The sequence below is a fragment of the Rousettus aegyptiacus genome, unplaced genomic scaffold (genome assembly GCF_014176215.1).
Source record: "Rousettus aegyptiacus isolate mRouAeg1 unplaced genomic scaffold, mRouAeg1.p scaffold_m13_p_7, whole genome shotgun sequence".
In the NCBI taxonomy this organism is placed as follows: Eukaryota; Metazoa; Chordata; class Mammalia; order Chiroptera; family Pteropodidae; genus Rousettus; species Rousettus aegyptiacus.
The window spans coordinates 39,005,286-39,077,374 of record NW_023416310.1 but is presented as its reverse complement, the minus strand read 5'-3'; the positions used below and the strand labels follow the sequence as shown (position 1 = coordinate 39,077,374).

At 34.6% G+C, this 72,089-nt stretch overlaps 1 protein-coding gene and 1 pseudogene across 3 annotated transcripts; both read left to right on the top strand.

Moving 5' to 3' along the window:
• Positions 1-21,449: 21,449 nt before the first annotated feature.
• LOC118606336 lies at positions 21,450-21,568 on the top strand (annotated as a pseudogene).
• A 13,999-nt stretch (positions 21,569-35,567) lies between these two features.
• XPO1 (exportin 1) lies at positions 35,568-70,471 on the top strand. Of its 3 annotated transcripts, none has more exons than XM_016129614.2 (25): positions 35,568-36,336; positions 39,674-39,805; positions 44,420-44,521; positions 48,010-48,082; positions 56,759-56,820; positions 57,010-57,054; positions 58,056-58,237; positions 59,133-59,181; positions 59,258-59,377; positions 60,087-60,215; positions 60,873-61,031; positions 61,705-61,902; positions 62,386-62,524; positions 62,671-62,852; positions 62,932-63,088; positions 63,182-63,345; positions 63,567-63,701; positions 64,056-64,239; positions 64,557-64,663; positions 66,323-66,517; positions 67,097-67,265; positions 67,910-68,044; positions 68,127-68,286; positions 68,369-68,465; positions 69,427-70,471. In XM_016129614.2, exons 2-25 carry the CDS (start codon positions 39,680-39,682, stop codon positions 69,571-69,573), a joined length of 3,216 nt encoding a protein of 1,071 aa, XP_015985100.1. In that variant the 5' UTR covers positions 35,568-36,336; positions 39,674-39,679; the 3' UTR covers positions 69,574-70,471. The 3 variants fall into 3 exon arrangements, with proteins under 3 accessions (XP_015985100.1, XP_015985101.1, XP_015985102.1); XM_016129615.2 differs by lacking the exon at positions 35,568-36,336 and adding an exon at positions 36,775-37,173; XM_016129616.2 differs by lacking the exons at positions 35,568-36,336; positions 39,674-39,805 and adding an exon at positions 41,066-42,912.
• The last annotated feature ends 1,618 nt before the right edge of the window (positions 70,472-72,089 follow it).

Here is a 72,089-nt window from a genome sequence, read left to right as displayed (position 1 = left end):
ATGGGGCCATGAGCCAAGAAATGTGGGCACATCTAGAAGCTAGGAATGGCTAAGACATAGATTCTTCCCTACGGTCTGCAAAAAAGAATAAACCCCTGCCAACATCATGAACTTAGTCCAGTGAGACCTGTGTCAGACTTTTACCCTACAGAACTATTAGAAAGTAAACTTGTCTTGCTGTTAGCCACTAAGTTTGTTGTAATTTGTTATAGCAGCAATAGAAACCTAATATATGGTTATAGAGTCAATTCCTTCCTCCTCCTGTCTTTTCTTTTCCCTTGTCTCTGTTTACTAGGAAACTTCTCTTCTATAATTTGGTTTTCATCAGAAGAAAAATAGCCTACACAAATGGCCACCCCCCTGCAAAACAATAAGTTGATATTCTGGCTTATAAACCATCCTTGGGAGTTTTTTTTAAAGCTTGATTCGGTCTCCTAGAGCCCTAGCATGACATTATTTCTGGAAATTGTAAGATGCCACTTACGTTACAGGAATGTATATCATTGGATTTCTTTACCTATTCAATGGTCCACTGAACCACCTTATGAACACCAGTTTGCTGATTTGTTCCAACTGCAATGATGACATTGTCTACTTGGGAAGACCAAATGAACACACATAAAAGATAGTAACAATACAAGCCAGAAAAATAATAAGGGCTGAAGAAAGATGCAAAGGGAACTTTGGAAGAGAGATCCAAAACTCACTTCTGATAGGGAAGACTCGAGGAGTATACAAAGGAAGTAGGGCTTGAATTAGGCATTTCTATGAGTAAAATATCACAGGCAAATTCAGTTACAGCAGACGAGATTGGAAGGGCAGATTGGAATCAGCTGCTGTAGGAGTCTGATAGGTTTGAAGAATTTGGATTAGGCAATCAGGAGCAACCAAGACCTTCAGGGAAGGACTGTGATGAAAATATAGTCTTGAGACAGAGTCAGATGGATCTGTGGGATTATAGTTCTTGAACTATAGCACTGGAACAAATAAATCACAGGCCTCAGAATTTGAGTTTCTATTAAAATTGGCTCAGACTAAAAGCTTTTCCTATTTGCTCTCATGGTACCCATAGTCCAATGTGATAGAAACAGTATCTATTCAACACAAATTGAAGGGACCACCTATCCATGACCTGGTTAGTTTGACCAGTAAAGTCCAAAAGCATGTTTTTTCATTCCACCAGGTAGTCGCTGTTGTCTCTTTGCATTTTATCTTTGACTTTAACTCTTTTATTTTTTAATTACATTTATTGAGGTAACATTGGCTAATCAAATTATACAGTTTTTTTTAACAGTTTTAAAGTGAACAAATCGATGGCATTAAGTACAATGTCGTGCAACCATCATCACTATCTAGTTCTAGAACTTTCCATCACCCCAAATAGAAACCTCATACCTTTTAATCAGTCACCTCCTACTCCTCCTTTTCCGACCCTTTATTTGTAGAGTTTTTATGTTAATTTTTCACTTGCTATAATATATTCATTAAAAATATATTGTACATAAGCAATATAGAAAATGTACAGATAAAAATCTCTTTTCTATCCTACCTTATCTGTTTCTCTGGAGTGTGCTTCCAGAGTTTCTTTATACATATATAAATAAAAGTGCCCTTATTCTTATACAGAATATACCATTCCATAAACAGCTGTCTTTACTTATTTTTTTTAATTTAAAAATATATCATTATAAAGTTGTAGCAGCTAATATATAGGGTAACCATAAACCCTTTTTGTTTGGTACGGTCCCTGTTACACCATTTTTTTCAGGTGTTTGAATAATAAATTATATGATCACTCTTCTTATATGGAGTTTGTAGCCCAGTTTTTACCAAATACAAATTATAAACAATTTTAGGAATTGGGTTCATAATTGACCACTTAATAAATATTTGTTGACTGATTTACAGTGGGTACCAGGTGATTTTTAAACAAAACTTTGAAAATGACTATTCTAATGAAATATATAATGTACAAGTGATCCTTAGTCTGCTCTTAATCTTGAAAATTTCCTAGAATGTGATATTTATCTACCTTACAGAGGAGCTCAAGAAACAACAAATTATCAGTTATATTTGAAAGTATAACTTCGTTAGAAAGCAAGTTGGCTATATCTGAGACAATATTAAATGTGCATGCCTTCTGACATTGGAATTCCTCGGCTAGAAAGTTATTCTATATGTACATTTACACAGATACTCAAATATGGTTATTAGATGGTGTTCATTGTAACAGTTAATCACAAAAATTGAAAACAAACTACATGTTCATCAAGGGGGAACTGATTCAATAATTTAAGGTACTTAATGAAATTCTATGCACCTGTTAAAAGAGCATAGCATCAAAAGGATGAGAAGAAAATCCACAGACTAGGAGAAAATATTTGCAAAAGACATATCTGATAAAAGATTGTTATCCAAAATATACAGAGAATTCTTAAAATTCAACAATAAGAAAATGAATAATAGAATTTAAAAAATGGACCAAAGCTCTGAACAGATACCTCACCAAAGAAGATACACAGGACATGGTTCCGTAGTGTAGTGGTTAGCACTTCTGCTTTACACGCAGAAGGTCCTGGGTTCGTGCCCCAGTGGAGCCATGGTCCATGGTCTATGGCCATGCCACCCTGAGCAAGCCTGATGATGTCTGATTTCGGAAGCTAAGCAGAGTCGGACCTGGTTAGTACTTGGATAGGAGACCATCTAGGAAGACCAGGTGCTATAGGCATAAATAATAATAAATTAAAAAAATAGAAGAAGAAGATATACAAATGGCAAGTAAGTATATGAAAAGATATTTAACATGATATATCATTAGAGAATTGCAACCTAAACAAGCTATTAGAATGGCCCAAGTTGAAAACACTGACAACACCGAATGCTGACAAGGATGTGGAGCAATAGGAACTCCTTCATTGCTGATGGAAATGCAAAAAGTTACTGACATTATGGAAGACAGTTTGGCAGCTTCTTATAAAACTAAACAAACTCTTACCAAATGATCCAGAAATCACATTGCTTGGTATTTACCCAAATAAGTTGAAAACTTATGTCCACACAAAAACCTGAACATGGATGTTTATTGCAGCTTAATTCATAATTGCCAAAACTTGGAATCAACCAAGATGTCCTTCAGTAGGTGAATGTATAAATAAACTGTGGTACATCTAGACGTGAAATATTATTCAATGCTAAAGAGAAATGAGCTATTTAGGAAAAGACATGGAGGAATCTTAAATACATGTTGCTAAATGAAAGAAGCCCATCTGAAAAGGCTCTATACTGAATGATTCCAATTATCTGACATTCTGGAAAAGGCAAAACTATAAAGACAGTAAAAGAGATGGTTGCCAGGATTTAGGGGAAGGGATGGATGAATAGGCAGAGCACAGAGAGTTTTTAGGCAATAAAACTGGTCTGTACAATACTATGATTGTGAATGCATGGCATTATATATTTACCAAAACTCATAGAATGCACAACATCAAGAATGAACCCTACTGTAAGCTGTGGACTTCAGGTGATAATGATGCATCAATACAAGTTCATTGTAACAAATGTGCTACCCTGGTGCAGGATGTTAATAGTGGGAGAGACTGTGTGTGTATGGAAACATAGGGTGTGAGAACTCTCTGTACTTCCCACTCAATTTTGCTGTGAACCTAAAACTGCTCTAAAAAGTAAAGTTTATTAATTAAAAAAAAAATGAGTGGCATACTGCTAAGAGTCATCTTACTCTAGATATGTGTAGTGGTAGGTGAATAAAGAAAGTTTAGAAACTTGCTTTATGATCCTATTTTGTGTAGAAAAAAGAAATAAAGAAAAACATATATGTTTAAATATGCCCAGAACATTAATGGAAGGACAAAAAAACTTATTAACAGATTTCTTCTAGGGAGTGGGTTGGAGGGAATCAGGAATGGGGAAGTTTTATTTCCTTCGGTATATAAATTAAAATTTTAACGTGAACATGTAGTTCTTCTGGTTTTTCCATGATTATTTACTTTATATAAGTGATAAATGGATCTGTTTTCTTTGTAAAACTTTCTAACGATTCAGATACAGTAAAAGTGCTCTTGACCTCCCCCCACCCACTCCCAGCCCCTTTCCAGAAGATAACTTGGGCTGGCAGTTTATTTGTATCCATCTTCTATGCTTTTTAAAAGTATATGTAAATCCCTTTGAGCTGCTTGAATCTCTGTGTTTATTATTAGTTGTAAAAGTCCCCAGTGACCACAGAAATACTCCTTCTGGGGAAAGGGAAGTTTTAAAATAGGGGAGCGGGAGTGGCAGTATTTGTAATAAACTAGCCAAGCAGCAGGGAAAACCCCAGGCCGTTTTTAGATCTCTGAGAGCAGAAGGATAGCTTAAGGTGACTGGCTAGAGGCTGGAAGTGGACAAAGAAAGGAAGCTGAGAACAATAGGGTCACTCCACCTCTGAGCTTCGGGAGGTGGAGCCTTGCACTAAGTGTGGAGTTGCCCTAGTCAGTGTAATTTAGGGATTAGAAAGTCACTAGAGTTAAAATTTTAAGTCATTACTTTGAATTCTAAATAAGATATGGTGAGAAGAGTGGAAAAGTCAGTCGGTTGCTTTCTTAGGTCCGAACATGGCAATGAAGTCAGAAAGGGACACTGCAGATGGTGCCTCTTGTTGTTTTGCTGCTTTACGATTGTTAGAGGGTTTAAAAATACACGGATGTTATAGAAATTTTTCATTAAGAATGTTGCTATTTTCTCCAAATAGTAATTTATTCTCATAATAATCAAACAAAACAAAACAAAATTACTGAATTTTAGCCCATTCAGATCAGAAAATATACGTAGAGAACTGGGATATTTCTAATCTGGGCCTCTGATTTAATGGGAAAAGCACAGGACTGGTACTCGGAGTCCTTACTAACCACTACGTGATCTCTCACTTAATTGCTCAATGCTTCATTTGTCTCGTCTATAAAATGAAACTGTTGGGCCAAACGATTTGTATTGTCCTATGGCTCAAAGATCTATCAGTTGAACTCATCTAGTTAATGTAAGATTGTCAGACTGAATCATACGCTCAAAATGAAGTGGAGAGTTGGATCAATTAATTGTGTGGATCATTTTGGAAAAAACTAAAAAATATAGTGGACCGCTCAATTAGATCTATTTCAGGCCAAATTGTTTATTCTGTTTTATCTTTTTGAGGCCGTGAGACCAGAATCCTACCTGATGGATCCATGCAACTCGCTTGTTCTCAGCTCCATTTCACCAAGGTGGGCCCCTTAGAAATTCAAATACTTACACCTAAAAATGCCAGGCATAGTTTTGCTCTGTATGTGCTGGGAAAACAAAGATGTCCTTTCACCCTCAGTGCTAACCGGATCTCACACATAGTGTTTACTACTATTTAGCTAACCAGCCCTTCTCAAAGTTTATAAAGTGTCTAAAGAGTCACCTGGGGACCTTTAAAAATGTAGATCCTGCTTCAGCAGGACTGGGGTGGGGCTTATGAATGAATCTACCTTTCTAATAAGCTCCCAGGTGCTGCTGATGCTGCCGTCTGTGTTCCACACTTGAACTAGCAAGGAGCTCCTCGCTGTCTTTTGCAATCCTCTTTCTCAAATGCAAGCTATTTTTGATGAAAAATAACTAACTCTTTAACTGCTTTCAGATAATGGTTATGAAATAAAGCCAGAATTAAGGTCATTCCTAAGATAAATGTGTTAGGTCTGGATGCACAACATTGCTAATAGATTAGGAAACTTACAAGTATGTTCCTTTTTCTTTCAACTTATAGATATCTTATACAACAGCAAAGGCTTATTAACATATATAAATCCCTTGCTCCAAAAAAAGATCCAAGGCAGTAGGTTGTGAAGATTAATGAGATAACCTATGTGAAAACTTTTAGTCTCATGCCTAGTACTTACAAAATACCTAACCAAAAGATATATAACCAAGTAAGGCAACAGATATGAAGAAGCATATCATAGAAGGAAAATCTTAAATGGTCAATACATATTTGAAAAGATGCATAACCATTAGTAATCAGAACTGAACACAATGAGACACTACTTTATAACCTTCGGATAGGCAAAAAGTAAAAACATCATGTAATAGCACATGCTGGTAAGGATATGTTATATATTGCTTGTGGAATTTTAGTTGGTGCAATTACTTTGGAAAACAATTAGGCATTAATCAAGAAGACTGAAGAATATAAATATTCAAGTACTTAGTAATTCAAATTGTAGCTGCAAATCCTAGAGAAACTCTTGCTCTATATAATAGTAACATGCACAAGGCAGCTCATGGTGTCACTGCTCTTAAGAACAAAAAGTGAAAACAACCCAAATGTTTATGCATAATAGAATAGATAAGTAATTTTATGTTCATGTGATGGAATATTATATAACAATGAAAATGAAGGAACTATAGTCACTCATATCATCATGGATGAATCTCACAAACTTAATGTTGGGAGAAATAAAAGGCAGAGAAAATATAGGTAAATATGAAAAACAATAAAAACACGAGTTATTTAAGAACATATGTGTGTGTGTGTCATAACTGAAGGAAAATGAGAGAACGGTTCAGTACAAAAATCAAGGTAATGATTATACTGGGGTATGAGGAGGACATAACAGGTTGGGCATCATGAAGAATTTCATGTACTGACAACGACAACATGTACAATATTAAAGATAATATCCTCGTTACCAATCCATATCCCTTTCCTATTGTCCCAGGCTGGACACTGTCATTATTTTTTACTCCAAACTCTGCCCATATCATTTCCGTTTCTTACATTACCTGCCTCACCTAAGAATAGCATTAATCCTGTCATCCACTCTAGAAATGTGAAAGTCATCTTTAATTCCTTATCTCCACCTCAATTATCATATCAATTATCAAGTTCTCTCATCTAAACATTTCTGAGATCTCTGCCTTCATTTCCAACCCCATTAACACAATATATGTTAAGTCCTAAATCTCCGGTTATTGGAATCACCTTCTGATTGTTCTTGTCTCTGACCTCTCTCTCTCCAATCTTTCCCCCTTTTCCTCTTCTGCAGCCAATAACCTTTCTAAAATGAAATCCAATGTTGTTCTTCCCCTAGAAATTTTAAACTGCTCCCTGTTGTTTTCAGTATGAAAAGCATACTTTTTGTCATGGTAATAATTAATACTTTTAACTAACATTTAGTGAGCACTTACTATGACTAATGCACCATTCAAAATGTTTTATATTTATTAACTTGTCCTCACAACGACCCTATTAAACTGGCATTGTTATAATTTATTTGGCCCACAGTGGGTGATCAATAAATGCTGTCAAATGAATACATTTCTCTTTTACGGATGAGCTTAACATATTAAATCACTCAAAGTTTCATAGCTAGTCAGTGATAAATTAGTTACACAGAGAAGTCTGACTCCAGGACCTATAAATGTGATCCATAATACCTTAAATCTCTTTAAAAGTGGACCCTAACCTACCTTTCTGGCCTAATCTCTAGATAGTGACGAGTGCCCTTATTTTCTACCCTCGTGACTGTAATCTAGAATTATGAAGCTGGTCCATACTTGCCCCTTTATTTAGGCTCTTGGCTCTGGAATGTTTTTCTCTTCTCTTTTGTTCAGGGTAGCTCTTCTCGACCTTCACTTTCTTATGACTGCCTCTGAGAACCCCTGCTTCACCTGGAGGCTGAATTACATCCTCCCTCTCTTTTTGCTCCCATGGCACTTTATTCATGACCGTAATTACAAACACTCTAACACTATACTATAATTTATTTATGTGTTTGTATCTCCTTAGGTTGTGTTCTCCTACAGGGCAGGGACTAGATTTCATTCATGTTTGAATATGGGTATGTAATCAGAATAAATATTTGTTAAATGAATGAATAAATGTATTTCTTTGATTTGACTTTGCAAAAGATACAGGAAATATTTCTTTAAAGAACAATTCTTATGATCACCTTTCTATAGAAGCTAAGGGGATAAGATTAAATCTTAATTTATCAAAGGCCCTTGGCAGGAAACTATTTCAGTATCAACAAGGTATCTTGCTTTTTGACACTATTAATACAAGGGTTTCAAGAAATAGTTACAAAAAGAAATTGTAAGTGCACTTAAATGGAAGAGGCTAAACAAATAAATATAAACAGTTTGGTGATGTTTACCATTTGGGGAATAAAAACTAGAAAACTTAAAAGCCAAAAAACCTCAAATATTTTCATTTATCATTTAAATTTAAGATAGAGGAGTTGGGAATAGAGCAAAAAATTACCGGACACCCTACGCTGTTTTTATGGCTTCTAATCCAAATGCCTTCTCAAAAACATTAAGGACATCAAGTTCTTATGTGACATCTGGATTATGTGTCATCTCTTCTTTGTGTGTGAAATGTAGATAACAGCAAGTTTAGTTTCTAAGACCAGTCATTTAGTAGGTTATTTGGATCCTTGGATCTCTGAAAATTGTTAATTTCTACCAACCTGTCTTACTAACTACTAGCTTCAGGAGAGATGCATCTGACTCATCAACAAATCCAGAAGTTGGGCCATCCTCTTCATTGTTATCCTGATATAATACTTGATAGTTATTCCAATATTATTTTTGGTAACTTGGTTAAGTTTTTCCACCTTTTCCCTTTCTCTGTGTAACCAAAAACATCAATTGAAAAGCTCTCAAAATAACTTTCTCTTAATTCCATTCCACAAATATAACCCAAAGCACCGACTCTGTGGTGATAAAAAAAGCTTGAAAAGAACTACAGTTAACCTTTGAACAACATGAGGGTTAGAGGCACCAACCTCTGTGCAGTCAAAAATCCTCATATAAATTTTCATTCCTCAAAAACTTAGTTACTAATAGCCTGCTATTGACCAGAAGTCTTACCAACAATGTAAACAGTCAATTAATACATATTTGTATGTTATATATATTATATACTGAATTCTTACAATAAAGTCAGCTAGAGAAAAGAAAATATTATTAAGAAAATCATAAGGAAGAGAAAATACATTTACTGTATGTATTGAAAAAAATCTTTGTATTAATGGACCTTCACAGCTCAAACCTGTGTTGTTCAAGGGTCAAATGTATTTGCTTAGAGATTTCTTCTAGCTATTTGTCACTGCTACTTCAGTAAGCTTAAGCTGCTTGCCAAAAGGAGCCAGGATACAAGAAGAACACATGAGTCTCTGGACACAGGAGCATCACAGAAGTGCCTATAAATAGACAGGAGCCTTCATGCTGACATGATCGAACTGTTGAGTTATAACTGACCATATTAAAGTCTAGTGAGCCAGAGAGATTCAAGATTCAGTGAGAGAGGATGATGATTAATAGTGCAAAGCTCAAGAGAATGTGGGGTGGGGGTGGGGGGTGATCCACAGCATAGGTGGAAAAAAATAGCCTTAATAGGTGGAAAGGAGGGATGTTATTTTGGAGGCAGGAAGTCGGGGGAGTTCCTTTTAAAGTGTTCTGTTTTCCCTAAAGGAGAAGGTGAGGTCATTCTTGGAGGGTCAGGTGGGAGGGTCAAAGATTTGTGGAGGTTTGAAAAGGCTGCTGCGGGTATTAGGAAATACTAGCTTTAGCCTGGCAGCCCTGGGGGCCTCTTTGCAGGTGGAAGCACAGAAAGGCAAGGGATTATGGGGTCAAAGTAAAGGACCAAGAACTACAGGCTGGAGAAGGAAGGAATGAACTCAGCTCAAAGGGAGAAGGAGAGAATAGGTCAAAGAACCTGGGTCTGAGGAGCAACTAAGGAAAGAACAGGGTGGGAAGGAAGATTTGGTCAGACAATAGGGTACCCAAATTTTCATTATCATGTTAAGTGTAAGAAACAGGATCAGCCCGAAACAAAATTAGATATGCTACAGTTTTGAGCATCGGTTTTGTTTGTAGATTGTGGTTTTCAAACTTTTTAAGTCAAATTTTATACAGAGCTACATGGTTGAATCCAGAGTGGGTGATCTAGAGCCCCATTTACCCTCTGCCAGCTTCATGCCTCATGCAGCAATCTCTGGGGTGCTTCCATTGTACCTCAGGACTCCTCAGAACACAGTTTATGTATCACCACTATCCAGGTTTTGAGAATGAAAAAATCTTTATATCAAATGAACACAATTCTGGCCTAATTTGATAAGATTGTTGGGTCACATACTTACTGTCAAAGTCATGATATCATTTCAAGAGCACATTTCTATATTTCCATATTTCTTATGGTGGACATGTATTACATTTATAATGTATTCTAACTGGAGTCAGAAATGCAGTTGATTCTGGATTCAGTTCGATAATGCATCAGCACCCACCAAAGAAGCTAGCACTTGGGAAATCCCAAGAACAGGTCTCTCCAGCTGCGGGAAAGAAGCAGTTAGAGCTAATTTTCTGTATTTTTAGGGCTAATGTAAGTTTTCTGTTTGCTCTGTCTGCTTACTTAACATCTGTTAGAAAATAAGACTCTATCTCCACCTCCTCAATTCCAAATGCTAAAGTATATTCCATATAGACTAAAGATTTATATATATAATTAGAAGAAAAAGTAAGAAAAAATTTGTATAAACTTTTGGTCAGAAAGGCCTAAGCAACTTAGGAAAGTCAGAAGCCCCAAAAGAAAAATATAATCACATACATCAATAAAACAGGACCAACAATGACAAGGCACAAAAGCTATAATCAAAATCAAGACTGCTAAGAATATCTGCAACACATTCAACAGACAAAGAGTTAGTATCATTTCAAACTGATAAGAAAAATATAAGCAAACCAAGAGAAAGAGGGGCAAAGAATATGAACAGCATCCTGGACTGGAAAGAAAAATGTAAAAACAAATTTATAGTGTGTGTGTAGGGGGGTGTATATGTGTGTATATGCGTGTTCCTACAGCCTTCTTGAACAATAATCTAGCAATAGCTACAGAATTTAAAAAATGAGATTAAAATACTAAGAAATATGCACTTTATCTTCTAATTTTTATTTAAAAAATTTTCAAGTCTATGGCAAAGTTGCCAGAATAGTACAATGAACAACCATATACCTTTCATCACAGTCACCAATTAATTGTTGATATTTTATTATATTTACTTTCTTTCTCTCTTTCTATGTCTCTTTCTGTATAGATATATAAGTACTTTTTATATTAATGAATCAAAAAAAATTTAAATAAAAACATTTTGAGCTTGAGATTTAAGTGTATTAGTGCCAAGTAAAAAATTAAATGAAATCAAGCTGTATGCTTTGCACAAAACAAACCATTCTAGTATTAACCTTCTATTTTTCATTCAGTTGAGTAACTCAAGAGTCTCCGTCTTAGCTGAATAGAATTTTATTTAGAAATATGTTCTAAAGTAAAAACTATAAATCCCTACATGATAATTAGTGCTTATCAAAAATAGTAATCTAAGTTCTAAGTTTGTTCATTCATTGTTTATTCAGTCATCACTCATTCCTAAAACATTTATTGAGCACAATTCCATTCCCAGCAAGACACAACAGTAAGGTGGGGGAGCAGACAAATAAACAGCTAAGATGCTCTGATGGATTTTGTATAACTAAAAGGTATTACGAACACACAGAGGTGGAGAAACTAAACCAGGGTGATCAATCAAGAAAGGCTACTTACTCAAGTGAGGTAATATTTAGGTTGCTCTTTAAGGATGAGTAGGAATTAGGCAGATGAATGGTATTTCAGTCAGAGGAAGAAGCATTCATTCACTTATACATTCATTTCAATATTTACAGTGTTTACTGTGTGCCAGTCAGTAGCCTCCGGATATGTATTAGTGAACAAGACAGAAAAGTCTGTGCCTTCCTGTGGAAAGAGATAATAAACAAGTAAAGAAATAAATGTATGAATGACATGAAGGATAAGGGATGAGAGAGGGCCTGGGGTGATGTGTGCCATTTTAGATAAGATAGTCAATGAAAGGACTCTTGAAGGAGATAATGTTTGAGCAGACTTGAATGAAGTAAGGAAGGAACTACAGAAGGAAGAGCAATAAATTCAGAGGTCACCTGTGAAGCTAGAACTGAGTGAGTGAGTGGGAGAGCAATGCAGCAAGAGATTAAATTGAAGAGATATGCAGGGAGAGATCATGTAGAGTCTAGCATTCATTGGCCTGTGACTTTAATGAGATCTCCAGGCAAATGAGTGTACAGTTAGAAGAGAAATCTTTGAAGTGAGCTAGGAAATATCAATATTTAGAAGTCTCGAAAAAGAGAAAGATCTAGAAAAAGGAAATAAAAGAAGAGGAAAACCAGGCATGAAAGATATTCTAGAAGTCTAGTGGGTAAATGTTCTAAGATAAAGAAGTTATTTACTGTGCCAAAACGTAAGGAGTGAGGAAGCCTAGACTCAGGAGCAGTGAGTAGCTCAGGATAGAAAGAGCAGAATCCAAGTAAAGTAATGACAGGGGAGAGTGGTCACAAAGCAACTTTTTGTCATATATCTGTATAACAATATTGACAAGAAGGCCTTAAACATAATATGAGGCAAATGTAGAGCACTTTATCTTTTTAAAATTACTTTTGTTCAGTTGTCACTCTAAGCAATCTGATGCAGGATAGCCTTAATTCATAAATGAGGAACCTGAAGTTCAAAGGCAGGGACATGACCATTTAAAAGACATACACTGACCAGTGACACAGTTTTGTCACGCTTTCTTATTCCACTTTCAGTGCTCTGTGTGCTACCTCTGCCCTCTTCCTCTTAACGTAAAAGTTAAGACATTCAAAGTCGACATAAATCTGATGAACAACTTAGAAATCCGTTCTTTTTTTTCTCATAAAAATTTGCTTTACTAAAACTCCGCAGTTAAAAAATCAACCCATAAGCTTTCTTATATAGGTAAAAATGAAAGAGATGAATCTGTCACCATGAGGCTTTATTCGAAGGGACTAACGGGGATCAAAACCTAACAAATTCAGCAGCTGGAGTTTTCTGTCTCTCTGATGTAATGGAAGTTAAGACATTCTTTTTCAAAGAGTCTTTTATCATTTACCGAGTTATTGTCTTAGCAGTCAGATACTGTTTTTAGAGGCTTAGGTGTCCCTAAATATTTCATTTATTAAAAATCTCATCCCACAACTGAATAAATATACTGAGTATCCTTTTTCATTTCAAATTTTAACTCATGCCCAAACCCACACCTGAGGTATTTAACAAGACTATGAGTATGTTAGTGATGGGTTGGAGCTATTATTTCAGTTTTGTAAATGACTTGCTGCATATTCTTATAAGAAAAAAAGAATGTGTGTGAGGAATATGTGTAGAAATTAAAAATAAATGAATGCTGCTGATAAATAGCATTTAAGTTTTCTAGAATAGTTTTTATATATAGTTTACATAATAATTTAAGTTTACAAGCTTATTCCATTTTTCTTTTCTTGATAACCTTTATTTAATTCTTTTGGCTGAACAGCCTGATGTTTTTAATAACTTTCAAATGCCTGAGAATCTACATTCACATTGTGTCAAATAATCCTAATTTATAGTACTTATTTTGTCCATTTTTACTCAGGATGAACAATAGGAGTTTAATAAATACATTTTAAAAATTTAGATAATATATTATTCCAACTGAGTAAACAAGGTAAGAAATAATTTATGCATAATCACTGATTATTAAAAATTTAAAATATCCCATTTCTTTTGTACTTTAAATTATAAAAGGAATTATAATTGTAAAAGACTTCAAACAGTATAGAAATGTAGAAAGCAAAATGAAGAAATTACATGAGAGAGCCTTTGTGACATTCTATATTAGAGTTTCAAATATACAATTATCATAGTGTGTTTCACATATATATTTTTTTTAGTTTTTATTTTTTTTTACAAATTGGTAAGCAGTTATCTTAATTGCAAATGGTTAAGAATAAATACTCTGGAGCCTAATTGCCTGGGTTCAAGCCCTGCCCTGCCACTTTCTAGCTATATATATGGCTTTGAACAGGTTACTTATTCTCCTTGGGCTTCAGTTTCTTCATCAGTTAAGTAACAATTATTTTATAGGATTGAAACAAGGATTAACTAAATTGACATACATAAGGAATTTAGAAGAGTGCTAGGAAGAGAGTATACATTACATACATATTAGTTCTAATTAGAATTATAATTTTTCCCAATTATATTTATCGACTCATTATTATATATCATCTTCTCATTTATAGTTAGTTATATATCTGAGCTACTAATTCATCTGTTTACTCTTTCACTTTTATTACACTGTTTTAATTATTGTTGCTTTATAAAATGTGTTAACATCTGTTAGAGTAAAATCTATCCTCATGACTCTCCTTTTTAGAATTAAATTATGTATATATCCATGATTTAAAATTTCCATACATAAATTTAATACCTTCTCAAATCTAAAATTATTTTGTCCCATTTTAATGTCATTAAATCCATAAAATTTGATAAGGGACCTATTTCAAATATGTAATTTCCTCATTCAATAACCTGATCTGTGTTTCCAGTTTATTCAAGTCCCCAAAGACTTGAATAAAGTTTCCTATTTTTCTTCATATATGTCATATTCTTGCCTTGTCAAAATTACTTTCAGGTACTTTATATTTTTTTGTGATTATTGTGAACAAAGTCTCTCTTTCATCATATTTTCTTATTTCTAGTATATAGGAATGGCCTTAATGTGATTATATTATCTCATATCTTCTTCTTGGACTCAGAGCTATTTTTCATTTCCTTTATCTAGAGGTATTCAATTAACTTTATTAAGTTGAATAAATTTTTGAAGTTATCTAGCTATAGAACCATGTTCAAATAATAATAATTTACGTCCTTTGAACATTTTTATATTTTATCAATACATGTTTTGTTGCATTGGCTAGAACTTCTAACAATGTATAGGAAAGTGCCTATAACTTACATCATAATCAGAAGTTAATCTTCTTTGTATAGAAAAATCTCCTACTAAACATAGACAAAAATACCAACAAGAGAAAAATGGACAAAGAATGTGAATAGACATTTCAGAGAGAAGGAAATACAAACTATTAAACATTTTTGAAAAATGTTCAACCTCACTTATAAGAACAATGACATGATGCTATTTTTCATCCCTTAGACTGGCAAATAACCAGAAATCTGTTAACACTGTGTGTTGAAAGGCTGTGGGAAAACAGGTGCTCTCATTCACTGCTTGTGGGAATGTAAATTGATTTAATCCCTATAGACGGCAATTTGGCAATATCTATCAAACTTACAAATGCATATACCCTTTGACCCAGCAATACCACTCCTAGGAATTTATCCTTCAGATATACTTGCACACATGTTAATTGATCTATGTACAAAGTCATTCATTGCCGAATTGTTTGTTATAGCAAAAAATTGGAAATGACTCAAATATCTATCAATAAAGAATTGATTAAATAAATTGTAATATATTCATGAAATGGAATATATTGTGCTGTTAAGAAAAAATGATGAGCTAATGATACAGAAAGATCTTCAAAATATATATCATTAACCGAGAAAAACAAAGTGCAGAACAGTGTGTATGGTATGGGTATGTTATCTTTTATGGGAAAAAAAAGGGGCAAAATAAGAACATATTTTTTATTTGTATATTCATAAAGAAATTCTAGAATAATCCATGAAGTACTTTTAACAGGGATTACCAATGGTAGTCTAAGAGTGAGCCAATGGGAGACAGGGGTGGGAAAATTTACCTGAACCTACTTATTTTTTTAAATGTTTGATCCATGAGATGCATTAACTATTAAAATATATATATATAAATATATATATATGTAGGGAACATGTAAATGAGTTACACATACTCAACATTTTAAAAATATAAATCAATTTTAAATTGGCTATTTGGGGTCCCTTTTAAATTGCTAACAGGGCATGAAGTGGCTGGACAGGGTTGCAGGAACTCATTATCTCAGCTGTTGTGTATCTATCTCTGTGCAGCTTTCTACTTCAGAGCCTGGATAAGCTGGATTCAAATACTGGGTGTGGCCTTAAGGAAGATCATTAACCATCTCATGGGGTTGTCATAAGGATTGAATGAGGGAAATAATGTTGTGCAGGTTTTAGTCAAGAGCCTAGAATGTTCCGAACAGAAATGCTTGTTTTCATATTTTCTGAGAGTTAGTAACTTCCTCCCTCCTCCCAAGACACCTGGTTCACTTTCCTTCAAAACTCTTATGCTCTGTGGTAGCAGTTTGCTTGCAAGTCTGATCCCTTGAAACTAGATATTCCATCTTTTTTAAAATATATTTTTTAAATTTTTCGATTATAGTCAATATACAATATTGTGTTAGTTTTAGGTATATAGCATAGTGATTAGACATTTATATAACTTATGAAGTGATCCCCCCAATAAATCCAGTATCCATCTAATACCATATGTAGTTACACAGTACTACTGACTATATTCCCTATGCTGTATTCTTCATCACCATGACTATTTTGTAACAGCAATTTGTACTTCTTAATCCCCTCCCCTTTTCACTCATTTCCCCAAATTGGCAACCATCAAAATGCTTTCTGTATCTATGAGCTTATTTCTGTTTTGTTTGTTCATTTATCCTATTCTCTAGATTTCAGATATAAGTGAAATCACATGGCATTTGTATTTCTCTGTCTGATTTACTCTACTCAGTACAAAACCCTCTAGGTTCAATCATGTTGTTACAGCCGGCAAGATTTCATTCTTTTTTATGGCTGAGTAATATTCTTTTATATATATGTACCACCTCTTCTTTATTCATTCCTTCACTAATGGATACCCAGGTTGTCACCATATCTTAGCTATTGTAAATAATACTGCAATGAACATATGGATGCACATGTTCCTTCACAGTAGTTTTGGGCTTCTTTGGATAAATACTCAGAATTGGAATTATGAGGGCCTTCTTTGTCTCTTGTTATAGTCTTTGTTTTAAAGTCTATTTCATCTGGTATAGGCATTGCTACCCCAACTCTTTTTTAGTTCGTTTCCATTTTCATGAAGTATCTTTTCCATCCCTTTACTTTCAGACTGTCTGTGTCTTTTGATCCAAAGTGAATCTCTTATAGGCAGCATATGTGAGGGTTTTGTTTTCTTATTTATTCAACCACCCTATGTCCTTTGGTAGGAGCTTTTAATTCGTTTACATTTAAACTAATTGTTGCTAGATCTGTATTTACTGACATTTCATTGTTAATATTTTTTTAATTTTTTCCCCTCATCTTCTTAAAGAAGTCCCTTTAATATTTCTTGTAATACTAGTTTGGTGGTGATGAACTCTTTTAGCTTTTTCTTGTCTGGGATACTCTTTATCTTTCATTCTAAATGATGGCTTTACTGGGTATAGTGTACTTGGTTGTAGGTCCTTACTTTTCATCACTTTGAATATGTCATGCTAATCTCTTCTGGCCTGCAAAGTTTCTGTTGAGAAATTAGCTGACAGTCTTATGGGAGCTCCTGTGTAGGTAATTAAATGCTTTTCTCTAGATGCGTTTAAGATTCTCTCTTTGTCTTTAACCTTTGACATTTTAATTATGATATGCATTGGTGTAGGCAGGCCTCTTTGGGTTCATACTTTTTGGGATTCTCTGCACTTTCTGTTCTTGTGTATATATTTCTTTCGCCAGGTTAAAAAAAAACTGTACTGTCGTTATTTCTTCAGAAAGGTTTCAATTCCTTGTTCTCTTCCTCCTCTGGTACCCCTATGATGTGAATATTGTTAGGTTTGATGTCCCAGAAGTCCCTTAAACTATCCTCAGATTTTTGGATTGCTTTTTTTGTTGTTCTTCCGATTGGGTGTTTTCTGCTACCTTATCTTCCACATTGCTGATTTGATTCTCTGCCTCATCAAATCTACTCTTGATTCCCTCTAACGTATTCTTTATTTTGGTTATTGCATTCTTTATTTCTGACTGTTTTTTTTTTAATGTTTCCTATCTCCATCTTTACATTTCTTATCTCTTTGTTGAAGTTCTTGCTCAGATCATTGAGTGTCTTATAACCAGTGTTTTGAAGTCTGCATTTGATAGCTTGCTTGTCTCCATTTTGTGTATTCTTTTTTGGAGCTTTGTTCTGTTCTTTCATTTGAGACATATTCGTCTCCTCATTTTGGCTGCCTTCTTATGTTAGGTAGAGCTACCATGTCTCCTGGTCTTAGTAGAGTGACCTTATGCAGAATATGTCCTGTGGGGTCCAGTGGTACAGTCTCCCTGGTCACCTAAGCTGGATGCTCCATTTACATCCCTTGTGTGGGTTTATGTGCTCTCCTATTATAGTTGAGCCTAGGTTGCTCTTCACACATCATTAGGTGGGATTGACCCTCAGGTTGATTGATTCTGAGGACTGGCTGTGGCTACAGTGAAGGAGCTGTTGTGCAGGGACTGACCCTATGAAGTAGGATTTGCTTTAGCAGGGTTCTGGTGCCTGCCCATTCTGCCTTTTGGGTGTACCCAGACATCTTACTCAACAGTGTCCTCACAGTGCCCAACACATTGCCTGCCATGTAGTAGGCTGTAGTGGGTACATAATAAATGTGTACTTCTTCATTCAGCAAAGATCTATGGAGCACCTACCATTTGGCTAGGCACTCTGTTTGCTGCTGAGCATTGAAGAGATGTGTCCTGTTGATTGTCTAGTAGAAGAGACAGACATTAAACGGTACTTGATTGTAGTGGGATGAGTGTGAAGAAGGAATTGTATATCTAAAATACAATAAGATCATGCAGGGAGAGACTAATGATGAAACCTCACTTGTGTGCTTGATACTTATGGGACGATGGGTGAAAAAAGTGAAGGAATTAAGTACAAATTGCCAGTTATAAAAATAGTCACAAGGATGTAAACTAGAGCACAGGGAATATAGTCATTAATATTATAACTATGTATGATGTCATATGGGTACTAGATTTATCGGGTTGATCACTTCTTAAGTTATATACATGTCTAATCACTATGTTGTACAGCTGAAACTATAATATTGTATGTCAACTGTAATTTTAAAAAGTATTAAGAAAAAGAACAAATCTATTGAAGGATTTTAGGCAGGAGAAAGAATTGATGAAATTGAATTTCTTAAAATTTTTCTGGCTGCTCTGGAAAGGTTAAGAGGCTTTTATGATTGTCAAGGATAAGGAAGATGACTAAGTGTGTTAAATGAAAGGATAACCCCAAATAACAATTCATCACCACTTATATTCAAATACACTCTAATACAAATTTACTTAGTTTGCACATTCTTTTATATTTTCCTGAGACCATATCCTCTTTAATTTAGATCTAGAAATTTACAGATCTCTTCAAGCTATAGATTATTAACCATTTTTAGGGTGGTTACCTTTACAAATAAGTCCTATTACCCAGTAATATAATTTTACTGTAGAGGGTTATCAAATCTTCACTCTGGGGAGACCTCTCCATCTGCTCACACATGAGTGGGCCAAACCATCTTCAGTGTATTTGACCTAACTGCTCAATACTAATCCCTGCTACGACATCACATAGATGTTCTACTTAGGAGAAGCCTCAAAGAACTTTACAAGCAAAATAAGCAAGTGTATAGTTGTGGCAGAGGAAGAAAAGCAGAATATAGAAACCGAGGATATTAGAGTAAAGCCAGTTTCTATATTAATTTGTGTGATTTTTACAGTAACTCTTTCTTTAGCTGCCTTAATCATCTGGAAGTCAGTTTGGGTAACCGTTCAGAAAGTGGTACTCTCAGAATTGTAATGCCATCAGGGAGTTTCTATTCTAATAACAGCTGTCAGGTACACTTGGCCCAAGTTAACAGCACTCAAACAATGTAAAACAGATTCCATTAGTCTTACCAAAATAAAAATAACAACAGTATTACACATCATAAAACTCTGGAATTACTTTTATTCTGTTTTTCTTCTTATAAAGAATTTGACATTATTTCTTATATAACTCCTAAGTAATAAAATTTAGAATGTCTGTTTAGAAGGTTATGACTTAAAGAACATCTTTTTTTTTTTAACCTGAGACATTCTAAAAAAGGGGAAAAAGCCATTGTTTAATAATATAGTGTTGTAGATAACAAAAGAGGTGCTTCAAGCTGTGTGAATCTGAATGTGTAAAAATTTTAAAGACAATAATCAACCTTTTAAATATCTTATCAAAACACTTTTTCTCACCAGAGGGAGAGACTGTAAACATCATCCGAAAATAAATCTCTAACGCTGGAATCTCCTTTTAGAGTGACTTAATGAGATCAATAAGCACGAAATTATTCTTTGACTCTGAGGATAGCTATTTGGTAAATAGATAGAAGTTGAATTTTTTGTTGTTTGTTTTTAAACCCAGGGAAACACTTTATTTCGATGAAATGACAACCATTTTATCTTGCTAATATATAAAAGCCAGTTTGTCATGGTCACAATTTATCAATTAAATAAAAGATTAGTCATGAGAACAGTATGTCTTTGGAATGCCTCAGAATGCTTGGTAACATGGACAGTATGTAGACATTCAGAAAACACTGGTGAGTGATTAATAATAACAATGATGATAGTAATATGTATGGAGTGTTTACCACATGGTAGGCACTAAGATACAAACTTTACAAGTATTACAAGTATAACTACCAATTTTCACAACGAACCTAGGAAGTAGGTCCTCTTTTTATGGATGGGAAGGCTGGATCACAAAGAGAATGGGAAACTTACACAAAATCACAGAGCTAGGAGGTAGTGAAGCTGGGGTTTGAAATCAGACATCTGTCCTTAGAGTCTTACATATGGGATGATTAAGCTGAGGTTTTAAAGCAGCAGGCCATAGGCCTTTACTTTAGTGAGTCTTTGAAAAATTAAATAAAATAGAATGGAACAGAAAATATTAAAGTGCATCACAATAAAGGTAAGATTTCATAGGACAACTGTCATTTATGTGTAGACACATGAACACTCTACTTTACAATATCAGATGAAAAAGTGCATTATAAAACCTAATTGTCACAGATATGAAACTAACAAAATTGGTTTTCCACAAAGGAAAAATATCACAGCTATCTTATTTTTCCTGCAAAATTAAACCTAAAAATGAACCAGTCCAATTTTTTTAAACTTAAAAGAGCACACATTTATTATCCCACAGTGGGTAAAAAACCAGTTTTTTATGCATAGACAAATACACATGGATTGGGTCACAACATAAAATGTATTTTTTACTTTGGGTTGTGGTAAAAAATCTTGGAGCCCACTAACCTGAGATATGGTTGATATATTTTTTCTTAATTATCAAAAGCAACAACGTTGAATTGATTAGTTATTCAGTTCTCTGTCCCAAATAAGCCATTTAAATTTAAAAGCCATTTAAATTTTCTCTATTGTTTAAAAACTTGACCAATTAAAAACTGATGGAAAAAAAAACCCTATAATTAGGTTTTAAACAAAAATTTAAGACCACAATATTAATAATTTGAGATCTCATCATGAAGCACTTATTTTTTAATTAAAATAAAAATTTGAAGTCTACAGCCATGCCACCCTGAACATGCCTGATCTTGACTAATCTCAGAAGCTAAGCAGGGTCAGGCCTGGTTAGTACTTGAATGGGAGACCACCTAGGAATACCAGGCGTTTTAGGCATTAAAAAAAAATTTGAATATCATATTTTAAACTAATCCCATCTTTGGTGCTTTTCATACTTCTCCATATTTTCAAGCAAGTTTGGACTGATACGTTTTTGGGTCTAATTTTGCAGGTAAAGTAAGATAACTGTGATATTTTCTCTTTTTGGAAAACTGACTCTATTAGTTTTATATCTGTGAATCAGGCTTTGTAATGTGCTTTTTCATTTGAAACTGTATGGTAGGTTGTTTTCATGTTTTGAAAAATAATCTCTGCATCACCAAGAGTTATTCATAATGAAAAAGATAAAGTAACCTTTGCAACTTTGTTTCTTATTTGTGTGCCTAATTAATTATGAACTTGTTTGAAAATGTTTTTGCTGGGATACTGAACTTTGAAATTTAAACTTTTGTCATCACTTCTTTGATTGTGGAAATAATTAAGTAAAGGTTAAAGAATGAACCAAAGCTTTCATTATGTAGGCTAAATGTGTTTATTATATTAACTGTTAAGATTATTGCTGATTTCCAGTAACGGGCTATTGATTAACTATAATGACCTCCTTCACCATCTCTGATGTAGTTTTTTGCAGATTGGTTTGCCCTGTAACGTTATGAATCATAGTTCAATAATTTTTGAGTTACAAGATTTCCAGAGGGAATCTGAAGAGTGTACAGGATTTTTCTCAATGGAAAGCACAGACAATTGTTTCTGACATTTCCGACACTCTAAGCGACAAGATTTCTCCAAACGAATGTAGTATATAATAGCATCAATATACTTTTACATTGCTTTGGACAAGAGATCTCTATGTGATATGGTTGCTGGTTGTGCAGACTTTTCTGTTTGTACAGATTGTATAAAACGAGATCCTTTTAAGCATTTGCTTTAAAATAAGAGACTCCTTCTTTCCAAGGAGTAATAGGAAGTTTTATAAATTAATTATATTTGCCTTTTTTGAAGACAGGAGCTGGCCTTTCTGTCCTTTTTCGGGTCTAAGGCAACTACCGTAATAAATATTGCTCTGAGTCTTTTGTAAGTCTAAATTATGTGAGTTCGATGTTTATCTTTTTTAAGAGTAAGGGTTTATTAACTCTAACTTGCATATAGCTTTAAAGTTTCATCCATTCACTCATCTATTAATTCAACAAATATTTATTGAACACCTAATCTACAGGTAGACACCACAGGTAACTTAATAGAATAAAAAGACATACTGCAGAGTTCCTGCTCTTTAGAAGTTTATCACTCAGATTAGAAGGGATAACATACTGCCAGTGAACCACCAAGTTATGGCAATTCTACTCCCTTAACATATCTTGAATCTTTCCACATCCTGCCATCTTCAAAGCTGCTACCTTAGTTCAGACCATTATCAGCTCTTCCTTGGTTTTCCCCAACATATCTCCTTGTCCCCAGTCTTACTTACTCAAATCTATTCTTCACAATGTTCTCTCTAAAATGCTAATCTAATTACTCTCTTTCCTAATTACTCTCTTAAAACCCTTTAATGACTCACTATTGTCCTTGGGGATAAAGTCAAAGTGGCTGTATTCTGGCCTTGCTTCTCTCTTTTTTCCCAACTTTAGACATTTGCTTTCCTTAGCTATGTTTTTCAGCCATTCTGATTTTCTTTCAGAGTCTCTTATTTACCATGCTTGTCTTCTCTCACATTGTTCATGCCATCAGTAGATGTGTGCTCATTAATTCATTTATTCACTCAAAACATCTTTTATTAAGGATGTCTACATATCTAGCCCTGTATAGTACCCTAAAATTTCCCATTGAGTCAAGAAATGGATGTGTAAGCAGTAGTTAGGTCCCAGTATGGTTGTAGGCACAAGAATTGTGGGCATCATGAATAAATCTAAGTCCAGGAAATCAGTAAAGGCACTGGAGGGAAGAAGCGGGTAAAAAGCAGTCAGAATGGAGGAAGCAACATATATAAAAGCCCAGAGCTGAGAGCCTGTGTATTCTGGGAAATGGCAATCAGTGTGGTCTGAGTAGATGGTATGCAAGCCTTAGAGCATGAGTGAGACTAGGGAGGCAGGGCACAATTACCAAGGGTCTTGTGCAATGTGCTAGGGAGTTGTGGTGTCTTTTCTTGTGAGGTAATAAAGAGCCACTGAAGGATTTTTTAAAATTTATTTATTTTAATTAGTTTCAAGTACACAGTACATTGGTTAGATATTTATATAGTTAGTAAAACGATCCCGTCAATTGCTCCCTCCTTCCCCTGTCCCTCCACCTAGCCAATGTATTAACACTAATTGTATTCCCTATGATGTGCTCCCAATTCCCGTGACCATGCATCAGCTCCTAATTTGTACTTCTTTAACTTCAAGGATTTTTTAAAAGTAGAAGTGAGAGACAGGGAGCTAGAGAGGAAAAAGCAATGTGGCATGGTCACATTCGTTTTTTAAAATCAATGCTCTAGCAGTATTGCTAGAAAAAGTGGTGATTTTTTACAAATTGCTTAAATAACACAGTCCTGAATTGAACAAAAAATCATCTGAAAAATTTCAGGGCTGCCTTATGAAGCTGAGGCCATTGACTAACATGTTAATGAAGTTTAAATTGCATAAATGCATGCTAGTTTAAATTTCTTATATTTTAATAGTCGCAAGAGTATGAGTCTGTGAGGACAGGACCTCTGCCTCACTTGTTCCCTACCATGTTCCGACAACCTAAGACAGAAGCTGTCATGGAGTAGGTTACCAATAAATATTTTTGACCAAGTGACTCTCAAATGTCTTCAAATACCTCTTTCAACATCGTTCAATGAAAATAACTCCTTGGTATATTAAAAAAAAAATAGCTAATAATGCAACTAAATTAACCCCCACTTGTTAATGATAACACGATCAATTTATGAAACTGTGTGATTACTTAGAAGCTATTGTAGATTTAATTACAGGAAAATATACATCTGAAGAAAATATTTTTATCATTTGGTCTTTTCCTGTCTAGGAAGGTAAAAGGTTTTTCTTATCATTATATCCCCAGCCCCAGCAGTACATGTCACATGCTGCGGCTTGAAATATTACTTAAAAGAATGAATACCTAAATAAGTACCGAGAATACTTCCTCAAGGCACACGCATTGACAAAATCCATAATTAAAAATAAAATTATGTACTTCTATTTATCTGCTCTAATTTTGGGGAATAAAGGAACACTCACAAAATTTGTCATTAAGCCAGAAAGGACCTTAGAAAACTTTGAACAGTTCAGTCACTTCACAGATGGTGAAGAACTAGGAGAATCCAGATCTCCTGATTCTAGACATTTTTCATTATCTCATTTTGCAACTCCAATTTTTAAAAAGTGTGGCAACATTTATAAATATATTGTTTGAGCCTGTGAAAGTCACTTTTTTTGGTACAACTTAAATGTACCTCTCTATACTGCAGAGATACTACAGAGCCATATATCTCCTGTAGGAGCAGAATTTGGAATATAGATGTAGAATTCATAAATGAAGGTGTTTTTGTCCCTCAAGTAAACCCTGTATGTTTTTCTGTATACCAGTTATTTCTGCAGTATAAGTTGTTTGGCTGTAGTCTTCAACAACCAATGGAGTTCATGTTTTACACAAGACCTTAGGGATTTCATGTTCTCAGGGGCCAATAAAAGCAAATTCTCTCATGCCCTCCTTTGAGGAGCCTCATTTTGACATTCTGGCAGATGCTTTCTCAGATTTGTATGTAATTCTACTTCCCTCTCTAGATTTCGAGATGGGCAAAGTTTGTCTTTGAAGCCCATTTACTCTGTCTTCCCTCACTGGTCCTCTTTCTATCCCTTTAGGTCCCTTTAGTGATCGTCTTTTCTTCCTTTAGCCACCCTGACCTCCTAAGAAATATGCTTGCAGATTTCTCACTCTCACTAACTAACACTTAAGTGCTTGAAACCTCTCTCCCCACCACACACGATTCATTTGTGAGAAAAACTAGAAGGGAGAAATAACACCTCCTCTATTCCCAGTTCTGCATCTCTAAAAGTAGAGACTATAAGATAATTCTAGGAGAGCCCCAGTGGTCTTAGGGCTGCAGTTCCTTGGTTATTTCTGGAGCAGCCTCAGTAGAGAGGGAAGGGAAGCCTTACTCCTCCCTTCTTAGTCCCAGGCTATGAATGGACACTTATATCTCCTGCCTTAGGCATTCAGTCAGAAGGTTCAGGAGGCCCTGCTGAGCTTCTGAATAGGAATAATAGGAGACTGGGAGCTAAACAGACTACGGTCTACATTCTCAGTAAGGTATGGGGACAGGTGGACTCCTGATGGACAAATGATTAGGGGCTGTGTGAACTTCCGACTTCCCCCTTTGAGGACTAGATTTTCTGTTTTTGTACCTTTCTCTAGCATCAGAACTGATGCTACTATAAGACAAGACTGGACAAATCCTCCTGACACAACTGAGTAACAAACTCTATTGACTTGCCTCCAGTCTTTTCTACCTAAAGCAGGGGAAGTGTGAATGCCTCTGAAAACTAAGGCCCTTTTAGATCACCCTGGTTTTGAAAATGCTATAATAGGTGCAGGGCCTTAGGGGCTCTCCGAAGCACTTAACTAATCTGCGAGTAGAATGAATTTCTTAGTCTCCCGGACTACTTTCTTTCCAATCAGAAAACTAAAACCTATGCACAAAATAGGGTGCTTTGTGTCCTGGTGAGGTAGAAAAAACCTGAACCATTTCCACTCTTGTCATTCATAAGATCCCCTTCTTCCTTCTCTATAGTTTCCTTAGGTTGAGTCTAGCGGTTTGTTATAAAGATGGTACTTCTGCCTGGAAGAGTGAAAATTGCCACCTGGATACTTAGATGTGTGATTTTTTTGTTTTCACTGTCTCCTACTTCATTGCCTCTGAAGGTCACCTGGTACTGTTTTCTAATTCTTCAGTCCGGCGAGTCTGTGGGCTTGTTTTGACTCAGCCTTCTGGATAGCATATGGGTCCTGCTAAGCTGGCACCTCCCAGCCTATGACTGCACACCCCTAGCCACACTGCCAGCCACTGTGGTGGCTAGTAGTCTAGTGTTGTCACTCTGCCTCAGCTTCATGCACACTTGCCCATTTTATTTGCTCATCCTGCGCTCTCCTCTCCCCAAATTCACTGCAAAACCCTTACTAGGGTATCCTATTGTTACCCAATAAAGAAAGAAGTATTTGCTTTGTGATGGTGTAAACATAATCTGGAAAAAAGTCTGTGTTAGTGCGTTAGCGATAAGTACAGAAATTATATTTAGGTTCTATGCAAAACCTCTAGTTGAATTATCAGGCAAACTACTTTCAATGTATCCTTTGGTATAATATGACTCATATAGGAAAGATTTAAGAAATATTTTCGAATACTTTAGCTTTTATGGACCTCAAAAAAGGTTGAACTTTTTAAAGTATTGAAACACATTAACATACTTATATAGAGTATGGTCAATAGGCTGGATCTCTACAGGAAAAGAAAAATGTGAAATAATTGTCTGAATAAATCGGGAAACAATCATTTATGTTTGAATTTATACTGTCATACATTTTCTGTGTTCATGGTGTTATGGCATAACCTGACTTCACTGTATATAAGAAATTTTTCAAATCTTGATTTTTATTTCATTAAACATTCCAAATTTAGAGATTTGGATTTGCTTTGGCTTGTTTCTGACTTATTTATGGCTGTCTACATATATGAAACATCTGGAAAATAGTAGATATCAATAAATGGTAAATTTACCAGGTAATTTTCTTATAAACAACTACTGCTATTTGATTTCCAGCAGACTGCTTTATCTAACTAGAAAAAACAATAAGCGTCCAAAATTCAGAGCCTTGTAAGGAAGCTCCTTTGCAATCTCCAAATTTATTATGGAAGTTTGTTTTGTTTTTGTTATTGTTTTTTAGAAAGTGTTGGGTGAGATGAAAATTTTCATTGGGCATCTTCAGTTCCACAAGCATCCGCTTGTTATTTTCTCTCCAACTTTCTCAAAGTGTGAAGAGGGAGAGGAGGAATGAACATATGTATTTACAAACATATTTTTTATACTCTGTGCAATTGACTATAAAAGGAACTTGTAAAGACGGATATCATGATCTCATGCTTATATATATTTCGTTTTCTACATTTCTTAGATAAAGGATCAGAATTACTGAAATTATGAATATAATGGTGAATATAGTTACATAAAATTTTTCATGTGAAAAGTGGTTTATATATTATTCATTTGAAAATCTTCAGGTTCTAATTACATTACAAATAAAAAATTGTACTAGCCAATCATGCTAGACCACTCTTTTAAGATAATATTCCATGAATTGTGGCAACTTTCAAAATGCCTAAGCAAATGTACTATTTCCTACAGTACATTTATTAAAATGCAGTATTGTTATTAAAATAAATCTTTTTGCTTTTACAAAATTTCTCAGGGTAAAGATAATAGAACAGTTAAATAAATATTAGATAGATGGATAGAGAGAGAGAGATAGCTTCTAGAATTTGTACTAACTCTTTTTTTGGAATTTTGACCATAGCTCTAAAACACACTTTAAGAGAATTTTAAAGTTTCTGATTTAGTCAAATTAGAATAAATTTCTTTTTTAAAATGACCCCATGACATCTATAGGTGATATCTACAGTCATCTACATGACATCTACAGTCCTTCCAGGTGATAGTATTTCTCTTTCTTTCTCCAAATGTTTTGGAATTTACATCAAAATGGAAAAGAGTTAACAGCTAAAAGAGTGTATTCTTTCTAGGAAAATTTATATTTTGTTCATTCATTCATTTTTTTATCAGGATATATATGTGTACTTTCTACTTTATTTTCAAATACGTTAACTTTCTGTGTTCATTTCTCTGTCTTAAAATGGCAGTAGTAATAGTTCCTACCTCACTGGGTTATTGTGAAAATTAAAAAATAAATATCATAAAGTGCTTGGAAAAGTTCCTGGCACATAGTAAATGCTCAATAAATCTTAGTCATTATTATACTTGCTATTTTTATTATTATCTTCACATTGTGATCTTTCCGGGTTTATGGCGTATCTGCTGTTTGACCCTAACAGTCTCAATAAATATCTAGAAATCAGCTTGAAATGGTTTAAACATAGTACCACCTGAAGACAGGGTGAGGTACTGAGAATTTTCTACTAATGTATTTATGATGTTAATCCCATCTCTTCAAAGAGGAATGTCTTCTGCCCTAGAAATTACACTTTAAAACTTTTCCCTAGAGGAAAAAAATTGCAAAATTCATAGTACGCCAAAATAATGTATTTTTTGTGAGCCCGTACAAACTTGCACATACAATGTCCCAAACATTATTTTGGGGGCTTTCTCAGAATGAATTCTTAAGGAATCCCTGTACCTATCCCACTCCAACTAAAACCACAGTGACATAATAATCTAGTGCCTTGTTACTCAAAGTGTGGTCCGTGGACTATCAGCATCACCATTAACATCTCTCGGGAGTTTGTTAGAAATGAAGAATTTCAGACCCTGCTCCAGACCTACTGAATCATAATCTGCATTTCAATAGGCTCCCCAGGTGATTCACATATACATAAAGTTTGGGAAACACAGATCTAGTTGAGGTTCAGCTTTTTTCCTAGTGGGCCAGGATAATTTCAAATATTTTATGAATAGATCAGAGTTTCTCTAACTCTGCACTACTGATATTTTGAGCTGAATAATTCTTTGTTGTGGGGGCCTGTCCTATGCAACACAAGATGTTTAGCAGCATTTCTGGCTGCTACTCACTAGATGTTAGTTATACCTGTTGTGACAACCAACAATGTCTTTGTGTTAGTCATTATTATACTCGTTTATTACTACCTTCACCTTCTGATCTACCTGGCTTACAATGTGCTCTGTTTGATTCTGACATTGGCTAATAATGTTGTTTTGTGAGACAATGTTTGATTGCTAAATGTTTCCTTGCGGGCAAAATTGCCCCTTGTTGAGAACCACTGAAATAGACTTGCGAACTTTGCTACGTTCTTCATTTATGCTAAAGTCAGAGTATGGGATTGAACATTCTTTATTGTTGTTAGAATCTGTTTTATCTAGTGTATTATACAAGAATAAGGCTTTGAAACATAAATTTGATAAAATATTATCAAAACTTGATAATATGTTATTACTCTTGACTGCTTTTAAGTTTTCTGCTAATGGTGATAATACCTGAACCTCTTCTTGTGATCAAACAAGCAGACTACGTACGAGGCAGATAGAAGGATATAGGGCAAGGTCAGACCTACTAAACGGTGAGAATTAAAGGACGTAAAATGGGCCTAGTTTGGACTGGCATCTAGTACCTTTTCTCCTTTTGTTCAGAGTCATAGAGACACAGAATGTCACACCTCTTTTCATCCACATTAATTTCCAAGACTTCATTTGAATACAAAAGCCAAAAAAGATGAATTCATGAACCTAACAAATTTTTACTAAGCACAGCTAAGAACTTGGCATAAAGCCCCTGCCTTTAAGGAACTTATGGGTGATGATAAATTGAGATCCTAATTCCATTCATTCCCAACAACCTGTTCTTCCTGCAGCACGTTTCAGAAAATGGTAACCCCACCCTTCCAATCACTGAGACCAAAATCCATGGAGTCATTCTTGCATCTTCTTTCTCACACATGCCAATCCAATCCTGTAGGAAGTTTTTTTTGATTTACTTTCAAAATATATTCAGAATTTGGATACCTCCATGACTACCATTCTGTTCAAGCCACAATCCCTGGATTAACACAAAATCTCCTAACAGTTCTCCCTATTTCTACCCTTGCTCCCTGGGCTAGTCTCATTACAGAATCTAGAGAGATCCTGTTAAACTCTGAATGAAGTCAGGTCAAGTCATCATTTCTCTGTTTAAACACTTGAGTGGCCTCAACCTCAGAGAAAACAAGCTAAAGCATTTACAATGGCCTACAGTGAGGCCCAATATCAATTGTTCACCTTGTACCCGCCAGCCACTTTATTGCTGTGACTCCCCCTTTGACCACAACTCTGGCTTCCTTGATGGTCCTTAATGCACAACAGTGTGCTGGTAAAGATGTAACAACAGGCTCTCAGGAGAAAAAGTCCTGAACTTTAGCTGCCTTCCATAATATAAGTACTCCCGCCATGGCCCATTTTAAGCTACCACTGTGATGTCACAAATTGTGGAGTTGAGAAGAGGTATTCAGTAGCACATCAGTGTATAGTATTTCCATCATGCAAACACTGCCGATATAAATAATCTCAAGAGCATAGGTAATGAAGTACAATAACAAAATTAGGAAGTGATGAATTTTGAGTATTTATTTCCTTCATTTTTAATACAATTTATTTAATTTATATAATTTAATTTTTTTAATAATGGTTGTGTTTGACAACCAGCCTACAAGACTCCTGAAAATTTAGCAGTTGACTCCCAAGAGTCAGTCAAGCTGGCTCTAGCACATCACTGTAAATCACACACCAAACATGTTCCTGTCTCAGAGCCTTTATTTTTCCATCTGCCTGGAAAACCCTTCTCCCAGTGCTTGTAAGGGCTTCCTTCTTCATCTCCTTCAGATCTTGACTGTTATCTTCTAGGTGACTTCCTCAGACACCCTTTCTAAAATTGAACACACACCCCCACTCCCTATTCTAAACCCTGATTCATTTTTAACTTTAGCACTTATCACCATATAAAACACCATTTCTCTGACTTATTTGTTACATACTACCAGTGACTTCCATTAGACTCAAGGCTCAATGAAAGCAGGGATTTTGTAGGATTTGTTTCCTTTTAAGGACTCAGTGACCACCAGCAAACAGTGGGCTCTCAATATAATATATATATAGTATATATATATATTTACTTCCTTTTCTGATTTTCATTGCCTAATACATAATGGTATATTTATGTGTGAAAGAAATCATGTCTTTCCAACCAACAAGTACGAACTTTACCTTCCCTAACTTGTTTTTTTCTTTTTTTACTTCTTATATATGCAGACCCAAAGTCCTAGCTCATTATTTTTAGTTTTGGCTTAGAAATACTTCAGCAATAACAACTCTGTGGCTCCCTTGTCCTGCTTGAGAATGATCCTAGTTAAATGATACTTCAGTTCTCACTCCTCCATGAGTAAGAGACCCATTGTTGTATGTTACCTCGGAGAACTGTATTAATTTCTGACAGTCAAACTATAACTCCTAGACTTAGCAGTCTATGTTCTCAAAAAGGCAGCAACTCACTTTCAGACAATTGCTGGTTCTGCTCCTAACCGATTTAAGGTTTCGTAGATGCCATATAGATTATTTGCTAAGGTCTTGGACTCATAGGAGTTTAGGTCTACAAATAAGAGTATTCATAATTTTCAATAAACATTCTCAATACTGTAAATTGAGGTTTATGGGAATAAATTTGCAACCTGGACTGCGCTTCCTCAGGTCAATTTTTCATTGGAAAGAGTATCCCGTCTCTCTCACCTCATGCTTCAGCAATTTACTGTTGTCCAAGTTACATTGGTAATGTTTTTGAAATCTAAGGTTATGATGTGATGTACTGTTTTACAGAGCATTTTTAAAAGCAAATAGAAAAACAATTTTCTATCAGATAGTCACAAATAAATTTTTCTACCAGTGCTTCCTTTCAGGCTTTACAAAGTCACGCACATTCCCCAGAGATTCAGTGGGAAAAAAAGCCCATGGAATTGTGAATTTGTGTTCAATCCATGAATACACCCAGTAAGTCAGACTGATGTTATGTTCAGTCCAATTATGACCGGTAGGAAGAAGTGCAAGTCCTAGGCCACTGCTGCTGTATCTCTGACAGCAAACTGGTATCAATTTTCTCAAAAAAAGTGAATTAACCAATCCAATTATTAAAATAATAGATTTATTGCATATTCTTACTTTTAAAACAATTACTACATTATATGGCATTTAATCTTATTATTTGTATATTCCTTGAAGAGCTCATAGTTAGGTAAGATTGTCTTCAGAGCCAAAAGCTCAAATTAAAACACAAAGATTTCTCATTTGACACTGGTGCAACCTTAATAGTACATATCTAGAGCTTCGATAGGGAATAAACAGGTAATGTACATATTGTAGCGGGTATGTAAATTGACACAATCTTTCTAGGGGACACCTTGGCAGTACCTACCACAATAACAAATATACAGGGCCTCCAACACAGTAATTCCACTTTAAGGATGTTAACTTAGAGATATAGTCACCAGTGTGCCCAAAGATAAATAAATGTACAGGGGTATTCACTGCAGCATGATCTGTTAGAGGGAAACTGGAAATAACCTAATTGTCCTCAGTAAGGGAATGGTTGAATCATTTATGGTACTGAGAAGATAAGGAAAGCTATGGGGCTGTTAATAAGGATAAGGTGGACTTAAACTTTCTGACCTGTTAAGCAAAAAGCAAGTCACTGAAAGAAATGTATAGTAAGATGTATGTTGAACAAAACACAAAGTAAATATATTTGTAAATAGAAGATATCTCAAATCATACACACCACGCCTTAATGATGATTATCTCTGGAGTGGAAAAGTAAATAAGGGAGCATATGAAGAGGAACTTTTACTTTTTACTGTAGATAACTTTCTCTATTGTTTGAATTGCTAAGTGATCATGTATTATTTTTTAAATTAAAAATTATTAAAAATTAGAAATACATGACAAGTCATAGAAAGAAATTTATGAGTTCTATTTCTCTTATTTCTGGTGAATGTTATTGTTTTGTGAGACAATATGAATTAGTAGAAAACACAAACATGAGTTCTAATTATTGACTCAACTACTATGGAGTAGTGTGTATCTGCGTGCATGTGTAATGTGCATGTTTGGGGTGTGGAGCAGAGCTAGATCTGCAAAATAACAACTATCTTACAGGGCTGCTGTGAGAATTCAGTGAAATATTGTACAAAAAGGTCTTACCAGTCTGCTAGACAGCAGGCAGGCGCTCAATACAGTTTACTCACATTTCCTTATCCTTATCCCATTCCAAGGTTTGAAATGTTTGATTGCAACAAATAAAGGTAATGAAAAAAGTAGTATAGACATGTCAGACCTGTGTTCTGAATCTGTTCCTGAAAATAGTGATCAAACATAATTATTTGCCCTGTCATTTCTTTTCACACTTCCTAAGTTTATTTTGAATACTCCATTTTAGCTGACTCTAGGCAAAAAACCAATGAGCTAAATATTTCTATCTGATTCACTGTGGTCACACAGATATGAGCTTCTGGGAATAGATTTAAAAATGGGATTGAAAGAGCCTAAAAAAGGAACGACAGCAAATTTAGACCATTTGAACTTTACAATCCAATGTGCTTTATGGATCACACTGCTCCTTCACATCCATTTGATTCTTACATGGATGAGATAGACATAGATAGCCTCTTTAAGTGGGCGAGAAAGAAACGGGGGCCCAAAGAGAGGAAGGGATTGGCTCAAGGTCTGAGCAAAGCCAGGTCTTACATCTAATTTTTATTCCTATTGTTCTGCCATCTAAAAATTCAGCGACCTAATCAAAGAGCTGAAAACGTGGAGGTCAAAAACGTTTTAAAAAACAGGACAACTTGTTTTTCTGGTAATAGAATGTAAGTATTTCAAATGATCAGTGTTTATCACACATATATTACGGTTTGAGATTATTCAGTTAGGCAACGGAAAAAAACCTTAGGTCCGAAAGTCATCCAGTATCATTTTGGTAAATTTAAGTACTATTAGTGGATTTTTCTTTAGGCCGAGGAAGTTTTCTTAAGTGATGTTTTGGTGTTAGCCATTGTCCATTGAGTGAAGAGTTACTGAAGAAAATCGTGTAGATTTAATAAACCATTTATCAACCTCTTGGTGGCAGAATGGACCAAGGAAATTTTGGTGGGATGCTTGCTGTTTCTTTAGCAAAGACAATCAGTAAAGCAAAGAACAATCGGTAAAGCTTAAGGCACTTGGGGACAAACGAGAGTCTACCACGTGAAAGGACACGTGCGTGTGACTTTCACAGAAAATACTATTTGGTGATGAAGGGCAGCTATATGAAAAAAAACCAAGGGTAGGCACAGATCAAAGGCACCTAGTGGGAGGCAGTTGCAATGTTAAACTATAATTTCTTAGTTTTCAGGAAGGGTTGATTGTTAAAGCAGCCGAATTCCAGCCCGGGGAGACACCAAGTTAAAATTTGAAGACTTGCCCAACAACTATCTTTTCCAGGTCGCTGAGATCACAAGGCGCCAAAAGCAAACGCCCCCGCACTTCACCCCAACCTCTTTCACGATTATTTTTCCCCACGACTCCCTGCCTAAGGGCTTTAAAATAGATTAGACACGTCTGGGGCCTACACTTGGCCTCGGTGTGTTCTCTTCGTTTGTCTCCACACACCTCCCCGCCCCGGATTAAAAGAACTGGGTGAGCCCACCCTTTCCGCAACGCAGTCCCCATTCAAGAGGGCAGGTCCTCAACCCGGTGGGCTCACGCCCCGCAGGTTGGCGGGAGCCGGCGGGGGCGGGCCAACGCGGGTCCCGGGAAGCCTAGAGAAGATGCCGCGTACCGCGCGCCGCGCGCCGCGCTCAAACTCGCGCCACCACTAGCTCACGAGCTGCGCCCCACCATCTCCGTCACCAAAGGCGCCCAGCCAATGAGCGGGCCGGAAAGGCCGGGCCTGCAGGCTAAGCGCTCGGAGAGGAAGAAGCAGGGGGAGGAAGCGGGGGGACGGACGGGAAGTCGAGGGCGGGCTGCGTTTGATTGACGGCTCACTCGAACCAATTCTTCGTGCGGCTTCTGAGCGCTCTCGCTGCGGGGCTCAACTATTAGTCCCACCTTCTCCTCCTCCACCCCTCTCCTTGCTCCTCTTCGACCCGCCCCTCTTCCCCTCCCCCACTCTGCGGGCAAATCGCTGCTGGAAAGAGGCGGGGGCCGAAGCGGCGGGCTCGTGTGGAGACTTGAGGCAGGATTGACGGATGGTCTGTCCAATAAGAGGTAGGCTGATGGCGCGGCTGTGGCTGGAACCGACCAATGGACGGGCGGGCTGGGGGCGGAGGCCCAGGTTCCAAACGCTCCGCGGCGCCATGGGCTGAAAACTCAACCGAGATGGAATCTCCCAGTCTGAACCGGTTTCAACCGGTTCCGAGTTTGAGGCACTAGGAGGAGGGGGAGAAGCGGCTGCAGCGGCCGCGGCAGGAGCAGCGGGAGCTACAGCATCAGCAAGAGCAACAGTAGCTACAGCCCCGGCGGCGGTGCCTGTTCCAGTCTTTGCTGCTGCAGTCCGTGCAACCACCCAGAGGGGGAGGGGGGAACCACCAGTCGCTGAGGAGCAGGAGAAGGGGGAAAGTTTAGGCGAGCCGGTGTGGGGGGGGGCCCAGCGCCGGAGCCGCGTGAGAGAGGGAGCCGTATTTGGGTAGGGGGAGTCGGACTGCAACTGGCAGCAGAGCGTCCCCCGACCGTGTGGACTCTACACCCCCTACTCCTGCCGCTCCTGCTGCCGCCTGTGGCTGGAGGGTCCCCCTGGGGCTGAATCTTTGGGACTTGACCCCATTCCCCTCCCCCTTTCCTCACTCCCCAGCCAAGCGGGAGCATTTACTCCTCAGATTAATTCTCCTTTTTTGGGGGGGGCGGGTGGGTGTGTGTCGGGGGGTGGTGTCCCTGAAATAGTAAATTTTGTTGAGGTATTTCTGCCTTTATCCTTTTTTTAATTTCCTTTTTTAAGGTGGGAAAACTGTGAAACCCACCTTGATTTCCTCCCCTCTCCCCTCTCCCCACCTTCCCTCGCCCTAATCCCTCAACAAGGAAGGAAGAAGCAGTTGGTTCAATCTCTGGGTAAGTCGACTGTGTTTTCGGGGCCAGGGGTCGGGCGGCGGCGCGGGCGGGCGGGCGGGAGGAGGCCGGCGTGGGGCGCGGCGGCGGTCGCGAGAGGCGAGCCCGGGAGGCGGTGGCGGGCCCACAGCGGAGCCTGCGATTGAATGGAGCCGCTTCTGCCACTGGGGGATGGAGGCGGGGAGGTGGCCGCTGGAGGGGAGCGCTTGCTGGGTCATTCGCGTGTGCGGGTGGCGGTGGAGGAAGACGAGGAGCGTGATAGTGAAGCAGGGCCGTGGGGCGGGGGGTGGAAGGGCTTCCCCAGTCCAAGGGACTGGAGAGAAGTTGGGGTGATTTCAGGAACATCTCTGTAAATTATTAGGAGTGGAAGTTTCCAGAAATATTTAGTGCAGCAGCATTGAAACGTCCGCCTGCATCACGTGGCCGCTCAGTGGAGAGCTTGGGATCGGGGGAGGGAGGGAGGGGCTGCCGAGTCCCTGCTCCTCCTGCATGAAAACTCAAACGTCTTTCTGGATTTTAGCAGAGTAGGGTTAGAAGTAGGAAAGGCTAGTTGATTTTTTAGGAAGCTGCAAATGAGGTTCCATGCTGTAGTTTGCTTTCGGGGGCTTAAGTGTGTTGTGATCGAATCATTTACTGCTGGTATTGTACGGTGGATGCCCTGATTCGCCTTCATTCCGATGTCTCGAGTTTGGCGTGGGTGGGAGGAAGTGGTGTAGTAGAGGAAGCATTAAAGATTTGTCCAGCCGGGACCTCCTCTGATCACGCAGAGGCCATGCTGCCTGGAGAATGGGGCGGTGAACTTCGGGCGCCTGGTGTTTGCCTCCTCAGAGTATGGGCGGGGTGAGTGCGTGCTCCAGTATGCTATAGTTAGAAGTGCCGCAAATCGGTTCGGGTGGGAAGCGAGGGGAGGGCGGGCCTTAGCGAGGTGTGTTTCTACTGAATGAAGCAAGCGATTGCCCACACACCTAAGTAGCAGTCTGTCTCCTTATAACGACTTTTTCCCCCCCTAACCTGGGTAGTTATCATTAAGCATTAAGCAACGGTTGTGATTTTATTGTTTTTGTATAGGAGCTGGCAGTGTGTAGTTTACTTGCCTATTAAGTTTGAAGTAGCAGTGAAGGCATTTTGGTAGTCACTTGTAGCTCACCACGTTCTGGATAATCCCTTGTATATGCTATCCAGTGAGTGGATTTTAGGAGTGAGTGTCCGGAGGGAAAAAAGCGTTTGCGTTTTCACCCCTCGCTATGGCTGTTTGCTTTGTGCCTGATTGTATATCTTAAGCCTGTAGGACACTGCTGTTAGTGGAAAGAATGTTTTAGAAGCTGTTTTATTTGGGGGACTGAATGTGCTTGGCATTGACCAGAAAGCCGCCATTTCTGTGCTATGTACAGTTCAAGAATAGGTAGCTCGTTTCGAACACTGCCGCTAGTTCTAAGGATGGCAAACTCTTCTGTATTTAGCACAGCTTCTGTTCTAAACCTGATTTTTTGCAAGAATTTAGCTCGAATATCTTTGTGAGGACAGTGTACTTGAAAATGCAACTTTTTATAGTTTATTTTTTGTTTCGACTATTAAATTATAGGTATAGGGCTAAGAGGGGGGAGTTCGTGCAATTTTTAACCCAAAGTCGAAAACTTAATATGTAGATCTTGGTGCTTTATGGATATTGCTTCTCAGCTTCAACTTTAAAAATTGTCTAGCACTTGAAGGGAGGAAATTTATACATTTATTTGGAATGTATTTATTTCCTCTTTTGTAAAAGTGTTTAGATCAAAGATTTTTTTGTGTATGTCAGATATTCAGCATTAAAAACATTTAATAACAGCTATACAAGTTTTTGAAGTCTCAAAAGTTTTACTGTTAGTATTGGATCAGAAGACAAGAGGAGTAAATAAAAATTCTTAAATTCTTAATTTCTCGATTTTTAAATTATGTGTACCTTAACTAGTTCATCTTTTTGACTTCTAATTTGTCATAACTGGTATTATTAAATACGACATTTGGTTTAAAATAGAAATTGCTGCCATTATTAAGAACATTTTTAAACTGCTATAAAATATCCCCAAAATCCTATCATTCTAAATTTGCCCAGACATAGTATAATCAAATTAGCCTCCCATTTCCCAATCCTGGAAGGCTTTTAAGAAGGGAGAGACTCGGAGATGACCATCCAACTTTGTTGGGTCTGAGTACAGTAAATCATGGGTTTTTAACAGGTTTTATGCACGGCTTTCAGAGTGTCCTAGATCTTCTGTAATTGTATACAAAATTATGAGTTTTTTTAAATGTGGCAAAAGCTATCCTGTTGTTTGATTGTAAGGCTTCTTGACCCCCAGAAAGGTTAAGGAGTACTGATTTAGCCAGTCAGATTTGAGTGGCACTGACTTTGAAGAAAAAGCAAAGGAAATTTTTTTATGCTGGGCAACAAAAATGTGAATGTGTGCCAGCATCTTGGAGTGGGATCCTCTTAAGGATAACATTGCATAGGAACCAGTCGATTTCAGCCAGTACATTGTTTGAGGTGAAAAACTCACTTTTCTGTTGTGATAAAATTTGTTTTTATTTGGAAACTAGCAAGCTTTCACACTTACCTTGCCAATGAATACCTGGAAATTAAAAAAAAAAAATCTTGTTTGATGTATTACCATAACTTTCTTCTAGACTATATATATTCAGGGAATTTGTACACATTTTAATCCCCAAATTCATTGAAGGTTAAAGGAAACAAATACAGATGGTGTAATTGAGTGCAGAAACTTGTTTTGTAGAGGTTAGAGGTTAAGGGTACCAAATTTAAGACTTATTCCTGCAAATCATATAGCAAATCACATAGCAAAACTTGTATACCACATTTAAATTTTAGCATCTTCCTAACTTCTTGGCATATTTAAAAATTAAGATAACATTAAATGAGGGAAATTGAGTTTTTACTGAAATAGAAGATACTTACGAAGAGGGGAAATATGCCCATTTGAACTACATCTTTACTTAAAATTTTGAGATCAAGACTTTGACCTATATCAGTTTTTAGAGCCATAAATTTTTAATTAAAGATTCATTTTAAAAAACAGGTTAGGATAACTTGATATAAATGTTAGTAGAAAGAATAGTATGATTTTTCTGGGGCCTAGAAAAGTTGGACCTTAATAACTAAGGTAGTGATGGAATAGCTCAGTACCTTCAGCTTGTATTTGCTTTTACTATCTCAGTGTTTAGCTAAAGCCTTTAAATTACTTGTGAAAATATTTGTGTGAACATGGTTGAAATAAAGTAAGGAGTAGAAAGTAATTGATAATATAAAACTTCATAGACACCTTAAATTTTTTTTCTGTATTTTCAGTAATCTATGCCAGCAATTATGACAATGTTAGCAGACCATGCAGCTCGCCAGCTGCTCGATTTCAGCCAAAAACTGGATATCAACCTTTTAGACAATGTAGTGAATTGCTTATACCATGGAGAAGGAGCCCAGGTAAAGTAGCTGTTTGTTCAATACTATAACATCGCATTGTAATGAAGTTGTTGGGTTATGAGTATAATTTTAAATTCTCAAGTTTCTAAAACATATTCCTTAGTTTATTTTGCAATTATTAACTAATGAGAAATGATCTGGAGAAAGAAACTGCATTGTATTTTGACCTGGTTAGAGTGGGATATTTCGGGATGTTCTTATACTTGTTCTGTTCTTAAAACTTTACCCCATTTGGTAAAAGAGCCCATGTATTGTTTTGTAGATATTAAAAGTTGTACGTATAATATATATATGATATAGCGTGTATATAGTTAACATATTTGGAGTTAATATGATTCTTCTATCTTTGAAACATTTAAACTACAGAAGTACTTCACAGATGTGTTTTAAAAATTAACAATATCCACATTATTTGAATTTTAGCACTTTTAAAAGTGGTATTATTAATGTAGAGAATTATCTCACATAATCCATGTTTCATCGTTAAGGTTTGGGCGTTTTTTTGTTTGTTTTTTTTTGTTGTTGTTGTTTCGTTTTAACACCCAATGGAAAGATAGAAGAGACAGGAATGTTTTGTAAATTTTGAAAATTTGAGTTACAAGAAACTGGGAACCCTTGAATCTTTACTTTGTGGAGTTAATCACGTGTAATGTTAAATGAGTAAAAGTTTCTATTGGATGAAAACTTAAGAAGTTTTCAAGGAAAAAGGACCATGAAAGTCGTATGAATAGGAAAAAATTAGTAATTTTGTAAACCTGTTAGTCCAGTTTTATACTCCTAGTGGCTGTCGATGAGTGTTCTTGTCTCCAAAAGCATTCCTGAAAATTATTCCATCTTTATTACATATATCATGTAGTTGCTTCCTTTTTGCTGTGCATTCAACATGGAGTTTTAAACTTCATTTCATTCTAACATGAATGTATGGAAAGCAGCTGCTTTTAGAAGAAAGTATGGAAGTTAGGTTGAAATGCATAAAGTAAAGTTGGGTGCAACCTCAGATATATTAGAAGCACAAATCTGTAGCCATTAGGAAAACGGGTATTTAGTTGTCTCACATCATTCAGTTACTACTGCTGTTTAATCTTTGTCCTCTTTTAACCAGGTTCACAGCATTTATAAGTATTATTTTTACTTATAGACACATATTTTTTTTTAGGCAATGCAACCCTTGGTTGACCTCACAGATTGCAGGGACCTCGTCAGTTTACAATCCCTTATTTATTTTTACTTACTTACTTACTTACTTATTTTTACACCCGCAGCATCTGGTCTTCCTAGGTGATCTCCCACCCATGTACTAACCAGGCCCAACCCTGCTTAGCTTCCCAGATCAGATGGTATTGGGCTTTTTCAGAGTGACATGGCCATAGACTCTAAGTATTATGAATATACGAAGAGACCAGTGTTCTAAGCTTATAACTGAGAAATAGCAGTAATTTTTATCATGAAAAGTAAATTGTAATGTATCAGTATCGAGATTTAATAATTTGTTTAAAATTTTACTTTCTGACAAAAAGTAGATTTAGAAAAGTATTGATACTGTCTGTTTATAAAGGCAGAATTAACCTTTCCGAGAGAATTTTATGTCTTGATGTCTCATTAGACAAATCAACTGCATAAAGATCATCAGTAAACCGGTATCATAATATAGGTAAAGAAACAGGCTTAGAGCTTAAAGTCAGTTAAGACCCTCTTTTTCTAAAGCATCATGTCTTTAAATTTCTAGTTCAGTCTATTTTTCATAACCACTTCTTTGAAGGGGGTCTTACTTTGAATAAAAAGTAGAAAGCTTAGTGGAAAACATGCTTTTAGTGTTAGATGTCTTAATTTTATTTCAGTAAGTTTTCTGGTCAGAGTGTCTCATCTAAAAAGTGTCACTAGCCTTGCAAAAGATTGGTGGATTAGTGATGAGGTTTGTAAAGCACATGTTATGGTGCCCGGTACTTGGAAGGAATTCTTTTCAAAGAGTACTTTTGGAAGTATAATGAAGATTTAGCATATGATGTAAACTTATTTTTTAAAAATAGTTTGTTTTTTTACTGGCCTCATAAAATATGTGAAAAAATGGCAACTAGAAATTATACTAACAAAACTTTTAAAATCAGCTGTAAATAGCCTGACTTTTTAAAAAGGAATATGTAACTTAGGGGACAAAGTTATTAGATGGATGGCCTTTTCATCTATAGACAGAACTTTTACCTAGGTGGGGAATATAGTAGGATATTTAGGACTCTAACATTTGGACTGTCTACTATTAACAAGCATTTTTCTGTTGGTAGCCAAGGAGGCAGCCAGGGAAAAAAGATATGGGAGAGTTGGGTGTTTAATGTGTTAAGTATCTTGAACTCTTAATTTATTGCTTAGCAACTAGAATACTTTCACTATTCAGTTAGTAACAGGGAGATGCCAGATTTTCCCCCTCTTTAGATTCCTTTTGTGTCTTTTTTAACCTCTCCTGGAGTTTTAAGTTAATAAAAGAATATTATGTAAGGATAGTGGGATTGGAGCAAAATAAAGACACTGGGATGCAAATGCCAGAAGTAATGTTAGAGAGTAAACTTATGAATACAAAGACAACTGGAAGGAGAGAACATAACATGACAGATTGAAATGAATGATAATGTGGGAAGTATTCACTTATGTGTGGAATGCTCATCACTTGAAAGATCTAAGTAAGAGTAATATCTTGACCAGATAACTTTTACTAGGCATGGATTTATATATATATTCATTCTATCCCCTTGAGAGTTGTTACTGTTTTATGAGCAAATCTTTGTTGAGTTAGAAATAAATATCTAATTAGATATTCTCAAGGAGAAAATCAAAAGGTTAAAATGTGCTTTGGCCCTAGATAACCCACATCACTATTTATTCTTCTTGCCTTTTGTCAGTTATTATATAACTCAATTATAGCCCCTTAAGCTATTAGTCCCTTAATGAAATGGAATTAAAAATAAATAACTGTGTGTGTTTATAAAATTGTATTTTACAAGCTTACACTCTAGCTTTAACCCCAGACCCACAGGTGAAACCCAGGCAACTGATTTTTCTTCTATATTCAATGATGCTTCTGGTGTTGTTAGGGCACAGAAACACTAACTTAGTGGGTATGTATTTCTCATATGTTTTCTTTAAAACACTAAGCAGTATATGTTGCTGGTTTAATTAATAGGAAAAATTATGAATGTGATATTATAACTGCTACCTGAGAAAAATAATTCTTAATATCAAAGCCAAAATAGGAATATGATTTTTTCCCCCGTGATTTGGAATAAAAGCCAAGTTAGAGATAGGGGTGTCTATGTCAGAGATGGTTGAGAGAATGATTCTCTTCCCTCTTTTTGATTTTTCTTATTTATAACCATAGACTAATGTACTTGATCCAAGGATTTAATTCTAACAGAAGAGTTACTGACAAATTTTAAAAAACCAAACTTTTGGCTTACAACATGTGATAGAAAAAGGTAAAAGATAATTAGAGAGAAACTAGTTGGGCAACAAAACAGCTTTATAAGGGCAAAAAAGATGAAGCTGTTGCTTCTTGAAAAAATAACAGTAAAATTAACAGTCTTTGGTAAAATGTTCATATCATGAAAAACTAATGGTTAAAAAAAAACTAGATAAGTAATGTCAAGATGGCTAGATCTTTAAAACTGCCCCTTTTCAGTCATACCTCAGTAAAGCTGTGAGGGGGGTGAAAACTCAGAGCAAATTGCAGAAGGATTTCTACATAGTATACTATTTATATAAAATTTAGTAATTACACAACTATTTATGAAATCCATGCACATGGCTCTGAAAATAAAGACAAGACCAAATTCATAAAAGTGATTATATCCAGAGAAGGAACAAGAGAAAGAAATGGCACTGGAAAAAGTTATAAAAGGGGAATTCCATAAGTTTTAAATCTTTAAAAGAAAAAAGATTCAAGTACCAAGTACAACAAAATGCTGACATTAACATTTGTTAATTTTAGATGTTGGCTACATAGGTTTAATATTTCCGTGTTTACATTTAAAAAGAAACAGTTTTCAAAATAAGCTAGGATTTAATACAGGAAATCAGAGGACATTCCGAGAATGGGGGAAAAGGTATGTTTATAATTTTGAGACCATTTTAGAAAGGTCTAAGAGTCTTAAAGTTCTGTATGTATCTACAGGTATTTGAGTCTTATATCTAGTCTATATTTGTCTTCCCATGAGATAATGTTTTTTATAAATTTTGTTAAAGATATCTTGGTGACTCTTACAAAGCAAAGTATACTTTACCTAATTGATCTAAGTAGATGAATTTTTCTTTTGCTTTTGGTTGATTATTAAGTGCTGAGAACTCATGTCAGAGTAGATCTTTGTCAGCATTGGTTGTTTCAGTTCAGTTTTGAGAATACCAAATAAAGTAAATTACCAAAAAAAAGTTACTTTGTTTCAAGAAAATATTCCCATTTTTATTTGAAGTGTAAGAGTGATAATAGTTTTATTTCTATAAAGACTTTCTGGAGTATTTCTGAGTGTTATTTAGAATCACTATCCTGTTAGGATTTGTGTCTTGCTCGATATCATTTTAATGATTCAAAAGAACAAGTGAGCTTAAAATTCTTCTTGTATAATATTTTAGCAAAGAATGGCTCAAGAAGTACTGACACATTTAAAGGAGCATCCTGATGCGTGGACAAGAGTTGACACGATTTTGGAATTTTCACAGAATATGAACACGAAAGTAAGCAAGTGGTGGTTTTAAAATCCATTATTTCTTCCTTTCTTCCAGTCATAAACTTTGAGGAAGGTATCTCATTTTTAGTATTAACATTTGTTATCTCAAATCACTTAATATTGTTAACTTATTTCAAAATTTAGACTTAAACATAGAATTAATTCTTGCAATTAGTCCTAAAAATTATGAATGAAGTTTTGTAATCAGGACTAGTATGCAAGGTGGCTTTTTTTTTTTTTGTCTTTGTTTGTTTGGGTTTTTTTAATTTGTTTTTTAAGAGTTTGTATACAGATCTAAGTAGCATAAATTCTGAATGTTATTCAGATATGAAAAATAACATCAGAGGAATTATTTGGGGCAGGTAATCAATATAATACAGCCTAGGCACCTCCAACACCAAGTTAGTTGTATGGGCAGTGTAAAACCCTGCTACTCTGTGGTACCAATGCTTTTAATGGGACAGCACTCAGTTTTTATTTACAATTGAAAATGTTATAATTTGAGTCCTTTTTTTCTTAAGTTTGAACAGAAGGGTTGATCAAAATGTGTTTTGACTGTTTTAGGCTTGATGATTCACACTTCTCTTTAAACTGCCTTAAAAGTAATAAAATAACATGCGTGGCATTCTGTTTAATACACACAAGGTTTCCACTTAACTATACATTGTGTTAAAACAGAAAATAGCCATGCTCACATCTGTTTCGTAAATCAGACTGTGTTAATTAACAGTTTAAAAATATTAATTAGTTTTGACATCTTGTAAATTTTAGGGCAAAAATATAGTCCAGAACTTCCTCAAAGTGCTAACCTTAAGTAACATAATAGTGTTTGCCTGTTTGCTTGCCTGGTAAATTTTGCTTTTTATACTGACAGACATTACTAATGTTTAAGTTGATTTATCAACAGTATTTTTAAAAACTCAAATTTGTCTTGTGAAAAATGAGATGATTAGAGGAACAGAAAGAAAGCAACAGGTAAAGAATTCTTCAATTTACATAAATTACCAATGATTTGGTGCTAAATTTATGCACTATGACATTTGGCTTTTGTGCAATCATTTTTTTTTTCTTTAAAGATGTTAACACTACCTGATATTAATCATAATGTTCCATTATGTTGATTGCTTGTAATAGGAAGAAAAGGGGTGTCTTCCTGTGCAACTGACACAGCTAGGCTTTGACGGCAGGCCTCCACAAGGTCTACCCTTTTGATTCCCTTTAACTGAATTCTGTTCATCAATTGTTTTTGTTTCATGGGCGGTGGGAGGGGAAAGGGGAATTCAATGCATAAAATGAGTATTTCTAAGGGCTCAGTAGAAATTTCTACCATAGGGATCATTTCATGCATTTATTTTTTCATTTAGTCTTTGCTGTTATCTGTCCCTCATCTTCATAACTCAGCAGTGGATTTCTCAAGTCCTGAAATGTAAAGCAGAAATGTAATTCTTTAGAATACTGTTTGCATTATTTATGGCTATTTCCAAAGTAGTCATTTATCATTGGCCTTCCTTCACCCTTTGGCTCTCACTTCAGATTTTTGAATCAAAATACCCATTTTCAAAGAAATGTGAATTCTCTTCATGTGTAGTCTTTACTGTGTAGGAGAGATTGGGTTCTAGGGTTTTATGATGGTGATCTATGTATTCTTTTGACCTAACTTGTAAAATAGCTTTTACTGGGCTTCTTGCCTCAGCCCCCTTGGCAGAAAAACGAAAATATGAATTGTCCCTCCTGCAAGTTTTGCTACCGTTTTACAGTTGAAAAAAAAGACCAGAGGTTAGTAAGTAGGTAATTTAGGTAAGAGTGTCAAACATGAATGAATAAATAAATGTAAGAGTAAAGGAAGGGGGGAAATATCCTTCAATTAAAAAGTATAAGCTGAAAAACATTTTCTGAATAGTTCTTACTGGTATATTTAATGCATACTTGTTTTATAATTTTTTTAGTCTTTTTAATTAGTCGAGAATTAGCAAGAGGATGTGTAGTCCAAAGTACATTGTTTTGATTTGCTAAAACTTCCGACAGTCTGATTTTATGTGTATGAAATTAAAGTTTTTAGGGTAGTATGTTTTTTTAAGTTAATGTAGAATTTCATTCCATCGGAAACTTCCATTTTTGTTTTTATTTACATTTTTCTGAGACCTAGAACTATAGAGAAGTATAAACAGGATAGAAAGCTTCACTATTTACTGCTGATTATGAAACTCTTTAATGGCATCAAATTTGTATTTTCAGAATCTGCTTTGGCCTTGTTTTTATTTTGGAAGTCTTTTAAAGGAATGTTCTGCAAATGTAGGATTTGAGTTGAAATGGCAAAATTTTCCTGAAAGTATAAAATGTTAAAATGAAAGAAAACAGCAAAAACATTTACCGTTTGAGCACAATGTAGTTTGGGACAGTCTATATTGTGCTTTGGATAAAATGAGCATTCACATGATCCCTTTGGTTGAAATACTAATGCTCCTATTTTATTGTGTGATGACTAACCATTTTAAAGATGAACTCTTATTCTCAGCCAAAACTTGCAATCTGAGGTTATATGTCTGTATACGAGTTTACCTTTCAGGTATTGTAGCTGATTCTTCCCTAAATCAACCAATTGAAACACACCACAACATATTTGTCCTTTTTCTTCCTCCTGTCTATCCACACTAATTAGTCATGGTAATAATTTTGAGTGTTAATTCCTGTAGCATTATATATATTGTTGTAAACATTGTTGATTATTTAGAGTGGGTAGTTAGCAGGAGGGACAAAATGGCTTGAAAGTGGTATATGTATTTATTAACTTTCTTACTTTTTTAGTTACAACTCTTATAGTAGGAAGGAATACCTGAAAGGTAGATACAGATTGCAACATGCATTTGTGTATTATTTTGACTGTGCACAAAAGTTTATCTTTAAATTAGTAGAAATAGCAACTGTAAGGGTGGGGTGAAATTTTAAAATTAAACCCGTGGGCTGTCTTGCTGCTCCTTAAGTAACACACCAGTGATGTTTGTAAACACTTTATAGAAAGTATCTGTGACCATACTTTAATGCTTGGCTAAGAGCTTACAACTCCTAGAGGATGGTAGGAAGCTTGAGAGCATCCAAGCTGCTAAATTCTTAGGAGCCTGGTCGTGTTAAAGTACGTGAGCCTTTATGACTATGAGCAGTCATTTATGCTGTGAATTCATATCTGGCTGCTTCTTTTCCTTCTACAGATAAGCCCATTTGGCTGCTAAAGGGCTTTTTATTTGGTTTTTCTTCCTGGTGTGAGCATGTATAAACAGCAGGACATTAAATAGAGTAGTAAACAATAAAATGAGGAAAATGCATGAAAACTCAGTATATGGGTGAATAGATCCTTGTTTAATATATGTAATTAAACTTGGTAGCATAATGTTTTTGAAACTTTAGACGTAAATGTGTGAATGTCTGTCCATTTGTGAATCCTGAAAGTTGCCAGTCTTACAGCAGTATATTCACATGCTTCTGTTCTCCAATTTTCAGTATTATGGACTACAAATTTTGGAAAATGTGATAAAAACAAGGTGGAAGATTCTTCCAAGGAACCAGTGTGAAGGTAGGAAAGAAAGTGTTTTAAGGAATTGTAAATTCAGAATTTCATTCCCGGCTTTGTTATTATAGTTGAGTATTTGGGTGGTGGGTGTATTGAATCTAGTAGTTGATTATGCTCTAATGGAGATTACTGATTCCATCATGTGGCAAGGCAGGGTGTTTTTTAGGTTCTTTTTGGGGAAGGCGACTAGACTGGTCAAACTTTTTACAGTAAGTATTGTGAAAAATATCAGCTCATAGGTAATTGTGAACCATATCTGAAGTGAATGAAATTTGAATATGTGCTCTTGAACATTGTTTTAAGCTCACCAGACAGTAACTGGCAAGTAATGAACATGTAACACATGGAATAATACACCAATTTAAACGAGCGAAGGAAAAAACAACAACAAAATTTAAAAGTCACAGGCCCTTTTGAAATTTTGGGTATACCTTATAAGATATTGACATCTAAAATGAGGAAAGATCAGAAAATGAAGATGTGCTGATGCCTGGTATTAACTTTTCCCTTTGTACTGGTAAATATAGTCATAATTTTAAAACCTGGGACAAGGTTAGTCTCTTAAGAGTTCAGCTACTTTCGTTTTTCACGTACTGCTTTTATTACCTGATATGTGTCACTTTTTTATTTCCGAAAAATATAAAAGGGGTCTGGGGGATATACTGCTTTTGGTGGCGTTTTCTTCTATTCACATTTGTTCCCTTTTCTTTGACTATTGATCTTTAAAATGTTTTTCACCTGTTTTCTCATGTTATCTTTACGGTGGGATAGTCCTGGATTTACTCAGCTAGTCTGATTTAATCTAAACATCTTTCTAGCATGTTTGAAGGTGAATGAGACAAGTCTTAATGGCAACATTCTTAATGTACTATAAACCAAAGATAAAGAACGATAGTGCAGGAGGAAGTAATGCTTTCTGTTTCTTTAAATATTTTATTTGGGGTTGAAACCATTTTAGATCATGTTCTGTGACCTTCTCAGAAACTCATAATTTTGACTGTGACGTGGAAATAGATCCTTCATATGTCTTCATTGCTCTTTAGGAAACTTCAGTGCAGTCCTTATTTATACTTCTGTGTGGTTTGAGCCTCAAAGTACTCTGGCCTTGGCTTACCATACCAAAATAAAAGGTGTTTTCTTTTTAACTGCAGTACCATTTTACTATAGTGTAATTTAAATCCCTCTATTGTTTCTAAACACCTAGACCTCTGCTTATTAACATGTAAGGATTATACTAGATGATGATCTATGACCTTTTCCAGCTTTGAAATGAAGCAGTATAAAATTATACTAGTTTATCAAAATCATTGTTGTATTTGTTACTGAGAGAATTAGAGGCTAAAGGTCTTCCCCAGGATTTGACATTTTTAGTTTACTACATGAATGGGAGTGGTATAGTTTGTTTTTTGTCATAAAGTCATAAGAATTCCCATATATTAATATGTGAGTATCCAATATACAGTATTCTAGGGGGTATGAGACTGTTTACTTTTGAAAGTCTGTGGTGATGGATGGTGATGATTCTGCCTGGCTTGAGAATTCTGTTTAATTCATATGTTCTTATTTGGTTTTGGTGAAATAACTTCTTTATAGTTATTTAAAAAACACCTATTAAAATCGCCTACTCCCTGCATTTCCCTTCAACTCTAGTGTTAAGGTTAGTGGGGTGTAAACTTCTCAAAGTTCCTGAAGTTACTTTGTCACCCACATATGGTTGTAATTACATGGAGGAGTGTGGTGCAACCTCTAGTGTCTTTCAGAGGCTTATTGTTGGAAGAGCATGCATAATGGCTCCCAGAAAATGTCAGTGAACCTTAGATTTAGATATGCAACAGCAACTTTGCATGATGGATTTATTAATTCTTGTTTTTAAGATAATTGACCTCATTTGTAAAATGGAAAATAAATTCAATGCTATATTAATTTTAGAATTCTTTTTAACATTGTCAATCTTGGGGAGTTTCTCCCAATCTTAAGATTTTGTATTTCAAGGAAATATAGTAACATTACCAAACATTAATTTTCCCTCATCCTTAAGTAACTTTGGTATTGGAAATGAATCAGTATAACCCCCCAAATACTGTGTACATTCCTTTTGTTTATAATTGCCATGTCTTTTAAAGTTGTCATCACCAATTATTACTGTTTGTCCAACTTCCTTAGCATATATATTTATTTACCTGGAGCAGATACTGCTTTGTACAAAGTACTGTTAAGTATTAAAAGTATATGTCCTTACATCTAAGTGCTATGTGTATAAAAATGGAACATGTATGTAAAAATAATATATGAGCATTAAATACATATATATAATGAGTGCTACAGAGGCTAAAAGAAGGGAATGATGCTCAGGTTGGGCCCTATAGAAAAGCTTGTTCATACAAATGCTTATAGTATTTTAAAGAAAACAAGTTTGGCTGCACAAACATCAGCCAAAATAAATTGCCTACTTTTTTTTTTTTTTTTTCAATTTAACAATTCTTTTATTTGATCTCAGGTTCTTGTCCACAAGCTTATGTTAATTTTCACATGTTCTTTTAGGGTAATGAAAATTTAAATTTAGGCCTCTTGTGCAAAGTACTTTGTCAGGAGAGCCCCTAACAATTGTGGACTGGGTTAAATAGATGCCTCATGTGAAGTAGACTAGTTTCCAAATAGCGTATTTACTATTCACACACACATACAACACACACTAGGACTGTCATTGGTGTTGAATATCTTATCTTGGCTGCATATCAGCTTTCATTGTCCAGGTAAATCCCTCCCTTTTTAAAAATAATTTTTGTATTTGGTTTAGAAAATTTCAAACCATAAAGATTCCTTTATTGCTCCTTGGGGGGGCGGGAGGAGACCATCTCTGAAAGTATCTGTATTTTTAAATTTAAAACATAAGTTCATGTTTTAATCTGTTGGGGCATATCCTTATGATCATTTCATAAAATAGATATGAATTTGCTGACATTGAAAAAGAAATGGCGAATTAATGAAGTAAATATTCCAAAGTGATGGAGTCATAATTGGACATTTTGGAAGTTTGGTTGCTTCAAGATAGTTGGACAATTAAAGTTTCTGAGTTGTAGAGTTCTGTGTTCAATTTAGGGAGATGACAGCAAAGCTCATTACCCATGAGGTTTTATACAGTGTTTCCTTTGGAATGAGGCACGTGGTAAATTTATATATGATACTGCATTAAATTACTTAACCTCTTTGAGTCTTGATTGTCTTGCAAGGTTATTGGAATACGACATAAGAAGTGTAATGTGTGTAATGTGCTTCTAGGTGATAAGTATAAACGAACACAGAATGTGTGTTGCCAGTTTCTTTTTCCACAAAAATATCTCCATTTCTTTCCATTTCACCAAATAACTATATTCTAGTCTCAAGTAAACCTGAAAAAAAAATTCTGCAATAGTTCCCTAACTGGACTCTTTAATACTCACTTTTGTGTGTTCCTTATATTAGAGTCACCACAACGGATTTGGCATATTTTAAAAACAGAATTAATAAGGTCACTCCCAAGCTTAAAATGTCTCATTGAAGATCACATGTTTAATATGTTTGTTGCCTTTAAGCAATGCTGGCTTTAAATTTTGTTTCATTTATTTATTTATTTATTTTTAAGTTTTATGGAGGTATATTTGGCATACATAATAAACTACATACGTTAAAGGGTACAATTTGATAAGTTTTGGCTTAGGCATATGCCCATAAAATTATCTCTATAATCAAAAACTTCATTTTTATGATTACCTTCCCCTCCCACCCCTCAATCTGCTGTCACCCAGTTGTTTAGCTAAGAGTAGAATGGCTGAATCATGGTAAGCTGTATGTTTAACTGCCCATCCAACTGTTTTGTTTTCCAAAATAGTTGTATTATTTCATGTTCTCATTAGCAGTATATAAATATGCTTCACATCTTCACTGATGCTCAGTATGGTCAGTGCTTCTCATTCTGGGCATTATAGTGTGTATAATGGCTTCTCGAGTTTAATTTGCATTTTTCTAATGACTAATGCTGTTGAGCATTCTTTCACATCGTTGATATTTTTACTCCCTAATGAACACAGATGGTAGTTGTTTCCTTTGTTAATAATTATGAAAAGAAAAATTTAAGTTCGAGGGCTCTTAAGCCCTTGTGTATAAAGCAAATTATTAAGAAATTCCTTCCCCCCCTCCCCCGGAATGCAATATATGAAATATTTTCAGTCTTATCTCATATCTGACAGGTGTTCCTACTTGTATATTTTTGCCAGTTTTACAGCATAATGGGTTAATAAAAGGAAGATGATTAATATTGATTATATATTTTATATCTTAAAAAAGAAGGCAGTGTTTTCAGAATGTTTCTAGTTCGGTAAGAATGTTTCTAATTCAGAAAGTAATTTCCTACCCCTTCTGGTTAAGGTAACACTTTGGTCTCTTTCAAAGTTTCCCAATTGTATTGGTCTTCCATAAGAGGTTGTTACTTGAGACTTGATAATACCTAATACGTAGCTTGCATGCACATATTCGTAGGAAATTTACAGACTGACTTTATTCAAAGAGGGTGGATTTTAATAAAATTGATATTTTTGTTATAAGGAAAATTAATTTTTTAATAAAATTGTGATAAAATGCATATAACTACCATTTTAAGTGTATAGTCGGTAACTACATTGACAATATTGTTAACCATTATCACTACATCTTCAGAATTTTTTCATCATCATATTGAAACTACTCATTAAACATTAGCACTATTATGCACTATCTGCAGTTTCTGCTAACCACTATTCTACTTTCTGTCTCTGAATTTGCCTATTCTGGGTAACACACATGCATTCATGCCATATTTATTTCTGTGGTTTATTTCACTTGGCATGTTTCCAGAGTTCATCTGTGTTGTGGCATGTATCAAAATTTCATTCTTTTTAAAGGCCAAATAATAATTCCATTATATATTATGTAGACACGCACTACATTTTATCCATTTATTTATAGATGGAAATTTGGGCTGTTTTCACCTTTTGGCTGTTTAAATGATGCTATAAACTTAAATGTTTAATTTCTGCATATCTTTTAGAGTTCAGTATCAATTTGAGGCCATAACCCCTTTTCAAAATGGGGAATGTTCTTGTAGATCCATTCCTCTTAAAAATACTAAACATTAGGCAATATTTTAGTCTGATTCTAGCCTTGGTTAAGATCCTTCCAATTACTAGTTAGTTACTAGTTAGTCATTTTTATACTAGCATATGTTGTTTTGAAGAAATTACACATGACTGGTTTTCTTTTAAAAAATAATACGTTTTAATAAATAATTTGAGGGTTTAGTTTTAAAACTTTGGAGGTGAATTTTTTCTTACTGCGAATAGGAATGGGGGCCTATAAATATAAAAATAAGAATGCTAAATCATCATATGAATTCTTTGAAAAATGTGATGACATAGTAAGTATATAAGAACAAAATTGAACTTGTCAAAGACATAAAACTTATGAGAACTTGTCAGTGAAATGTTCTTGATTGTTTTTGAAATACATATCAAAGTACCTGATTCTCAAGGAAAAATTTAAGAGGAGTACTATAAGAAATTTGTTTTACATAAATGTCATGTATGCGACCGATGGACACTAATTCATTTGGCACAAAGAATAACACTGGGAATGTGCCATTTTCTGTCAAATCTTAGGTGATTTTTCGGTCAGATCGCAAGCAGAGCTTTTTCTGCTGCTTATTTGGCATTTCTATCTGGATATGCATAAAGGACACTTTTGCTTTTTTTAAGATGCAGTTCACAAAACGCTATTCTTGATTGAGCACCTGCTTTTAAATTTTGGAGGGGGATAAATCACAGGAAGGAATTGGGGAAGGAGTTAAGGTACTTGATTAAATAAGCTCTGGTACCTAACAGTGGGAGATTCTAGACAGACATTAAAAGGGCAGCAGTATTTATCAAAAAGGTGTTACATATATAGTTTCAATCTTTTGCGAAGGGATAGAAGTTAAGATCTTGGTAGAATGATACTAAATTGAAACTTTGTTGTCTGTGGGACCTTCCAGTTTTTTGACTGCTTGCTTTTGTCTTATTTTCATCTTTTACCCTTTATCTACAGTGAATTTTAGCAGCCTCTGAAGAGGGCAAAGATAATTAATGATAATTAATCAGTAACGGAAGTTGAAGGATCTGTTTGATCCTGTTTTGTATTCCTTGAGGCTGAGAAAAACCTCCAAACCAAATAATCCAACTAGACAGCAGCAGTAGTTTTAGACATTGTCTACTGCTTATGACAGATTTAGAAAAAAAGCTACAGAATTTCTTATTATAACATTGTATTATCAGTCATTTAATCAGAATAAGCTGTATTTTTATTTTTAAGACTTGTGTTGCCTGGATTAAGTTTCAGAGGGATACTTTTTATATTTTTTTAGAATTGCCCTTTATTTTGGGGGCCTCAATGACAGTAATTTTGTGTAAAGAACAGGAAGTTTCATTGGTGCCAGAATTGTTTTGATTAGATGTAATGGGTATTAAGGGCACATGAGATTGTTGTGTGGGTTATCCTAAATGGTATGATTTAGTGCTACATTTAAATTAAATTTGATTCCCCTAATTGTTTGATTTTAAAACATTGCCTTATTTAAAAACTAGGCCTGATTTTATTTTGTGTGTCCACAAAGCCTTGTAATGTTTAGAATAGAAATGTTGCCCAAAAAAGTATAGAATGCATTTACACCTTTCAGTTTATCCTAATACTAACTTAAACATAATAAAATAATCAAAACCCAAAAGTTATTGGTTCAGTACTATTAACTATGGGCCCTAATTCAGATTTCACAAGTTTTTCTCTCTTACGTCCTCTTTCTGTTCTGTAAATCATTTAATTTTTCATTAAGTCTCTTAGACAGTTCTTGATTCCTACTTGATATGCCTTTGGCACTTGAGTTCTGGTCAGATAATTTATATAGTGTATTTTAATTTAGATTATTTCCTCATGATTAGAATGAATTTCACTTTTTTTTTTTTTTTTTTTTTTTTTTTAGCAAGATTTACAAGTAATGTTGTCTCCTCAGTTCACCAAACCTGGGGGTCCATATAGCAATATGTTTAACTGTTCGCTTGTTAACCTTTATCAATTGGTTATGTTGTTGCCTGCTCGCTTTTTATTTACAAAATTATTATTTTTCACTTTGAAAGTGATACGTATCAAGAACTTGGGGGAATGTTTTAAGACCGCAGATATCCCATTTCTCCTGAAGACTTGTCCATTCATTTTAGTGTTCAATGGTGGGTCTTGTCTAGAAGTTAGTACTGTTTTTGCCTAATGAATTGACTTTTAGAAATGGAAATGAGATAGTTTTCACTAAATTATGTTTGTATGTAATAGTTAAGAAAATTTAAACTGACTATTGTCTTTACATTTCTTAAACCATGAATATTGATACAACTTAACATAATTTTTTTTTCATCGATTTCATTATATTTGGCTTTGTTCTGATAAATTTTTTCCACAATTAGGAAAATTTTTCTAATTAGTGGGGTTTTTTAAAAGGTTTTTATTTGGGGCATGAAAAGAAATGGCCAGTTTCACCGTATTAAATAAAAATTAATTTTTAGTAGCAATAAAGAAAGGGAAACCATAGGTAAAAGTGAATTTAATACTTAAAATTATGACGGTTACTATATTTTGGTAGTTTTACAATCAAATAAGTATTTTGCTGCCTTCAAGTTGGCTATATTTCTCGTTGGTTATTATAGGTAAATTTCTCAGCAGATCCCTTTTTGATGACAATTTGAGTCCAATGTTATGATTTGTTAGATGAGGCTTGGAACACAGTTTCACAAACTCTTTATCTGTATTTCCAAAGTTCAGATAACTCTGAAAATTGAGAATCTTCATAAATCATTTGACGACAAAGCCTAAAGTAAACATATGTGAGAATAGTCTGTGTAGTGGAAAATAATTTGTTCAATTAGGAATCCTGCTATAAACACTTTGGGTGTGTTAATGTAGGTATACCACGTTACTTTACAATTTCAGGCAGCCTGTGGTAGATCCTCTATAAATTCTGAATGATGCAAATTAAAATCAAAGGCATGAAGTCTTACTTGTTTAAAGACTAGGTTTTTGTACTATTAAGGGATCCTTAATTAAAAACATTACATACAAACTTTCTTAATTCTTTTTCCCCCCAAAGTAGTGGGGAACAAGTTAAAATTTCATTTCCAAGACTAGCTTAATGCTATTAAATTGGAAAAGCATAACAATATCTCGACCTTGATTTATAAATTTTTACATAAACCTAATCATAGTGTTTACAAAATTAAACATCATCAGGGTTTTTGCATTTTAACCCACAAAGAGTGCATGCATGATTATTTTTAAATAACATGTTAGTTTTGTGGTATTTTAAGTTAAAAGTCACAGATTTTGTATACTTGACTGGTGTAGCATTAAAGAATATCTTAGAATATAATAATTCATAATTGTTAAATCTATTTTGTAATGGTTAACAACAACAACAACAAAATAAAAATTTAAATGGGTAGTATATTAAAATGTGTTCCCAAAATATTAACATTGGTGATGGGATTGAAGTATATTATCTGACTCTACTCTGCCCTCTTCCTCCTCAGTTTTTTTTTTGTTCCTGGAGCTTTATTAGCATGCTATAAAAGTGTTGAATAATTTTTTTCATAGGAATAAAAAAATATGTTGTTGGCCTCATTATCAAGACGTCATCTGACCCAACTTGTGTAGAGGTAAGAGTTTTTTAAGAGAATGTAAAATCATTTAAACATTGAATTTTCAACTTAATACTGATACCAAACACATATCCACAATCATTTTCAATAAATCTGCAGTCATTCTCTTGGGAGATTGCTTGTGTTTATATTCTTATTATTCCTATTTTAGGCCCTCATTTAATCTAAACTTTTTTCTTTTCTTAGAAGGAAAAGGTGTATATTGGGAAATTGAATATGATTCTTGTTCAGGTAAGCTTTTACTTGATTAACTCTTTTCCTGAGATGAATTAAATGCTTCAGTTAGGCTAATTACTTGAACAAAATATTTGAACCTACTACTTTGAATTACTAGACTAACATCTTACAGAAGTAGTGATAGTAGCCTTTACAGTAACTCTAATATTTAATCTATTAAACCATTTGAAATTATTAATTTACTGTGGTAGGAAACATCAAATACTGTAAACCCATCACTTCTGTGCCTCCAAAATGGATTGGACTTGTTTAAAATTTTATTATTTGCTTGGTACTGTGTATATTTCCTGTTCATGTCATGTATGCCAGTTTTAATTCATAAACCATTGCCTTTCGAATCCAATGTTTTTTTTAATCAATCTCTATACTTAGTTGGTTTTTCAAACTTTATATAGTCTAACTTCAGAAATTTTGTATTTACCTATTTTTATATGTCAATAGATTAGACTGGCTTTTATACTAAGGACTTTTGGTTGATGAACCTATCTGAATGTGCTGTTACAGAATATCTTGTGAAATCCCTAGTTTACCAAGTATACAGTATAGACTTAAAAATCTAATGTAGTCATTAGGCTTTTGGTCAAAAATGACTGTATCCCGAAGTGTAATGCTTCTTTCTTCCAAGTTTATATGTCCAAACCCTACCATATTTCAAGAAAATGTCTTTCCCTGTCCATCTTTTTATGGTTAGAGTTAAATTTTTGCATTTCCTAGGATAATTTGCACATACCTATCTAGCAGATATTGATAAGCATATACATTAAAGCCAGATTAGGCCAGTCGGGATAATTGAGAGGAATCATGGGGGCATTTGAAGAAAAGGACTTTATCTGTTAATACTTTGTACCATTGTATTCTATAAGAGTGGCACATTTCTGTTTTTCTCAAGGGAGAAAATGGAAAGTGGTTGATATTCCTGCTTTTCAAATGATACAGTTTCTTTGAAGTTTATTTGCCATTGACAAAGTGAAATAAAATTAATGTGTCTTTTTTAGATACTGAAACAAGAATGGCCAAAACACTGGCCAACTTTTATCAGTGACATTGTTGGAGCAAGTAGGACCAGTGAAAGTCTTTGTCAGAATAATATGGTGATTCTTAAACTCCTGAGTGAAGAAGTATTCGATTTCTCTAGTGGACAGATAACTCAGGTGAAAGCTAAGCATTTAAAAGACAGGCAAGTAATTGTTTTGTTTTGGAATTTTAAGTAATTTCTCAAACTTTTTCATGGAATTTTGAGATAGATGATAAATTTTTGAGAAACTGATTATTGATACGTTAAATTACTTTTAATTGTTTCCGAGTATAAATTTAAGTAGTCCTATAGTGGGTCTAATATTCTGAGTCTGGAGGCTTGAAAAGTACATGTGATGTCAAAGATTAGATATTATACTTCTGTTGTCGCAGCGAAATAACATACATCTCATGTTAAAGGAATATAGGTTAAGAGTTCCTAGAAACAACTTTTTGGATCTATTTTATATGGTGACTACTAAAGTATAGGTTCCAAGGAAAATGACTTGTGTCCAATAGTCAGCTGAATTGTTGCTAGTCCTGCATCTTATCAGTTCCCTGTTTGTTAACCCTAGAAACATGCCAGACTTTATTTTTTCTACTTAGTAATAAAAACTTGTTGAAGTCACTGGGGTGTACAGTATGTATTACCCTTATGCCTTTATATGTAGTCAGACTAGCTTCAGAATTTACCATTTTTCCTGTGGTTTGGTGTATAAACAAGCACATTTTAGGATTTGAGATCTAACGCTATTTATTTTAGAGAGTTTTGAGTCATCTATGTTGATTATAAAGACTAGAGTGATTTATATTATTAGAATAACAGTGACAAAAATAGTAAACCTCTAATAGTTTCTGTATAGCAGTCTTTGTAGATGAGTTTTAAAAGAGTGATATTACGTGTAGTTTTTAAACTGTAGCTTTTGATGTTACTGCTATTTGTGTTTAGATAAACTCAAGTTTTTAATGACCAATTGCTGAAATTTTTAAGACTTGTTAATATGTAAGTAATGTTTATTTCTATTTTTCTAAACTGATCGCTTTTTTTTTTTTTTTAGCATGTGCAATGAATTCTCACAAATCTTTCAGCTATGTCAGTTTGTGATGGTAAGTGTTTTTAATTTCATTTATTAAAATAAAAATTATAAGAAGATAATTATTTATAGATTTGTTTTTGTTGTAGGAAAATTCCCAAAATGCTCCACTTGTACATGCAACTTTGGAAACATTGCTCAGATTTCTTAACTGGATTCCACTGGGATATATTTTTGAGACTAAGTTAATCAGCACATTAATTTATAAGGTATAGTGAATACATTTCAGTTTTCTATCACTGAGTAGTTGCATATACTCTCAATTGGTAATGCCCTTTCATATAGAAAAATCATTTGACATTTATAGCCACAAACAACCTTGTTTCTGAGATGATGGACCTTCTCAGAAGAACTTTTCCAGTTTCAGGCAGTAGTTCAAAACAGTGTCAAAATCTTATTATCCACTTATATCATGTAATTTCACAAATTCCATGTGAATAAATAACTGTTAATGGATTTGATTTGATTTCAATATTTTGTCACGATGAAGTAAATAAAAGAATGTTTCTACAAAATGGAATATGTGGGGGTTTTTTTCCTGATAATTAAAAAGCAGTAGCATGTAACACCTATATAAGGTCTAATAATTATTTATGCAGAGATAACCAGCTATCAAGTTGGTTGTATTATTTTTCCAGATGTTCTCTTGGCTGTTAAAATAAATAAATTTTGTGCTTAATTGTGACTCTCTAAAAGCAGACAATTATAATTTACATTTGGGGCTTTGTAGTTCAGGGCTTGATAAAAGAATATTGTATTTTAACATGAATTTATAATATTGGAGCCATTTTATTGACAGATAATTTATAACATTTTTTTCTCTTTCTGATATTAAACTTTATTTTTAATACTAATTTTAAGTAAAGTGTCTCAGGTCGTTTAATTTTATGCTTCATTTTTTTTTTCCAATTAAAATAGTTCTTGAATGTTCCAATGTTTCGAAATGTCTCTCTGAAGTGCCTCACTGAGATTGCTGGTGTGAGTGTAAGCCAGTATGAAGAACAATTTGTAACATTATTCACACTGACAATGATGCAACTAAAACAGGTAATAAATATGTTTAAGAACTGTCTTTTAGTGTCTTAGAAAAAGTTGGGTTGGAGTTGAACCATTTCAGCACAGCTTACCATAATAGACCAGTTGTAATGTGATTGTGTGTTTATTATATAAAATAAAGAGTAAACTAGTAATTTTTATGAATATTTTTTTTTAATCTCAATGTAAAATATGGTAATTCATTTCTACAGAATTTAGAAGCTTAGAAATCTGGGATTTAATATCAGTCAGCTCTGCTTCTGATCTTATGTCTCTGAAATGAAACATTGTCCAGTCCTATTTTGATTAGGTATATATAAAATTACCTAGACGGTTAATCGTAATGCTACACATTGTATATATAATCTGAATTAAATAGTTTTACTTTTTTAATAATACCAAGGAGGGAAACATTTGATACAGGGGAAAATTCAAAGGATAGTCTTTGAGGAAATCTTAATACTTTCAACATTAAAGTGGAAAAGAAACATCAAAAGCCCTAGGACACAAAAATACAAAAGCAGGTATAACAGGAATTCTAATAAAGAAGAAGCTGTTTAACTTTTTTTTTAAATATTAGTAAAATGGTAGTGGAATCTAGTGCTAGTTATAGTGTTCTTTGTTATTGTTTTTAAAATGCAGACTAACGGTCCAAATTTAAACTTTCAGATGCTTCCTTTAAATACCAATATTCGACTTGCATATTCAAATGGAAAAGATGATGAACAGAACTTTATTCAAAATCTCAGTTTGTTTCTCTGCACTTTTCTTAAGGAACATGGTCAGCTTATAGAAAAAAGACTAAATCTCAGGGAAACACTCATGGAGGTAGGCTTTGTGGAGCTTTTGGCTTTTGAAATTCTCTACATAATAAGTGTCTTTGCTCTAAAATGTATTATAACAACATTATTTAAAAATTGAGCTGTATAAGCAACGTAACAAAACCATCTGTTATCAGCCGTCATCTATCTGTTCTAAAATATTTTCATCACCCACAAGTGATGATATACAGTCACTTCCTCGTTCTTCTTCCCCCTCTCCCCGTCCTCATCCCTCTGTCTCTGAAATTACCTATTCTGAGCCATTCATGTAAATAGAATCATAATATCTGGTCTTTCGTAATTGGCTTCTTTCACTTACCATGTTTTTAAGGTTCATCTGTATTACAACATATACCAGTACTTCATCCTTTATTATGGCTGAATGATATTTCATTGTAAGCATATTTTTATTTTGTGTGTTCATCATTTGATGGACATTTCGATCATTTCTACCTTTCATTGTTGGTACCAACGATTACATAAGGCTTTTGAAGTGTTCTAGGACATGTCAGAAGAAAGCAGAATTTACTTCTAGAGAATTTCTACAGTCTTTTATGAATAGTAAAACCTCAGAGTTGTGCAAAATACAACATGGATTTTTATTTCTAATGTAATGAGTGGAAAGCAGTTTGGTTAATAATATCTAAGGATTATCTTAATAGTTATGCTTTTCATTGTAGGCCCTTCATTATATGTTGTTGGTATCAGAAGTAGAGGAAACAGAAATCTTTAAGATTTGTCTTGAGTACTGGAATCATTTGGCAGCTGAACTCTACAGAGAGAGTCCATTCTCTACATCTGCCTCTCCATTACTATCTGGAAGTCAACATTTTGATGTTCCTCCCAGGAGACAACTGTATTTGCCCGTTTTATCCAAGGTAACAGTAAAGTGGGTGGTTGAGTGCTTTTCCTGTTACTGTAATTTTTGAGGACTTAAATGCAAGTACTAGCTTTTATTTTTGGCTAATCTTTCCAAATAAATGTGCTGCAAAAAGAATCGAACAACTTCTTAATGCATGTTGAAAACCAGGACATGAAAGAGACCATATACAAGCTGTGGTTCTTAAAAGCATGGTCCTTTTAAAAGCAGCAACAGTACCACCTATGAGTCTGTTAGAAAAAGAGGCCACCCCATGTCAATCAGTCTCTGGAGAGGACATTGGAAATTTAACAGTTGGTTTTTATTCGTGATAAAGTTTCAGAACCACTGGTTATAGAATGACATTTTAATAATGTTTATTCTTTTATATGGGAATAGTTTTGTTATGTTGGTGTGAAGTGTGTATATTTTAATTTTTTATTGCTATGTTTGATGTGGCTTATTTCAGAGCTCTAACAGATTTTTCTTTATTGTTGAATAGGTCCGTTTATTGATGGTTAGTCGTATGGCTAAACCAGAGGAAGTATTGGTTGTAGAAAATGATCAGGGAGAAGTTGTAAGAGAATTCATGAAGGATACAGATTCCATAAATTTGTATAAGAATATGAGAGAAACATTAGGTAAGTTAATAAATACTATAATTTTTTTTATAATTTCTGTTCTGGGGTCAAAATATTTTAGGAAATGTGGTATGCTTAGTTTCTGAATCTGTTAATAGCTAAGTTTTGCATTTGAAATATCTGGAACTTTTTTCCTTCTTTTGTAGTTTATCTTACTCATCTGGATTATGTAGATACAGAAAGAATAATGACTGAGAAGCTTCACAATCAAGTGAATGGTACAGAGTGGTCATGGAAAAATTTAAATACATTGTGTTGGGCAATTGGCTCCATTAGTGGAGCAATGCATGAAGAGGATGAAAAACGATTTCTCGTTACTGTTATAAAGGTATCCAAGTGATTTGTATGAACTGGAGCCGTTATATAAGTTTTATTACAAATTACTGAAATTTGTCTTTTTTTCATAGGATCTATTAGGATTATGTGAACAGAAAAGAGGCAAAGATAATAAAGCTATTATTGCATCAAATATCATGTACATAGTAGGTCAATATCCAAGATTTTTAAGAGCTCACTGGAAATTTTTGAAGACTGTGGTTAACAAGCTGTTTGAATTCATGCATGGTAAATCTTCTCTATTTTATATATTTAGATATTTTTGTTAAACAAAAACAATTTTTCTTCAAACATTTTCGATAAATGTTTTTGTTTTGTTAGAGACCCATGATGGAGTCCAGGACATGGCTTGTGATACTTTCATTAAAATAGCCCAGAAATGCCGCAGGCATTTTGTTCAGGTTCAGGTTGGAGAAGTAATGCCATTTATTGATGAGATTTTGAACAACATTAACACTATAATTTGTGATCTTCAGCCTCAACAGGTATGGGAGCACTTAGCATATTTTTCTTAGAAAGTAGCTACTGTTTTAATCAGAATTCATTAATGGGTATTGAAAGAACGCTGCTACTGGATTCAGTTCAAGTATCTCTGTGGTGCTGTTTTCTTATCTGACACTTAAAATTTGTTTAAGTTACAGATGTGAATTGTTTGTGTGGCATTCCTTATTATTCATAAAAGTAAAATGTCTTCCTTTTAACATAGGTCCATACATTTTATGAAGCTGTGGGGTACATGATTGGTGCACAAACAGACCAAACAGTACAAGAACATTTGATAGAAAAATATATGCTACTCCCTAATCAGGTTTGGGATAGCATAATCCAGCAGGCAACCAAAGTAAGTTATAGTACTTTTTGTAAAAGTTCTAGTAGATTTTAAGAATTGTGTTATTTACCAAAAAAAACCCTGAATTCAGTACCTCTGACATATTTGCCTGATTTATAAGGATTTTTATCTGTGCTTTTGCACATTAAAAAATACATGGTAAATTTTTATTCTATTTTGATGTTAAATTGTCACTTTCGCTCTATTTTTAGTTATAGGCATAAGTAATGAAGACTTATTTTGTGTGTACTGTTTGGAATTATAAATGTGATTATGAATTAGGAATAAGGTGGGTAGTGTTTTTTGCTTTAGCGATTAGAAGGATAATTCATAAGATAATTGAATTTCTTTTTTTGTCCTTCACAGAATGTGGATATACTTAAAGATCCTGAAACAGTCAAGCAGCTTGGTAGCATATTAAAAACAAATGTGAGAGCTTGCAAAGCTGTCGGACACCCCTTTGTAATTCAACTTGGGAGAATTTATTTAGATATGCTTAATGTATACAAGTGCCTCAGTGAAAATATTTCTGCAGCTATCCAAGCTAATGGTAAGTGATTTTGAATTCTATTGGAATGTTGTATATCAGTTCTACATTCCTTAGGGTAGGCATTCAGTATTGCTCACAGATTGAAATCAACTCCCCTCTCGTGTTCCAGATGACCCTAGACAATTTTTAAAACTAATTGTATGCCCCTTTCCTTATAAAATTAGTCTTAGTTTATTTTCCCAATAAATTCGTCTTTAGGATTTTAAAAAATGTTTTTAGGTTTTTTAATGGTAAATAAAATAATATCTGAAACACATGTAATTACCAATGTAGAATTTTAATTGTCAAGTTGGATTCCACTTAATTATATTTTTTAGGTGAGATGGTTACAAAGCAGCCGTTGATTAGAAGTATGCGAACAGTGAAAAGGGAAACTTTAAAGTTAATATCTGGTTGGGTGAGCCGGTCCAATGATCCACAGATGGTAAGTGAGATGTACTTTTTGTTTAAGTCGAAGCTGCATTCTCTGTAATATGCTTTATTTCTGTGTGCACTTGGCTAATTTAAAGGTAATTTAGATGTCTTATGTTTGGGTTTATTTTATAGCATTGTATTTATCGGAGTCCTGTATGAGTACTTTAAAATGTGGGTATAAACCATCTTCTAAAGAAATTGCTGTTAATCAAAGGTAGTGATGATATGTAACAAGATAACTGAGAAGATGTCTTTTTATTTTTATGGCTAAAAAAGAGTTGAGATGAATATTTTGTGTTCATGATTTTCAGAGCAGTTTACAAAGCTGACATTAGTTTGCCTCTTCAGTGAAAGTAAGTGCTTTCTCACTTGAAGATTTGAAAAGTCTTTTACTTTCTTATTCCTCTTAGATCATTTCCAGAAAGGAAATGGTTTTCAGAAACTAAACCAGCTCCGTATGCCTCAACTTGGAAAAATATGAATTATTATTACACTTTTCATGCTCTTGGTCCTTGGAACACTACAAAAAGTTCTATCCTGTTAACACTGATCTGTAGTTAACAAGTGTGCTACTGGATGATTTTGAAATTTCAATAGTTCTTATTGTAAAGGAAATGTTTTTCAGGAAGTTTATTCAGAAAACGATAATGGAATTCTCAAGATACCGATTTAAATATTGAAAGGTTTGAACATGTATAGTATGAGGTCAGAACCGTATTAAATTTAGAAGTAAAAGGGATAAATTGAAGGAATTGTGAAGTTCATAATTGGCAATAGCTTGGTCAAATCAGGAGCATCAGTGGTGATGATAACAGACAATATCATATTTTATAGTTAAGGTTTATGTCGAGGTTTGGGGCAGTGTATTCAAAAATATTCAATAATGCATCTGATTGAGTTTGTTAGGAAAGAACTATTTCAGTCAGTGTTAAGAGTAGAAATGAGAACCAGTTCTAGTTGGAGACACCAAATGAGTAATTGGGACAATAATTCTGTGCTTTATCCTTCAACTCTTATTAGACCTTTTTTGTATAGTAGGACACTATTAACACTAGTAATCTATATTTGATGTATTTATTGTACACGACTTAATAGAATCTTTTAAAAGCATAGACATTATACCTTAATATGACTGTATTGAGAGTTTGGAAACCCATAGTTTCTTTGGTGCAATTTGGTTTCTTTTAAGAGAGTTAGTGATGGTTATTACTTCTGTTTATTAAAATAAATTGTGAGTGGGTGTCTGCTTTTGGTTAGATTTGAGTACCCTTGGTTTTTATAGCTATTCATTGAAGAAACTGATAAAATCTTGGTTAGGAAGACTTTTCCTTTTAGGTTACTCATCCCATATATACAATATCCCTAGAATCCTGATCTTGGAACAGTAACTTGTAGCAATCACTTGGTTCGGGGCCTCAGTTTCCTTAATAATTATGAATTTGAAGTACACTATTTATTTGGTCTTTACCAGCCTTACTGTTGATTTCTTGTTTTTTTTTTCTGGTAAAATGTTTTAGTTTACAAAAATCTAGTCTCAATGCATAGAATTTTCCAGTTTTCAGCTGACAATCAACCTAAATCTTAGACAGCAGTAACCTACAGACCAGGTGCCTATTGAAGCTTAAACGTTTTTTCTTTTCTTTTTTTTTTTTTTTTTTCTTTTTAACAGGTAGCCGAAAATTTTGTTCCTCCTCTGTTGGATGCAGTTCTCATTGATTATCAGAGAAATGTCCCAGCTGCTAGAGAACCAGAAGTGCTTAGTACTATGGCTATTATTGTCAACAAGTTGGGAGGACATATAACAGCTGAAATACCTCAAATATTTGATGCTGTTTTTGAATGCACATTGAATATGATAAATAAGGCATGTGCTTTTCATTTCAATTATAAAATGGAAATTCTGCAGGATGTCCTTAGAACACTTGAAAGGATAAATGGTATCTGTGAGTGTAGCTTAATTTTTAGGTTCTGGAGTTAAATGCTTTGAACATCTAGATTAGGGAAATATTTTTTTTTTTAATTTAATACAAAAATACTTAAATAGAGAAGTACATTAACCAAGATAGAAATGCCAGTGTAAGTATATAAATTCACGCAGTAGCTAACAATTTTTAATCTGTGTTATGATTTGTCACTGAAGTAGTGGTAATAATGTCAGTTACCAGAAAATGTGGTGTTCTTTTTGAGCATTTTTGTGAATGAGTTCATTTGTAATGTAACCTTGTGTTTCCCTCATTTTGGTAATTCATTTATTAAAGTGGTTATTCCATCTTCCATGAGAGGCGAATTACATTGTCTTTGGGTTTGCCTTTTAATAGTCTACATCTAGTGAGTGCCACTAACAACTGCAAACATTTATAGTGAATTGGGGCTTGCTTTTTCTCTCATTTAAACTATTATTTATGCACTTAAACTTTATTTTGTTCCCACCATTTATTTTTAGGACTTTGAAGAATATCCTGAACACAGAACGAACTTTTTCTTACTACTTCAGGCTGTCAATTCTCACTGTTTCCCAGCATTTCTGGCCATTCCACCTGCACAGTTTAAACTTGTTTTGGACTCTATTATTTGGGCTTTCAAACATACTATGAGGAATGTTGCAGATACAGGTAAATGCATAGAAATAATATTCTTTTATTTTGTTACTAATCCACAAACTGTATAGACACAAATAATTGTATAATTGTTAGGTCAATAACATTTGTCATACTTTTATTTTGAATGCACCAATTGCATATATATAAGTCCAAAGTCCAAAAAACAGTTTTATCATCTGTTTTAGACATAGTTCATAGGCAGGATTGAGTTATAGGGAGATAGGATTAAAATTCAAGATAAGGAGAACATCACATCCATATTTTCACCAGTATATTCTCCATATGCTTTTCCTCTATGGCACTAGGGGTCCACTGAGGATAAAACTAAACATTTCTAGCAGGAGGATTTTTGATTTGTTGTGTTTTTAAATAGTAATTGGTTTATGTAATAGAAATGTCTACTTAGTTGTGCTATTTTGAGAGTGAAGGTTGAGAGAATAAACCCGTCTTTGAAACAGTGGCAATGTGGTAAGGGTTATCATTTATATTATAGTCTGTAAGCGGGCATTGATTCTAGTGAAACTCCATTGCCGATTCAGGATAATTTAGGCAAATAGCAAAACGGGGAGAATGGGCTTTGAATTAGTAGTTGAATAGCTGAAATACTATCATGAATGTTATCAGTCTGTAATTTGTTCATGTTCTGTGTATTTTAGGCTTACAGATACTTTTTACACTCTTACAAAATGTTGCACAAGAAGAAGCTGCAGCTCAGAGCTTTTATCAAACTTATTTTTGTGATATTCTTCAGCATATCTTCTCTGTTGTGACAGACACCTCACACACTGCTGGTAAGAATTTAAATCCATAAAAATGTTAAGTGTTCCAGTTGTTATTACATCTTAGAGTTAATAATGTTATTTTTATCAACAGGTTTAACAATGCATGCATCAATACTTGCATATATGTTTAATTTGGTCGAAGAAGGAAAAATAAGTACACCGTTAAATCCTGGGAATCCAGTTAACAACCAAATGTTTATTCAGGAATATGTGGCTAATCTTCTTAAGTCTGCATTCCCTCATCTACAAGAGTAAATATGTATACCTTTTAATAAATGTAAATTTTTCTGGTTAAAAATAGATGGTGATTAATTATTATGTTTTGATTTACAGCGCTCAAGTAAAGCTCTTTGTGACAGGGCTTTTCAGCTTAAATCAGGATATTCCCGCTTTCAAGGAACACCTTCGGGATTTCCTAGTACAAATAAAGGTATGTATTTTGTAGTTGTAAAAATATTGACTATATATGATTTAAGTGTCAGATCATGGAATTGTATTTTTAAATCACTGGGTTTTAAAAATAATGTACAATCTTACTAGTGGACTGGTTACAAAATTAAAGATTAAATCAAGGTCAGAAAGAGGATAGGTTTGAAATATTTTTGTCAGCTTTGTTATTAATATAATTCATTTTATATAATTTAAATGCCTCTTGAAGTATTGGGATTGACTCCCATGGGTATTGTTTAAGGAGCGTGCAGTAAGAGAGAAGGAAACACATAGGTAGCTCCCTTTCGAGATTTATACCTATTTTGTTAGTAAGGAATTCATTTTAGGGACAAGCATGACAATTAGCAAATATCAGCATATTTCTTCTGCTGTTATACAGTGCTCCATCAAACTGGGAAAGAGGGATTTTTCTTGTTATCTCATTTTTTAAAAATTCAAACGTATCATAAAACTTATAAGTGGTAATGGATTATCTCATTCATGACTATTTAAGAATTGGTCACATAAGACATTCAGGGTTTTTTTCTCCAAAATACAAGTAGTTTTATAAATATATTAGCTAAGTGTAAAAACTGAATTCAAAGTAAAGGGAGAAGGCAAATTACTTGAAATATAGCTATGATAATATAGCTAACTTGATCATAAGTCTTGGGAGAAACAGCTTTCTTGATATCTTTGCTTACCTAGTGGATTATATAGAATATCATACTATGCCTCTTTTGTAACAGCTCCTCCCACCCACACACATACGCCATTGGTTTTTAATTCAGCCACATAGAATTGTATCGATGTATGATAATTTAAATCCAACCAATTATAGAAAAATTATATCCCTTGTGTAAACAGAAATTTGCTTATCTGTACGTTTTCCCCCGAAAGGCTAGTCATTTTTTCAAAATCAAAAACGTAGTATGTTGACCTGTCATCTGTCTGTTTCACAGGAGTTTGCAGGTGAAGATACGTCTGATCTGTTTTTGGAAGAAAGAGAAACAGCCCTTCGACAGGCTCAGGAAGAAAAACATAAACTTCAAATGTCTGTCCCTGGCATCCTTAATCCACATGAAATTCCAGAAGAAATGTGTGATTAAAATCAAAAGTCATGCTGGGTTTTTTTTTTCCCTCTGCAACTCTTCTTAGCAGAAGAAAACAGCATCTGGATATTTGTCGACCAAAATGATGCCAATTTGTAAATTAAAATGTCACCTAGTGGCCCTTTTTTCTTATGTGTTTTTTGTATAAGAAATTTTCTGTGAAATACCTTCCAACTGTTTAAGCTTTTGTTTTGGTCATCTTTATTTAGTTTGCATGAAGTTGAAAATTAAGGCATTTTTTAAAATTCTACTTCATGCCCATTTTGTGGCTGGGATTGGGGAAGGAGGCGAATTCGATTTGAACATATACTTGTAAATTCTAATGCAAAATTATACAATTTTTCCTGTAACCATTACCAATTTTTAATTAGGGAGCATTTTCTTTCTAGCCTGCATTTCAGTCTAGAAGAAAAGATAATGAGTAAAACAAATTGCATTGTTAAAAGGATTATAGTGCTGCATTGTCTGAAGTTAGCACCTCTTGGACTGAATCGTTTGTCTAGACTACATGTATTACAAGTCTGTATGGCAAGTTTGCAGCAAGATCATGTGCATATCATCCCATTGTAAAGCAACTTCAAAAAATATGGGAACAGTTAGTTATTTTTACACAGTTCTTTTTGTTTTTGTGTGTGTGTGCTGTCGCTTGTCGACAACAGCTTTTTGTTTTCCTCAATGAGGAGTGTTGCTCATTTGTGAGCCTTCATTAACTCAAAGTGAAATGGTTAAGAATATTTATCCTGTTAGAGTAGGCTGCATCTTTTTAACAACTCATTAAAAAACAAACAAAACAAAACTGGCTTTTGAGATGACTTATACTAATTTACATTGTTTACCAAGCTGTAGTGCTTTAAATACACTACTTAAAAGGCAAAATAAACTTGGTTTACATTTATTTTCCCTTTATTGGCTCAAAATTATTCCTATATTAATGAAAATGGTTATTTGTGTGAAGTAACATTTTAAGATGATGTTTGACGCTTGTTGACTTAAAAATAATATTTATGAAGTTATTGGGAGTAAAGGCAGTTTACATAAAACAGAATATTTAGATACTTTCTGTTCTTGTTTAACACAATTTACCTTTATTTAAGTGATTAAAGAGTATCTTGTCTTCTCTGTTTAGGAACCTAACTGTTACAAAGATGAGTCTTAGAACCCAGGTGCAAGAAGCTATTGCAGATACTATGTTATTGTAAACTGTAACCCTTAGGAGTTATTTTAATAAAAATCAGAGCAAGAGGGAAAGTGTGTATAGAGGGCCTATAAAACGTGAAAAGGGTTTAAAACTAAGGCAATAGAAAAAGGAAACCAGTTTGGGTGAACCTATTATATAGAGGATAAACTAACGTGCTGTCAACTAGATTAAAGCCTAAGCATTTGAAGTACCTTGAGTCATGGAGAATAAACAATTTTGTATAATGGCTAGAGTATTGGGTATTGGAAGACTTTGTTTAAGCTTTACCTTTCAAATCTTTAATTCAGTCTTAGTTAATGTTTGCCTAAAAATATGTTTTAGGTGGTTTTCTTAGCTAAGAGTTTATATCCAGATCATGTACTCTAACTATATAAAGTCCTTATTGTTAGTTTATAATGTCACCATACAACAATGGTCATGTATAATTTTCTTATTTTCCTACAGCCACACTGGACTCTTGATATGTTCTGGATGTTGCAAGAAACCAAGCTTTAGCTTGGGAACCAAGATAGTCTACTTTGAATTAGAAATGATTGGCAACTGGGGATTCAACCACTGCCAAAAGTAAATTTATATCTTTAAGTTAATAAGAGTAATTATAGCTGTAAGCAAAAAAGAATCATTTGTTTAAAATGTATAAGCTTGATTCATTCAAGGAATATTTATAACTTGAACCAGAAACATCAGTTTTAAGTTTTTTATATTTAAAACAGATTTCATCAGCAGTATATTCTAGTCCGTAGTTCAATCCTTTGCAAGAAGATTATTTTGTGGGAGTGTTGAACAAAAAGATTTCACTAAAACTACAGAAAACAGTAGTGTTAGCAACAATCTAGGATAGACAGTTTCTCGTTTAATTGAAAATTAATATGAGTCAGCAACAAGGTTAGTTGACAGCAAAGCACACTGATAACTGGCCATTTCAACTTTTTGGCATAGTAGTATTTAACTCTTAGAATAGGATATGTTGCAATTGTTAGTATGAGGGAGAACTGAAATTGTCTAAACAGTGAGTATGAATCCTGATATAGGCACTTTAATTAGATGGGGAATCTTGGGCTAGTCATTCGAATTTACTTGAAAACTAGGATCACAAAACTAAGTCCTGGATGGTTCTGAGGATTTAAATAAATCTTTGCCAAGATGCCAGACACCTTATCTCACCAAATTGGATGCTCTCCCCACCACCCCACCCTGCTCCATATTTTAGTTTCTTTGGAGTTGGGGTATATCTTAAACCCATGGCTTCTTAAAATTTCTGGTGGCCAGACTATCGCTGACATGTGTTCTTGCTTGCCCACATGTGAACTCAATT

Coding starts and splice junctions, on each gene's coding strand:
- XPO1 (XM_016129614.2), top strand. CDS start 39,680: ATGCCAGCAATTATGACAATGTTAGCAGACCATGCAGCTCGCCAGCTG. Junction 59,378..60,086: donor TCAGCACATTAATTTATAAG/GTATAGTGAATA, acceptor CAATTAAAATAG/TTCTTGAATGTTCCAATGTT. Junction 67,266..67,909: donor GAGGAATGTTGCAGATACAG/GTAAATGCATAG, acceptor TGTGTATTTTAG/GCTTACAGATACTTTTTACA.